Source organism: Zea mays, chromosome 7, assembly GCF_902167145.1.
Source record: "Zea mays cultivar B73 chromosome 7, Zm-B73-REFERENCE-NAM-5.0, whole genome shotgun sequence".
NCBI lineage: Eukaryota > Viridiplantae > Streptophyta > Magnoliopsida > Poales > Poaceae > Zea > Zea mays.
This window is the reverse complement of record NC_050102.1, coordinates 182,215,138-182,280,091: the sequence shown is the minus strand read 5'-3', so window position 1 is coordinate 182,280,091 and position 64,954 is coordinate 182,215,138. Positions and strand designations below refer to the sequence as shown.

Genomic DNA, 64,954 nt, shown 5'->3' with positions numbered 1-64,954 from the left:
TCGCCTTGAATGCGACGGGTTGAGCTTCGGATGTGGATGGATCATCAAGCTCGTTGATCTTCCTTGAGCCTTCGATCATGCACTCAAAACTTACAAAATTCCCGATAACTTCCTCGGGGGTCATTTTAGTATATCTAGGATTACCACGAATTAATTGAACTTGAGTGGGGTTAAGGAAAATGAGAGATCTTAGAATAACCTTAACCATTTCGTGGTCGTCCCACTTTGTGCTCCCGAGGTTGCGCACTTGATTCACCAAAGTCTTGAGCCGGTTGTACATGTGTTGTGGCTCTTCCCCTTTGCGAAGTCGGAACCGACCGAGCTCCCCCTCGATCGTTTCCCGCTTGGTGATTTTGGTGAGCTCATCTCCTTCGTGCGCGGTTTTGAGCACATCCCAAACTTCCTTGGCGCTCTTCAACCCTTGAACTTTGTTATACTCCTCTCTACTTAAAGAGGCGAGGAGTATTGTTGTCGCTTGAGAGTTGAAGTGCTCGATTTGGGCCACCTCATCCTCATCATAGTCTTTATCCCCTACGGATGGTACCTGTGCACCAAACTCAACAACATCCCATATACTTTTGTGGAGTGAGGTTAGATGAAATCGCATTAAATCACTCCACCTAGCATAATCTTCACCATCAAAAGTTGGTGGTTTGCCTAATGGGACGGAAAGTAAACGTGCATTTTTAGAAATGCGAGGGTAATGTAGGGGGATCTTACTAAACTTCTTACGCTCTTGGCGTTTAGAAGTTACGGAGGGCGCATCGGAGTCGGAGGTCGATGTTGATGAGGTGTCGGTCTCGTAGTAGACCACTTTCCTCATCCTTTTGTGCTTGTCCCCTCTCCGATGTGGCTTGTGGGAGGAAGATCTCTCCTTCTTCTCTTTGTGGTGCGAAGAAGATTTCTTCTCCTTCCCTTTGTTGGAGGAGCTCTTCTTCTTCTCCTTCCTCTTGGTGCGGGACTCTTCCGATGAAGTGCTCCTGTGGCTTATAGTGGGCTTTTCGCCGGTCTCCATCTCCTTCTTGGCGTGATCTCTCGACATCACTTTGAGCGGTTAGGCTCTAATGAAGAACCTGGCTCTGATACCAATTTAAAGTCGCCTAGAGGGGGGGGTGAATAGGGCGAAACTGAAATTCTCAAAAATAATCACAACTACAAGCCGGGTTAGCGTTAGAAATATAAACGAGTCCGCGAGAGAGGGAGCAAAACAAATCGCAAGCAAATGAAGAGTGTGACACGCGAATTTGTTTTACCGAGGTTCGGTTCTTGCAAACCTACTCCCCGTTGAGGAGGCCACAAAGGCCGGGTCTCTTTCAACCCTTCCCTCTCTCAAACGGTCCCTTGGACCGAGTGAGCTTCTCTTCTCAAATCACTTGGGAATCAAACTCCCGCAAGGGCCACCACACAATTGATGCCTCTTGCCTCAATTACAAGTGAGTGTTTGATCACAAGAAAGAATCAAGAAACAAGGAAGCAATCCAAGCGCAAGAGCTCGAAAGAACACAAGCAAATCTCTCTCTCTAGTCACTAGGGCGTTGTGTGGAATATGGAGAGGATTTGATCTCTTTGGTGTGTCTAGAATTGAATGCTAGAGCTCTTGTAGTAGTTGGGAAGTAGAGAACTTGGATGCAATGAATGGTGGGGTGGTTGGGGTATTTATAGCCCCAACCACCAAACTTGACCGTTGGCTGGGCTGTCTGTTCGATGGCGCACCGGACAGTCCGGTGCCTCCGCCACGTCACCAGTGCCGTTGAAAATCGACCGTTGGAGTTCTGACTTCTGGGCCCGTCTTGATGTCCGGTGGCGCACCGGACATGTACTGTAGAGTGTCCGGTGCGCCAGCATGGGCGTGCCTGACCTCTGCGCGCGCTGGCGCGCAATTAATGCGCTGCAGGTAGCCGTTGGCGCCTGATGGAGCCGTTGCTCTGCAGATGCACCGGACAGTCCGGTGCACACCGGACAGTCCGGTGAATTATAGCGGAGCGGCTGGAATGAAAACCTGAAGCTGGCGAGTTCCGGAGGCCGCCCTTCCTTGGAGCACCGGACATGTCCGGTGCACACCGGACAGTCCGGTGAATTATAGCGGAGTGGCCTCTGGAAATTCCCGAAGGTGACGAGTTTGAAACCTGAGTCCTCTGGTGCACCGGACACAGTCCGGTGGCACACCGGACAGTCCGGTGTGCCACACCAGAGGTGCCTTCGGTTGCCCCTTTGCTCTTTTGTTGAACCCAACGCTTGGTCTTTTTATTGGCTAAGTGTGAACCTTTAGCACCTGTATAACTTATACACTAAAACAAACTAGTTAGTTCAATTATTTGTGTTGAGCAATTCAACCACCAAAATTATTTAGGAACTAGGTGTAAGCCTAATTCCCTTTCAACGTCTGGCCCCATGCTCGGTGCCGCGGGGTTCGACCGGGGACGAGTTTTTTCAGGGTTGGCGCACCTACCTCTTCTGAGTTCCGACTGACTAACAGGTCTAGCGATTAGGAGCCCTTTTTGGAGATCATTCCCCGATAGTAGCCCCGAGCTCCAGAGGGGGGAGTGTCTCCCTTCGGAGGTTGATAACAGGCGTGCACTATCTATTCGTTCCCCGAGCAACTATGGCGTTCCCTCGGAAATTGGGGCCACGCCCGTCCACATCCTGGGCTTGAACTATGGCGTTTCCATCGGTTGTCTGATAGGGACGACGTTAGGGACGTTCCTCGGGACATAGTCGGCTCGAGACGATGGGGACACTAAGGTACCGTTTGGTTCACATACTTGTAATGTGTTGGGTAACCGATAATATTACATCATATTTGTTTAAGTTCAACCGTAATTAGATACCACACTAGGAACTAATATCGATAACGTTACATCATGGTCTAGAGCGTGAGAGAGCGAGAGCTAAAGATGGAGAGGGGAAGGAAGCTCGCGATGTAAACTCTCTAGTGTTCGTAGGCTAACTTTTGATCGATTGAAACTAGCTAATTTCCGTGAACATACATAAAAGACTATAAATTGTCTTGGTTTAGGATAAGTTTGGGAACCCAATTTTTTTTAGGGATTTCCATTTTTCCAATAGAAAATAAACTAATTTCTCTTATTATCCCTTCATTTTAGAGGATTTGGAATTCATTCAATAAAGTAATTTATTTAGTTTGGAATTTGATATTCCACCACTTTCCAAATTTCAGATATAAGTCTATCTTAAATTCATATGGTGGAGGATGGAAATGATTTTATGCATTAGTAGAATTTGTTTGTACTATGTAACTTACATGACATTATTCGTCTCTCATCTACAGTAAAAAATGTAGTATAGAAATATCTCCGACGTCTTGCTAATAATAGTATACAAATATATTTTGCATAAAACCAAATTAGTTTAATTGATATATGCCTAAATTAATATTAATATAATGTAATTCATTTCCAATGATCAAAATAGGGCGTTAGTAAAATGGAAATCCTTTGGAATAATAGGTCCCAAACTAAACCAAATAGATTATTTTAGTTTTTCAGTTGTCAGTTCTATCACAGATGTTAACTGTTTTTTAAACGGTAAGAGCTAGTTTAGGAATCAAATTTTATAAGGAATTTCTATTTTCCCAAAGAAAAATAGTTAAATAAAGCTCCTAAACTAGTCCTTAAAAAAATAGATTCAGGCTGGGATTAGGGATGGCAACGGGCACATTTTACCCGCGTGCCCGCGGGTAAAAACCCTATAGGGTGCGGGTTTGGGTGTGAGTTTGTACCCGTGGGTACGGGTACGGGTTTGATTCTCAACCCGACGGGTTTTTTCTCGTGGGTATGAAAATGTTGTACCCGTGCCCGCAAACCCGCATACCCGCGCGCGTGTGTATATATATATGTATATATATATGTATGTATGTATATGTATATATATGTATATATATATATGTATGTATATATGTATGTATATATATGTATGTGTATGTATGTATGTATATATATATATGTATATATATATGTATATATATGTATGTATATATATATGTATATATGTATGTATATATATAATATGATAACTTGTGAGTATTGTGCCCGCGGGTGTACCCGCGGGTGCCATAAACCCGCGGGTAGCGGGTTTGGGTAACATACGCTACCCGTCGTGGGTAGCGGGTGCGGGTACGAGTTTAACATTAATCTCGCGGGTACGGGTTTGTAATCTCTATACCCGCGGGTTTTAAACCCGTTGCCATCCCTAGCTGGGATGTTCGAAAAACCCGGTGGGTTGGGACGTTCGGTTGTGGACAAAACCTAGTATATCCTCCACACTCCCCGAGGGCTGGGCAGGTATGTGTGAACGTAGTCCTCAGGGGGTGTTTGGTTGCTCCTGCTAAAGTTTAGTCCGAGGCACATCAAGCGTTTGACTTTTAAATAGGAGTATGAAATATAGACCCAATCAACTGGACTAGATTCGTCTCGTCTTTTAATCTTCGGCTGACAAATTAGTTTTATAATCCGACTATATTTAATACTCGGAACGGAAGTTCAAACATTCGATGAGACAGGGGCTAAATTTTAGCGGGGTGTAACCCAGCACCCCCTCAATCGCTGTAGGCCACGCTTGGCTTTGCCCCAGGAGCTGCCTTTCTGTACGTGAGCTCGCGGAGCGCATGCACGTGCGATCGATTTTAAAAAGACCTTTCCAGCTACCGCGCCCACCTCGCGCCGGGAAAAAAAACCCCGCTGGAGCCTGGCCTCGCGTTTCCCTTTCCCCACCCGGGCCGCGTGGCCGCGGCCGAACACGGAGCCGTCAAGAGGGAAGCAGCCGCGTCAAGAGGGAAGCCGTCGCGGTCGGCCCCGGAGAAAACGGCCGCGTGCCACGCCAGCCAGTCCACCGGGTCACTACCACACGCTCGGCTTGGGGGGTGGTCCAAACACCACGCTGGCAGAAGAGAAGCGACACGGTTCCGATCCTACGTGATGAGACGACGACGCGGTTGCAGTGGCAGTCACCCGCGCCGCGCGCGGCTGGCGTCGGCGACACGGTCTCTCGCCCGCCGCCAGTCGCCAAGTCCCTCACCTCACCTCACCTCACCTCACCCACGCCAGGGCCCCAGCCCGCACCCTCCCCGCAGGCAGAGACAGTGGACGTCTCCACCAGACCACTCGTTGTCGTTGAAGCGGTCGCTCCGCACCCGCCGCGCCCCCGCCCTCCCCGGCTCCGGCTCCCCCTTTCTCCGCCACCGCCAACCGCGTATAAATATCTGCCGAGAACGCGCCATGGCCTCACCCTCCGCTCCGCCGCCCCTCTTCATTTTCTATTGCTCCCCCGGTGCCGGCCCCGGTCTCCACCCACGTATCCGCGGAGGCGGAGGAGCTGCCGCTCAGCGAACTCGACGCGCCCATCCCGTCTCCCCCCTGGCGATTCATTCGGCCGCCCAAACCCACAGGGAGTCGGAGCCGGAGGAGGGAGGCGTTCTGGAGTCCGTCCAAGGAGCAGTTGGCGACGACGGAAGGCGCAGCACACGAGCAACGTACGAGGGAAAGGGGAAACAAAGAGGTGAGTGTGAGTCCTCCGCCCCCGGCCTGCTGTGCTCCTGTTCCCATTCTTGGAATTGCTTTTCTCTCTTTGCTCTGCTTGTTTCTTGGTACTGCTCCTACGCTACTTCGGATTATAGATAGATGACAGAATTCCTTGAAAGATATTGTTATCACTTGAGACCAAAATGCTCCAGCCCATTAGTATTATTATAGCATCCATATAGAAATGGACTCCCGACTGATGTTTGAAGTGTCCCAGATTAAACCTCTTTTTTTTTGTCGATCGCAAGGTAATCCCTAGAGAACCCTTGGAACAAGCAAATGTGTTTGCCAAACAGTCCAATCTATCAAGAGGAACATTGGTAGGCACGCACAATTATAGATTTGGAGTAGTTATCTCTCAAGCCACACGAGTCTGCAACTGTATTTGTTAAAAATTTTATGGGACTGCTGACAAGTCTTGAGTTTTGACAAGATTAAGATTGGAACATTGGACTTCTGTTTTACTGTTACCCTCATTCTTTTCTTTTGGTTGGCAGCAAATGAGCGTTTTGATGCATTTATTTTTTACCGAAAAAGAACAGTTCAAACGTAGCGGGGTCGCTTTTACCATTCTTTCTGTGTCACCAATACCATTCGCCACCTCGTCAGACTTTGCCTGCTAGGCATATAAGCACAGAATTTGTCTGCTAGCGATGCCCGTTTATTTATCTCTTCAATTACAAGGCGCCAGAATAGACAGATGAACTCATGAACAGAATGCTGATGGTGTTTCCCTGTTGCTTGCTTTTGACGCCACACGCAGCCTTCTCCGATCGTCGCCAGCTAGCTACCCACCTGTCCTCCGGATGTCCTGGAGTTCTGCATGCCCATGGAAAATTCAGTTCGCCGCGTGAGATGCCCGAGGTGCCACAGCGTTCTCGAGGAGCCCAGCGCGCCGGTGTACCAGTGCGGCGGATGCGGCACTAGCCTTCGAGGTAACCTCATGTCCAACTCCGATTTCTGGAGCTCGCGTTTGGATGCTTGCTCTGCTCTCATAGGTTTTGGTTTCGTTTGGTTCCTGACGTGTGCTCGATCGTGCAGCAAAGAACCGTACCGGCACCGGCACCGGCAGCACGGGAGACGCGGCCGGGGCGTCGCCGGCGCGGAGCTGGCTGCCTCCTCAGAGCAGGCACCTGGACGCCAGCGACGTCGCGAGCACCAGCAGGTCCAGCACCCCGACCCCTCCTCGTGTCGCCAGCACCAGCAGGTCCGGCACCCCGACCCCTCCTGACGTCGGGACCAGCTGGCACCGAGACACCGACGCGACAGGCACCCGGCATGGTTCCGGTGATCTCGCTCTCGTGTCGGCCGGGACGCGTGGGTCCGGTGACGTCGCGAGCACCAGCAGTACTCCTGTTGCCACCGCGAGAAGCAGGCGCCGCCAAGGCACCGACGCGACGAGCCGTGGCTCCGGCGACGTTGCCAGCACCAGCAGTACTCCTGACACCACCGCGAGAATCAGGCGCCAAGACACCGACGCGACGACCCGTGGCTCCGGCGACGTTGCCAGCACCAGCAGCACACCTGACGCCAGTGCCGACACGACGAGACGGGGCGAGTCCGGTGGTCCCGTGCCGGCGAGGAATCGTGTCCCTGAGCAAGCGGCAGCGGCACTGATCGAGAAAAGAGGGCGCGAACAGAGCGCGGCCGGTCAGGAAGTCCGTGACGACTCTGAAGGCCGCGGAACACGAGATGCCAGTGGTGCGGAGTCCGGCGTCGGTGGTGTCGGCTTCTCCGGAGGAAACAGAGATGCCACTCCTGAATTGCAGGATGACACGGAGAAGGGGATGAAACGCCATGACGAATCTAACGATGCTGCGAGAAAGGAACGTCGTGGTGAAGCTGCAGAGCAGCCGCGTTACGACCATGACCGACGCCAAGAACTTGCACCGAAATCATCGGCTCAACCCGCGGCTGCTCAGCTTGCACGCGAAGATGAAGCTGCTACTGCCGGAGAAAAGGCGCCGAGCCCTTCTCGCCACGAGGTTCAAGAGGAACATCTGCGGCCCCTGCGGAAGAAGATTCTGAAGACGGTGGATGAGCTGAAAGGCGATCTCTCTGAACTTTTCAGCAAGTCCCCCGAGCTCAACGCGCCACGCGCGCGCCCTCCTCGTCTTCCCAGGCAAGAAGCCTACGTGTCCCACGCGGTGGCGGGGGCGGCCTCGGGCCTCCCTGCCAGAGCTCGCCACGTCGCTTCTGCTGCCGAAGGTCACCGTGGCAGCGTAGCTCGTGCGGCGAAGCCCCGTCCAGCCGCGGCTCCTCCCCGTGGCTTGCCATCCCGGCGCTACCGCCAGTGCAGAGCGCACCCGTGCTGCCATGACGTGGATCCGAGGCCGTGCCATCACGGGCACGGCTGCTGCGGCCACCACGGCAAACCGGAGTGCAGCAGCTGCCGAGGATACTGCTGCAGGCCCAGAGCGCTGGAGCCGTCCGCGCCGCGGAAGCCCCCGGCAGCCAAGGAGCCCAAGCGGCGGCTGCCGCCCCGCAACCACTGCCGGCCAGTACTGAAGGGCGCGCCGTTCATCGTGTGCTCCAGCTGCTTCAAGCTGGTGCAGGTGCCCGCCGACTTCGCCGTCTCGACCAGGATGGTGCGCAGGATGCGGTGCGGCTCCTGCTCCACCGTCCTCTCCTACTCCTACAGGGACCCGGCCAGGAAGAAAGCCTACCAGGACTCGGTCAATCGGTGCAGCACAGACGGCTCCGAGCTGCACGGCGGCACAGGCGACCAACGGTCGGACCCGTTCGCGCCGTTCATCGATGGCTTCGGCCTCAGCAGCTACTCGACGGAGGACGAGCGGCGGCTGCCCGTCTCGAGGAACACGTCGTTCGACACCCTCGACGGGACGAAAGGCGTGGGACGGCTGCACCGGCTGATGGGGTACGGGTCAGCTAGCGAGCTGCTGCGGCACTCCCCTGACCTGTACGAGAGCTTCAGTGAGCGAACGACGCCTGACGTGAGACAGCACGACACGAAAGGGAAAGGCGTTTGCATCGACGATGACGACTACGACTACGACTTGGATGACACTGACGATGAAGACATTGGTGCGCTGAAGAGATCAGCGAGGAAAGGGTCCGGCTGGACGCTCCCATGGATTCCCGGCAAGCGGCAAGGGGACTCGGGAGCCATCAGGATCAAGTAAATAGCAGGAAAGGCCTGTGTATATTGCAGGAATAGGTTCGGGTTTTGGAATTCGAATTGGAATTTATTTCATAGTTTTGCTATTCCTTTTAGGCGCACTATTGGATTTATAGGCTGTTTGTTTGCCATTTTTTGAAGCGTGAAAAATGCTGTTCAATGAAATGTAAATATCCTGCGATGAGTCTCAGAAAGAATAACATTATGGACTTTTTAAGGAACAAGAAAAATCGAGGTGCCTAGTGAAGAAACAGACGTTCTAATGCAATATTGCAAAGTCTTTTTTCGAAGATAACATTGCAGTAAGTTGAAACACGACAGCAGAGGTTGTTTGTTTTGCGGTCTAACTTATTATATTTTACTTAACTTCTATCTAAAGGTAATTCTTAAATTTGAATGGCTTATCTTAGGTGTTTATTTGGAAGTAAGAGGATTAGATGAGATTGAAGGGACTATAATCTCTTGCAAGAAATTAAACCCCTTAATCCTCTTCAATAGCCTTGCTCTCAAACAAGGTCTAGACAAAAGTGGTACAATTAGCCGATAACCAAACATATCCTAAGAACGACAAAATTTTGCACATACTATCTTTCTCTCTATACTTTCCGCGGTCATAAAAGAACACATCGTTTAGGAGTTAGAACAAACTTTTGTAGTTAGGCCAATAGAGCTACAAACATAAACGATTAAATATTTCAGTTAGAAAAAACATGCAAGCTATGTGTTTAGAAATGCATTGGAAAAAATATTTGCAAAAATCTCAAAAAAAGAAGTATTTTAAAATATATTCCAGAAGTGGTCAAATATACGCATAAAAGAATGTGCAAATTTAACTATGATAAATACTTTTGAATGAAAGGAGTATCTTTTCATCCTAGTGTTTAGAAAGGAACCATGTTGCGCTCAATGGTTAATAACTACCACATCAAAAGGAAACATGAAATAACCTATCAGTCGATTGTATGCCCGAGCCACACTCAATGGCTGCTGCACTCCGCAGCCGACCGTAATGAATCATTCACCCTTCATATGATTTGTTACTAGTTAGGTGCCCGTGTATTACAACGACATATAAAATATTTGACAAAATATTAGTACACAACGATTACATAAAAACGAACACCACATATTATCAGAAGAAGTTAATACATAAAAGATGCATATGAAACTAATTCTATAATGAATGAACAAACCATTCATCAATTAGTTCAAAGGACCATGCATACAAAAATGATGATATTGAACCGATTCTACCATGGATTTCGGCACATCGTTTCCCTATTGTAATCTGTATGCGTTAACTCCGGTCCAGTGCAACAGAATATCAAAGTGGATGGGCAAACAAAAGATACAATTCATAAATGTTATGTGCATTACTAAAGTAACAAAAGCTTCACAACTTTGCAAGCTCCTCAACTTTCACTTCAATCTCCTGTTGTTCTCCCATAGCCTCTGCAAGACCATGCTTCCCTCGATGGTCGAGATCATGGCGCTCAATGAGCTCCAAAAGGGGGATCTGAGTGAGGCCCCGGTTCCTTTCTTAGGATCTAGGCGTGGGTCCGCTGGGGACCATCCTCATACTCCCAAGTTCCGACTCATAGTTGTTGACCTCGTTCGACCAGGTTCGATGGCTCGTTGCTTCTCTCTCCACGATAAACCATGAGTCCGATGTTCCCTGGGACTCGAACACGATTTAGAACTGCCATTGGCGCTCGCGTGTTAGGGTACTGGTTTTATGAAGTTAGTTAGTTACTCCTTAGGTTTTGGTTCTAAGTAACATACTTTACACACCAAGCAAAACTTTTTACTAAACCACACATGTCACATACAAGTTGAGAAGTTATCATTACATGAAATCAAATGTTGAAAGACTAACCAAAATAAAATCTAAACTTCTTCACGTTGGTTTAGCTACACACAAGTACTTCTTAATAATCTAAGATTCTAGACCGTAGGCTTTCTATTAATTCAAGCATCAAATCACTTCACACCAAACAGTAAGCGATTCAAGATTTCGATGCAAGTGATGAATGATTAATGATGCTTTCATGACGCATATAAGATGTATAAGCATGCTTAACACTAGATGTGTTATAGATTCGGCGACAGGAGGCGGAGGACGAGAGGAATTGGAAGACAGACACGATAGTCGAGGTGGTGGAGCAGCAGGGGTGGGGGAAAATTGCGTCGCGGGGGAGGGGCAGGCGGAGAGGGAACCGAGACATGGCGTGTTTTCCTTGCAGCGGCTCTAGTGGCCACGTCGGGGTGCGGGGGAGAGGGGCGGTAGCAGAAACACGATGCACAATTTATATTAGGTCTTATAGAGTAGTAGCGATATATATTTATCCTAATTGAAAACGGTAAAATACAATATTTCTCATTTCTCAAGAATGATCGGAAGCAGGTAGAAACGTTTTTTTTGCTTTTGGTGCATGTCATTTTTAAATCAATGAGTTAGCTGCATTATTGATTAAGTATAGTTACATCATTTATTTAAAATTCAAGAATAAAATTAGGGAGCTCATTGTCCTAAATAGTAAATATTATTATCCTTAATTTGTATTAGGGTATGTTTATAAACAGTCAGATTTTTACAAAGTGGTTTATAAAAACTAGTGTGGTTCCAAACATACAGTTTATGTCTTAGTTTATAGAAATTAGATTTTTAGTTTCTTAAAAACCTAAAAAGCTTATCTTTTCGATCTAAAACCGGCTATTGTTTGTTTAATTACACCGTGTCCTTGTTGGTTTCATAGAATTTATGTTTATTACCACTGTTTTATAAAACAGATGAAGAATGTGCTAGAAACTAATTTATTAAAAACTGAGTTATAAATATCTTCAGCTATTTTTTTTTCATAAAAGCATATAAACTGTTTTATTATTAAAAGTATGCTTCCAAACAGGCCGACTCCGGTTTGCTTCTCTAATGTTGTGTTCAATGGATATTGAACCTCCAAGGATACAAGCCACCAGTCTCCCTCGCATCGCGTCGTCACCAGCCTATGCTCGATGCTCCCATAGTCCCATCTCGTGATCCTTCCGCTCCTATCAAAGTTCGAGGTTTCTCAGAACTTGCACTCCCGATTCCGCGCCGGCGTCCAAAGCCCCACCGAATGGTCCACCACACCGTCTGAATCATCACATATGGGGAGGAAGAAATCGAGACCGGTTCGAGCTGCGGGCGCCGCCTTTGCGGCGGCTGAGGCCGACCCCTGTGCGCCGAGCCCTAGCGGCAGCACGAAGCGTAGGACCAAGGGCGAGGCGAGGAGAGACGTCTGCGTGGAGGTGGATAGGAGCACGTGGGGTCACGCCGACATCGAGCACCGCGACGTCGCCGAGGTGGTCCTCCGCGACGTGAGCGTCTACGGCGACGGGGATGGGGAAGGTGCGTTGGAGGAGGCATTCGGGGCGTCGACGTTCTCGTTGCGTCTGCGGGTGCGCGACGCGCCGGAGGAGGGGTTCAGGATGGGCCAGTGGCCCGTTGTAGAGTCGGATTGCGTGCTCCTGGAGTATGTCGTCCACGGGGGCCGTGAAGGGAAGCACGCAGAATATGTGGTCTCAGGATGTTTTGATGGTCCTGATGAAGGTGTATCGGGTCTCGTCCATTTGGTGAGCTTGAGATTCATCACGCTCCGGGTCCAATCGTTCAGAGCATTTCAGCATATGGGTGAGGTGAGAGTTGAGTCGTTTAGGGTTAGAGTGGAGGTGATGGAACAGGCTTTCAGTGCGTGCGGTTCGCTGCTGGAGGTGGCTAGACATCCATGGAGGAAGAGTTTGATGAATGTGATTGCTTGGCTGCGTCCTGAGGTCACGACATCAGCTGCGATATATGGGTTGGATAACCTTGGTGTGCCAATGGATGATGGTGGTAATGCTGATTTGGTACCTAAGAGTGATTCACAGTTTGATCTTGCTGCTTTTTATGAGGCCATTAAGCCTTCGGCGTGAGTATCTTACATATTACTATCACTCTAACCTCATAATCATGTGCTTTAACATGAATATGAAATGAAAGCATTTAAACTTACAGACAACTACTTGCTGCCATTATTATGATATACAATATGTTCTTGTGTGATCAGAATCTATGATGTGAGTTATCCAAAGCATCGTTACGATTCTTAGGTTGTATCATACTTCTTTACTTTCTGGCAATTTTATGATACTTATCTTTTATTCCTGTTGTTAGTAATGCAGGACAGTTGGAAAGGGACCTTCCTGATTTAATTCCTCAGCTCAGACCATATCAACTTCGCGCAGCGCATTGGATGGTTCAACGTGAAAACGGAAATACGCTCCATCAAGAATACGCTAATTCTGCACCATATTGTGTTCCTTTTGATTTTGTTCACAAGAATTCCAGGATGTTCTACAATCCGTTCAAGTAAGTCTGAAGCGCGTAAACACTAACCAAATATGGTTGATATGCCTGTAGCTTGTTTGGTTAAGTATGCTTGAATTTCTGAAGTTCATTGCATATTGTTGTACTATTTGAACAACCTGTTTCCATGCACATAATGTTTCCGACAGTCTTGATTTCTTTCTTTTTTTGTTCTCGTGAATGCCTCTGATATTCACATATCTGTTACTAACTTACTACGCAGCGGAAATATTTCATCGCAACCAGAGCCTTCTCCACCTTACATCTCTGGGGGCATTTTGGCTGGTAAGTTGACAACAATTGTGTTCACTGTTTAATTGTTATACTGCCTTTATGGTTCTTACTATTGTGGGTAGTTACCGTTGCCACTCCTGTGTTCAATTGATACAGATGAAATGGGCTTGGGGAAAACTGTCGAGCTTTTAGCGTGCATTTTTGCTCATCGTAGACCAATTTCATTAGACTTTTCTGTCTTCCAGAACAAAACCGAAATGGATCAAATTAAGAGGCAGAAAGTAGAAAGGGTTGAGTGCATCTGTGGTGCTGCGAGTGAAAGTTCTGCATACACGGGTCTATGGGTCCAATGTGACATTTGTGATGCTTGGCAACATGCTGATTGTGTTGGTTACTCACCCAAGAGGAATATACTTTTTGCTGATACCACTGAAGATGTAGTATCAACAAACAAAAAAAGCACCATGAAGTCTGGATTTAGAAGGAAAAAGAAACCCAGGTGTTCTATTGTTGAGACAGAAGACAAATACATTTGTGCACTGTGCTTGGAGCTTATTGAAGCAACTCAAACTAATATACTCAGCCATGCTACATTGATAGTATGTCCCGCACCAATATTGGCACAATGGCACTCTGAAATTACCCGGTATGACCTCTATCCAAATGCTAATTTTACAATTTTGCACATAATTTCTGAATATCAGAATCAACATTTTTCAACTTTTCCAAGCTACACTTCACTATATCGAGAGCTTGAGACATACTGTGTAACACCATGGTCTGCTTCGTCTAAATGCTGTTTAACCATTTAAGCACCATTCATGTGCTACATGGTGGACAGACATGTTTGTTTAATCAGCGTTTGAATGGCTGCAACTGTTTAGCATTTAACATTTGGGTGAACATTGTCCGCTGTTGCTCTCAGTTTTGAAATCTCTGTCTTTTGTTTAGAATGTAAGGTTGTTATTCTGCTCTCATTGTTTCAGCCACGTAACACTCAATCTCTTGACCACTTCTACTTTGAGTACTGTAGAAGTTGCAACTTTATGTTAAAAATCCTTTTGATGGATCTTTATTAAGGCCTTAAGGGTGCCCATGATGGGAAGATTTTGAGAAAAGACATGTCTACTCTAGTGGAGTCTATACCAAGAATGAAGCTTCCAAGTGCCTTATCCACTTTTATTCATTTTAATTTTTCTCCTCTTGATATGGTACAGCTACAGTTATATTCATAAAATGATAGTGCTGATGGCTGTTTTTCTTTACTCTAGACACACAAGGCCAGGATCTCTGAAAGTTTGCATTTATGAAGGTGCAAGGAACTTGGATCCTTCTACCATCCAAAAAAATGATATGACTGAAATAATTACTGCTGATGTTGTCTTGACAACATATGATGTCTTGAAAGAAGATCTATCACATGATTTTGATCGTCATGATGGCGATCGCCGTTTCTTGAGATTTCAAAAGAGGCAAGTCATGTTTAGTTTTCACTTTTCACAACGAAGGTTAACATGATAGGTTAGACTGATTCTAGTATTTCAAAATTCAAACCCTCCATAAACTATAGGAAACATATATTTCCTCAGAACCACGAAGTCATGGATTTTTTCCATGTTGGCGAATGCAGGGGGGTTGGGGGTTTTCAGTGTTGCTATTTGACAAGGAAAGCTAATTATAAACAATAGCTGTAAGTAGCAGAATTATAGCGAAAGGGCATCTAGCGTAATGGTTAAGGCTTTCGAGTAGCACCTCTAGGTCCCGGGTTCGATCGCCCTCGGGGGTGAATTTCGGGCTTGGTTAAAAAAATCCCTCGCTGTGCCCCGCCCGCTTCCGGCTGGGCCGTTGCAGAGTGGGCACTTGACTTGGCCCGTTAGTGATGGAGGGGGGAGGCAGGGTTCAGGGGTTTTCTGGGTCGGGAGTCTGGGACTATGTTTCGGTCTCTTCTAAATATAATACCACCGGGAGGGCGGTCTTTCCCTCCCTGGCCGAGTTTTTTAAGTAGCAGAGTTGTATGACCCATATACTTGCTGCTGCCTTGCAAGGGTATCAATGAACTGAAACTGTTCCAAACTATTGTTGTTATTTGGAAAATATAACCCTAGGAAGATCTCCTCCCTAAATTTTAGGAAAAGGTTGTTAGAATACAAAAGGTTTAATTATTCAGGCCTGCACACCTTGTTCTGTACAGATAGAGATGTATTCTAATTATAGATAGAGTTGTAACCGAACGAGATTAGATATAGAGTCCTAATCGGTAACCACTATTGTAACTATGTTAGACTCTAACTTGTTGGCAGTTTTCTGCCCATATAAATATACATCACGCGGTCTCCTCTGGAGCATATACGCTTAACCAATCTAGTGGTTTTCTCTCAAAGGTAATTGCATGATTCGTCCTTATGTTTTTGTGTATAAATAGCTATATAACATGTTCTTGCTAGCATGTGCACAATAACTTGCTTCAATTAAAGCAAAATTAATGATGGAGCTAAACCTACTACTGAGGGGTCACATCCATTTTTTTCTTGGCAAAGTCAAACACAAGCTGACATACCGCACCAAATCAGAGATTTGTGGCACTGTACCTTTGTGCTTTCCTTTTTTTGTTGTGTTGGGTTCATGCTTCACATTTGAATTACAATATTTATTGAACTGACATTGGGTGAGTACTAAAAATCTGTTGAAACTGAAAGGATAACTAACTCGAGTTTATTCATCACTTAGAATCATGGTACACTGACTATACCTGAAATAGAAGTGAAGTAGCTTGTTCGGTCCAAGTACTTCATTGAGTTCTTACAGTAAGAATCCCATTGTTATCCAGACATGCTATTTATTCATAAGTTAAATTATTTTTTGCTGAACCTCTGGCCATCTGCTGAACTGTCATTACGCTCTTTTAGATATCCCGTCATTCCAACTGTCCTGACAAGGATCCACTGGTGGCGACTTTGTTTGGATGAAGCTCAGATGGTAGAGTCAGGCAGGACTTCTGTGACTGAGATGGCATTGAGGCTAAATGCTCAACACCGTTGGTGTATCACAGGAACCCCGATACAACGCAAGCTTGATGATCTCTTTGGGCTTCTACGTTTTCTTAGGACAAACCCATTTGACACATATAGATGGTGGGTGGACATTATTAGAGATCCATATGAGGTATGTTGCCTGCTACTAGTGAATCTGTCACATACTAACAATGGAAGTCATTGTCATGCTGTAATGTTTTTTATTGTTTATAAACTGTGACCATCATTTCATGGTGGTAATGATGGATCTAGTGAAGTACACAAAGTCTGGTAGTGCAAGTCTTACAGTGGGCCCATTGGTTCTTAGTTCCTACCATCTAGGTCCATATAGTCTGAAAACATAGGCAAGCATAGCTTATAAAGGACTGAGAATCTCATGGTGCAATGAAAATTTTAGTGCTGGTTTGTGTTTATAGCAACGAAAGGCACCTAGTGTAGTGGTGAGAGCTGTCTCACTGAGTCACCAGGTCACAGGTTTTGAGCAGCCTCTCTGCACTTGCGGGGGAAAGACCTGCCTTGGTTTAACCCTTCCCCAGGCTCCACTTACGTGGGAGCCTCTGGCACTGGGTCTGCCCCCTTTTGTTTTTAGGCCGTCTCTGACAGATCATGCCAATGGCCGCATAACCGTTTTGCATTGTAGATTGCACTGTTTACAGTGTGAAGTTTAGGTTAGGGGATAGGATGGGAAAGCTGCTGGAAACAACCTTATAGCAATACATGAAATCATGAATAATGTTGCCACAGTCGGTTGCTACTTGGTAGGCTTTGATTTAATAGCATTTTTTATTGAGATAATTGGTCTGAGTAACAATTTTGTTTTGTCTCATTGAATTGAACCGCAGAGGGGGAACAAAGTAGCAATGAATTATGCACACAATTTCTTTAGGGAAATCATGTGGCGTTCCTCCAAAATTCATGTCTCGGCTGAACTGCAGCTGCCTCCACAAGAAGAGTGTTTTTCATGGCTCATCTTTTCTTCCATTGAAGAGTATTTCTATAAGAAGCAACATGCCACCTGCATGGACCATGCACATCAAATTATTAGAAGTTTGAGAAATGACACCAATAGAAGAGAATCAATTTCTGGTACTTTTCCCTCCAGATGAACCATTTTTTGTTTCCACATTAATTCTTCAGGGTCAGTGTTTTCATGCTTTTCTGTCATACCTGGATTTAAAGGCAAATCCAGATGCATCTCATATGTGCGCTAGAATAATATTCACACATACAACGACTCGATGTATAGAGACGAATGTCATAATCTTTATTACATAACGAGAATGTCTTACAAAATAACTGATAATAAAATGCTCGAATTTAGATAACTATCTGCACGACGCCATAGTGGACTGGGAGACAACGCCTAGATCTCATTGAACTCGTCGTAGTAGTCCTCTGGTGGTATCTGCTCTTCACCTGGTGTGGTTATAGCAAGGGTAAGCTCTCATATGGTCATCACTCAACAAGAGTGGGGAATAATGTGCATGAGCTCACTTACGGTGGGGGCTCATGTGTAGTGTAAAGCTTCCAAGAATAATGGTTAAGGCTGAGCATTGCTTTTAGTAAGTTTGGTCAAAATGGAACACGATGGCGGTCATTTCGGCGGACCGTTCGGCGGTCATTTCGGCGGACCGTTCGGCTCCCCGCCCTCCCGCCTTCCCTGCATGCCCGTCCGCCTCCCCCGCCCATCGCTCCATTAACGGCGCCCGCCCCACCCTCCCCGCACCACCTAGCCCCTCGCCGGCGCTCACCCCGACTCCGGCGACCACTTCCTCCTCCCCCTCCCGTGTGGCGACTTTGTCTCCCGCCGCGGCTTGTCCGTTCTCCCCCGCTGGGCGTTCCAAGGCGCAGCGGTGGGCGTCTTCCTGCCTCACCAGCCCGTCCTCATCGGCCTTGGGCGTTGGTGCCGTTGGAAGCGGTGCCTCGCAGAGGACTTTCAAGGACGTGCTGCTGCTCCCTCCGCCCCTGCCGTCTGCCCGCCAGTCCCTCCCTCGACCTCCGCACAGACCGAAGTTTGCGGTGGTGCAACGTCCTGGAACGGTGCGCAGGCCTGTTCCTGACCGGGAGGGCTGGGTTAGGGTCGAACCTCGTCGACGTCAACTCCCCCCTTCGCCACCTTCCCGTCGATCGATCCCTGAGGATCTCCGGGGTAGGTGTTTTAACTGTCTGGCCTCCTCTCATCGGGCGGCGGACTGCCGACGTTCGGTGCACTGCTTCAAGTGTTGGGGGTTCGGACATCGTGCAGTTCAGTGCAAGGTTCGTGCTGCGCAGGTGATCAAATCTTCAGTTTCGGTGTGGGATCGTCTTGGCCCTAAGCTGGTTCACAAGCCTTTGGACTCTCCTAAACGCGCCATGGAGTGGCGCAGGGTCTCTTCGCCGATCCCGGCCATCCAGAGGCCCGGTGTGGCTGATCCTACCTTGGGTGGCACGAAGAAACGCCGCCATCGTACGCGGGGACGAAGGCCTAAGACCGCCCCCGTTGCACCTTTGGAGGAATCCAGTGAAGTTGCCCCTCCACCCGGTTCCTCTTCCCTAGAGCCGGTCAGGGTGCATGCCCCTCAACCGGTTGTTCCTGATATGGTGGAAGCCACACATCTCTGCATTTTGGACCGTGCGGATGCGCTTGCTAGAGAAGAACTGCGGTTGCGACAGTGTGCTCTGTTCGTTGTTGTCACTGGTTCAAGACCGAGGGTGGCTGCTGAGACTCTTGCTGATGAGGTGGCTGCTGGTTTCGGGCTGGATGCGTCGTCCTTCTCCGTTCATCGTTCGTACCCAGAAGATTTTGTCTTAATCCTGATTTCGGAAGAGTTGGCCAATCAGGTGTACAACAATGGTGCTGTTTTCAATTCTCTTTCTGGGTCTTTCAAGTTCCTGAGATGGTCTAGACTTGCCCATGCCGAGGTGGTGGCCTTTCCATCTCCTGTTCTTGTGGAGTTCAAAGGGATTCCAATTCATGCTTGGGATTTGGCTACTGCTCAGAATTTGTTGAGGGATCACTGCACTGATGTGGAGCTCCATCCTGACACGGTGAATCGACACGACTTCTCTTCCTTCAAGGTTTTTGGATGGTGCCGACGTCCTCACCTCATTCCAAATTTGGTGGAGCTCCTTGTTCCGGAACCGTTGATGATGACGCCTGGCTCTACCGCTCTTGAGAGAAGATTGCTCGCTTACCAAGTGACTGCCCTTGTGTCTCTGATCTCTCCGCCGGTGCATAGCGCTGCTGCACCTCCGTCGCCGGCGTTTGATGATGATCAGGACAACGGGCCTCGTCGGCGCAGGCTCAACAGTTCAGTTCAGATGGGGCATGCTGAGTCCGGGGAAGCAATTGCAGCGCGAAGGCCCGTCCGTGAAAGGCTGGGTGTTGCCCCGGTCTCTGTTCGACATGTGGAGGCTGGATTGTCCGTGAAAGACTCGGCGCCTTCCGTTGCCTTGGTTACTGGGGACACGCATACTGATGTTGTGGAGCCGGTGATTGGCTGCATGGATGCTGGGTTGAGTCTGCCCCTGGAGAATGTTCATGGGCCTGGCACTGAGACTTTGGAGATTCCAGGTGCTTGCGATGGCCCGGGTGGTGAAGTCTTCTTGTCCATGACTGATGTTGACGTGGACTCTTCTGTTCTGGCGGTGGAAACTTTGAGTGCTTTTTCATCCCCCTTCCCCTCCCCCTCGAGTGGCCCTGCCATCGCTACCCGTGTGGGGACTGTGTTGAAGCCGTCCATGAAGGCTGTTGGGGCAGGGCTCAGGAGGTGGCCGTGTTCCCCAATTAAATATTTCAGAAGGAAGTGCAGAGGGGCTGCTGCTTCACAATCCCCTCTCTCGGCTGCTCAGTCTGCGACCACTGCTGATTTCATCGCTAGAGTGTCCAGGCCGGCCGCTCGGGTCCTGTGTGGGCCGCAGAAGCAGAAGCGGCAGCGTCGCCCCAGGGCACCTTGTGAGGGGGCTCTACCTCGGCGGAGCAGGCGCTTGGCTGGAGCAGATGTTGAAAAGGTAATGGCCCCAGCACAAGTTTCGAAAGGAAAATGGAGGATTGCTAATGAGCTCGGCCTTCTTGGTGGGGATCCATCTGAATTGCTGTCCCTGGAGGTTCTCGATAACTATGCCAAGGTTTTCGGTGAGCGGCTGACTGATCTGCAAGTTAAAGCTCTTGCGGCTCTCTTCAACTGGACTGTCCCAGAAGACTTGCAGGGTGCAGTGGTGCAGGCCTGATCGCCTCTGTGTGTGTTGATGGTCGTTTTTCAATGTTTTTCCATATGGATCCGTCAAAAATTGTGCTGGAACGTGCGGGGTCTTAATGGCTCGGCCCGTCAGGATGTTGTTCGTTGTTTGGTGGACTCAGTCAAGGCTGATGTTGTTTGCCTCCAGGAAACAAAAATGTCGGTTTTCTCTCGTTTGTTTGTATTCCGGTTGCTTGGGTCTGAGTTTCAGAATTTTGTTTTCACACCTTCAGTTGGGGCTAGTGGAGGGATTCTAGTGGCTTGGAAGAATAATATCAGCTCATGTGGCTCTAGGATTGATGACCATTGTGTCTCGGTGAATTTTAGCCTTGAGACTGGGTCATCTTGGTGGTTGTCATGTGTCTATGCCCCTCAAGGGAATCATGAGAAAATTCAGTTCTTACAAGACCTCAGGTTGATTAGGACCCACTGTTCTGGGCCCTGGCTGGTTGTTGGCGATTTTAACATGATTCTGTGTGATGAAGACAAGAGTAATTCCAATGTTGATCGTGCTATGATGGGCAGATTTCGAAGGTGGAAGGACGATCTTGCCCTCCTGGAGCTTCCTCTGATTGGGCGCAGGTTTACTTGGTCGAATGGGCATGTCTGCCCTACTTTAGTCAGATTGGACAGGATGTTTTGTACTGCTGATTGGGAAGATTTATTTCCAGATTGCCTTCTCCAGAGTGCTGCTACTCAAGATTCGGATCACTGCCCTCTCTTGTTGGGCCTGTGTGATATTAATAAAAGGAAAGGGCGCTTCCATTTTCAGGCCTTCTGGGTAAAATTGGAGGATTTCCAGGATGTTGTGGCTAACGCATGGAGTTCGATTCCCGCAGGCCAGTGCCCTCTTGTTAGTCTTTCCAAGAAATTACAGGCTACGGCAAAGGCTTTGCAGCGTTGGAGTGATAATAAAGTGGGGGATTTAAAACTACAGCTTGAAATGGCTCGGGAGCTCCTTCATAGACTGGAGATGGCTCATGACAGCAGAACTCTATCTCCAAGTGAGGATTGGTTAAGGCGTACCCTTAAGAAGCACATCTTGGTGCTCTCCTCCTTGTCGAGATCTATAGCCCGTCTTCGGTCCAGAATTAATTGGTTGAAAGAAGGGGACGCTCATACTTCCCTGTTCCATGCTCAGGCTAGAATAAGAAAGAAGAAGAATTTTATTGGCTCATTATCTACAAGTGAAGGGCTTATTTTGACATCACATGAGGATAAGGCTGATGAGTTGTTCCATTTCTATGATGCCTTGCTCGGGACTGCTTTGGGGAGAGAAAATTCTCTTAATCTTGATGCCCTGGAGATGCCTTCTTTCAATCTCAATGAGCTAGATGTGCCTTTCTCAGAGGAAGAAGTTTGGGGTACTGTAAAATCTATGCCGTCGGATAAAGCTCCGGGCCCGGATGGTTTCACCGGCCGTTTCTACAAGGTTTGTTGGGTAACAATCAAAGCTGATGTTATGGCAGCGATCTCTTGTGTTTGGGCTCGGAAATTTAGGAACATGGGGCTGCTCAATTCAGCGTTTATCACTCTTCTGCCTAAGGTTGAGGGTGCAACCCAAGTGAAAGATTTTCGTCCGATCAGCCTTGTCCACAGTTTCGCAAAGTTAGTAACAAAGATGATGGCCAACAGATTGGCTCGGCATTTGAATGATATGGTCTCTCCGAATCAAACAGCGTTCATTAAGAAAAGATTTATCTTAGACAATTTCATGCTTGTGCAGCACACTGCAAGGTTTCTTCATCGTCAAAGGCAAGCCCGCATTCTTTTCAAGCTCGACATTTCTAAGGCTTTTGATTCGGTATCTTGGGCTTTCTTGCTAGAAGTCTTGCAGAAGTTGGGTTTTGGGCAGATCTGGCGTGACATCATTTGTGGGCTGCTAGCCTCTTCTTCGACGAGAATTTTATTAAATGGTGTTCCCGGGGACTACATTGCTCACCAGCGGGGTCTTCGGCAGGGGGACCCTTTATCTCCAATGTTGTTCATCTTAGTCATGGACACTCTCAACTTGCTGATCCAGAGGGCCTCTGATGAAGGGCTGCTTCACTCTCTTTCCACGAACAGTTTGCAGCACCGATTCTCTTTATACGCGGATGATGCAGTGGTTTTCCTCAAGCCGGTGCCTTCAGACATAAATCTGATTCTGGAAATCCTTCGGATTTTTGGGGATGCGTCCGGTCTAAAGACCAACGTTCAGAAGAGTAATGTTTTTCCTATCCGATGTTCTGAGGCGGATCTTGCTTGTGTTCAGGAGCTCCTTCCATGTTCCATTTCGGAATTTCCCTGTCAGTACCTTGGCCTCCCGCTTTCTCTTGGAAAGCTTAAGAGAAGTCAAATTCAAGCAATTGTCGATAAAACTGCAGCACAGTTACCTGGGTGGAAAGCTGATCTGATGACAAAGGCTGGTAGAGCCATTTATGTTCAATTTGTGATGACATCAAGAATGATTTATGCTGCTCTGGCGTTGGACATCCCTTCTTGGGCTTTTAAAGCAATTGATAAGCTTCGACGAGGCTTTCTGTGGAGAGGGAGGAAGGAGGTGAATGGTGGCCATTGTCTGCTGACTTGGCCCAAAGTCACTAGACCCAAGGACCTGGGGGGTCTGGGTATTAGTGATCTTCGGATCATGAGCTGGGCACTGCGGGCTAGGTGGCCTTGGCTACAAAAATCTGATAGGACTAAGCCATGGTCGGACTTCCAGATTCAAACTTGCGACATTGTGCAAAGCTTGTTGGCTGCGGCTGTTATCACTCATTTGGGAGATGGGTCTGATACTCTATTTTGGAAGGATCGTTGGCTGAATGGCAAATGTATTAAGGAGGTGGCACCTGCTGTCTTCGGTATGGTGCCCAAGCGTATTGCTTCTAGACGCTTGGTCAAGGATGCCTTGCCTGATCTCAATTGGTTGGCTGATCTGAGAGGGGCTATTTCTGTTACAGCCCTTGCTAATCTCATGGACCTTTGTGACTTACTCGAGGGGATGGTTCTGCAGCCGGATGTTCCTGATGTGCATACCTGGAGGTTTAGTGAATCGGGTGAATACTCGGCTAGTTCAGCTTACAGGGCTTTGCTTCTTGGCTCTGTTAGCTTTGAGCCTGCTGAACGCATTTGGAAATCCTGGGCTCCAGGAAAGTGTAAATTCTTCCTCTGGCTTGTGGAGCACGATAGATGTTGGACGGCTGACAGACTTGCTAAGCGTGGCCTGGATCACCCAGAGTCCTGCCCTTTATGTGACCAGATGGAAGAAACTATCAACCATTTGCTGGTTCAGTGCAGTTTTGCAAAACAGTTTTGGTTCAGCCTTCTGCGGTCGGGTGGTTTCCAGGAGCTTTGCCCTTCCCATGATGACGTCTGTTTTGAAACCTGGTGGAGGAATAGTGCTGCCAGGGTGGGCATGCCTTTATCCAAGGGATTCAATTCTCTTGTCATTTTGGGTGCATGGACTTTGTGGAAGCATAGAAATAGGTGTGTTTTTGATAACTGTAACCCTAGCGCTGCGGTGGTGTTGGCAGCCGCAAGGGAGGAGTTGATGGGTTGGCGTATGGCTGGAGCCAAAGCGCTCTTTTTCTTTCATTTAGAAGAGGTGTCTTAGGTGTCTTAGTTGTTTGGGGAGTGTTTTTTGGTTTTGGTTTGCCAAATGTAACACCTTTGTACTGGGGTTTTTTTCTCCCCATTTTATTCTTCTTCTTAATACAAAAATACGCAGCTCTCCTGCGTATTCAAGAAAAAAAAGTTTGGTCAAAATTTTATTAGCAATTACTAAGTGTATGTAAGTAGATACCAATCCAATTAAATAATCGATCACAATGATGAATAAGTCCCACAATGCAATGCAAATGACAAATTAAGTTTAAGTTTAATTCCATAAGTTACACATGTGAGGGTCCCAGCCGCTCTTGACTGTGAGCACGACTGATATACTAGTTTTACACTTTACAGAGGTTGCACATCTTTACCCACAAGTCGTGATCCCTTATTTGTCTTGGGTTGAGCAAACCCTTAAACACTACCAAGGTGAGTAGGCAAGGGCTCACTACGAGGCATTTCTAAAGTTCCACTAGTATGAGAGAATCCACTACGGATTTCGGGCTGGAGGACGATATAGGAATCCCTCGACCGAAAAGTTATCACAGACAGATCGACTCGAGAACCTCCCTATATCGATAGCTTCTCCACCCCGCTTGCCCCTTTTGGGAAATGATTAACTCACACTAGCTTTCTTAATTAATCAGCCAAGGGCGCTCCATACCACCCTTGTGGTAGCACTGTTTTCTTGGGTGGTCGCTCCATGTTTCAATTAACACAATAATCTTATCATGAACAATAAGTAATCCAGCAATAATGATAAAGCATGATCATAATTCATGTATAGTATTAATCACAAAACTAGGTAGAGCAATAGTAAGACTACCATATAATTCATTTGTATCCAAGGTGTAGGGTGAACAAAACTAGGTAACCTATTAGGTCCCATCAATTTAACCTAAGCATAATGCCACGGTGATTATCATGAACAATATTAGGAAAAGGAAGTGATCAATGGCACAACTTGCCTTTTGCGAGCTCCTGCTCAGAATCTTCAACTTGCGGTGCTTCAGGTTCTTCGGTCACTTGTTCGTCTACTCGCAACAATACAAACAAACAATATAGGTACAAAATTAACATCACACCAAAATTAGAACAAACTGCATAATATTATTCTATGCGTTGCTACGAGATCGTAGGCTCGATAACCACTAAATTCGGAGTTAAAACGAAGGAGATATGATTTTTCTAAGGTTTTTATAATTTTTCCACACTAAAAATTGATCCTGATTTTATTTTACAATTTTTCTGGAACCACGAACGTCGGCTTGCATTGTATAAAGTTCGGGGGACTAAACTGCTAAAATTAAGGACATGAGTTTAATTACTTTAAACGTGAAAGGGATGGTGGGTTTATTATCACTTTCTCCATGGACTTGTTTGCAATTTCACCGCGGTTCTATTACACGCAAAGACCTCCTGGCCGACCAATCGTGGATGAACGACCCAGATTGAATAACCGAACCAGTACGCACTCATTTCATCCCAGCCGCCCACTACAAGATCTACGGTTCAGATTTGAAACATGCGTGATGTAATCTCAGCCGTTCAACACCGAATCAACGGTTCCCATCCGATCTGTTGAACCGATCACTCCTCCTTTAATCCTGGCTGCACGACCTTTGATCAACGAGACAACGACCAGGGATCCCCCCCGACAACCCGCGACGACGGTGACCATGGCTCCCACGACGGAGCCATCACCGAAGAAACGCCATCTGGCGCACCCGCTGTAACACCCCGTCCACTCCCGGACCGACGGTACTTATTCCTGGCAGCTCTCTAGGATCAATATTGTCCCCACAAACCAACACGAGTCTTTTATGCGCACTTTATCCTCATGCGCACCCGAGAAAACTTTCCGGTCGGTCACCCATCCCAAATTGCTCCAAGCCAAGCACGCTTAACCTGGAGGTTCTTTCGAGATAGGCTTCTGAAAAAGATGCACCTTGTTGGTATGAGTACACTATTAATTCTATTAAGCCTTGGGCCAGGATATCGCCATCCACCGGGACCAGGATATCACAATCCACCCCCTTAGAAGATCGATGTCCTCGTCGGTCAACCCCAATCCAGTAACCTCCCCTCTTAGCCACGTCTGTGTGTCTAGTCTCGTCATATGACATGCCATGTGACCACTCCGGGCCTACATGCGCCATGCGCCGTATACCCGAACCCCTAACACACACACGTCCGTGAAACCGTGAGGGTCGGCTCTGATACCACTTGTAATACCCCGTCCACTCCCGGACCGGCGGTACTTACTCCTGGCAGCTCTTTAGGATCATATATTGTCCCCACAGACCAACACGGGTCTTTTGTGCGCACTTTGTCCTCACTCATGCGCACCCGAGAAAACTTCCCGGTCGATCACCCATCCCAAATTGCTCCAAGCCAAGCACACTTGACCTGGAGGTTCTTTCGAGATAGGCTTCCGAAAAAGAAGATGCACCTTGTTGGTATGAGTACACTATTAGTTCTATTAAGCCTTGGTCCAGGATATCACCATCCACCGGGTCAGGATATCACTCCCGCGCCACAAAAGCAAACCCGAGAGGTTCTACATAGTGCGGGGACGACGTGAATCTACAGAGAAGCTTACCGTGAATCGTGCAGTGCCCAAATTTGCCCACGACAAACAGTGGCCCGACGTCGGTGTTTGAGGTTCGGCGAGCAATCCCCGTCTGTAGGAAGATCGATTCCTTAGCGCGGGTGACACTACATGCTCATGGGACGATAGTGGACACGGGGGAGGGTACCTCACCTCAAAATAGTTAGTGGTGGTTCGGTTCACGTGATACGACAACTTTGCACCGTCTGCACGCTCTTCGGCGAGGGAAAATTGCAGACTCCTAGGCGTCGGCTCTGCACGGCACTCCCACAGTACCCTCAGCTAGACCCTGCGAGGCTCCCCGGCGATTCACTCGGCTTGTTACGGCAGCACAACCATCGGTCGGCGGCGGAGGCAGCTCCTCTTCTCTGCTGCGTGCGACTGACTCTCTGCGGCGACCCTGCTCTCACGGTAACGGGAAAACTCGGCTCTCGGTCAGGGTAAAAGAGCTCGGGTAAGGGCGACCTTATATTGCCACGACACCCGGGATCGGTGTCCAAGGATCCGCAATCGTCGCCGCGGAGATCGCGCGGATTCTGTTACAGACACGGAGGGGAAAAAAGGTTCTAGACGAAGGGCCCCACGTGTTAGCCGGATGCCACAGCCCACAAGCGCTGGGGTGTGCGGAGATCACACGGTGTGGCTGGTTAGCGGACCCCGTGTGTTGGCGCCGCGGTGGAGGGTTGGGCTGGCGCGACTATGTGTAGTTGAAGTGGGCCGATGCTGGATGCCGAGTTGGACCGGCTTAGGGGAAAATGGCCCAATTTGCAGGTTTCTTATTTTTTTTCTTTTGTTTATTTATTTTTCCGAGTTTTCAACTTATGAATTTCAAATGCAAATAGAGTTTGATTCTCAATTTCCAATAAAATGCAACACATAAACTAAAATCCAACATGATGCATAATTTTTAATTTACTTTATTTTATTACTTATTAGTTAATTTAATCATTTGAACTTGATGGTTTTATTTATGCTAAACAAGAACAGCCACCAAATATAATTTTGTAACCCTTTCTTTTATTCAGCAAGAATTTGGGTATTACATTTTCCATAGAAAACAAGCCAAAAAATGTTGGGATGGACATTTCTTAAAGTATATAATATAGACAGAATTCCATTTTGAGTGGGATATGGATAATACCATTTTCATAGGCATTTATGGGAATAGTGAATTTGCAAGACTGTTAAATATTCCTGTAATGTTGCCTAAAATTTCCCTGTCACTTTGAGCTTTCAGCACTGGGTTATCTCTTTTAATTAAACATGTTGCAATGTCCGATTAGTTTCCACTCTATCCTTTGTCAAAAAACCTAAAGTCTCTTTCTACCTCATATTTGTAGATTCAAATGCTTTGCTAAATGTTTACCTCTCCAATGACGACATTGCCAAGCTCCTAGTCCCACTGCTGAAACTTCGGCAGGCATGTTGCCACCCACAAGTGGGGAGTTCTGGTCTCTGCTCCCTGCAGCATAACCCTTTGTCAATGGATGAAATTTTACAGGTGAATAGCTGATTATGTTTCAGTCGTGGTTGCCACCTATTTTCTGCAGTGCATTTTTTAAATAATGTGCTCAGTGTTGCCAGTTATACGTTTGCATCCAGGTTCTTATTGGTAAAGCAAAAATTGAAGGAGAGGAAGAGCTCAGGAAAATTGTAGTTGCCCTGAATGGTCTTGCTGGATTAGCTGTTATTGAACAAAGGAACCAAGAAGCCATTTCTTTATACAAAGAAGCACTAGCATTGGCTCATGAAAATATTAATGATTTCCGTGTTGACCCTCTGTTGAATCTTCATATCAACTACAATCTTGCAGAACTGCTTAGAATTAGTTCTGAGTATTTACAAGAATGCCCATTAAAAAATCCGGCTTTTGAAGTTGCAATCAGCCGAAAAAGAAAGGAAATAGATACTGTTGAGACAAATGTACTTAGTGTAAAACGAAATAAAATATGTGAAAACAGTGTTTTGAGTTTGACAGCTAATGGGCTAGAAACATCTGAAGATAAAAACACTATTGGACAAACATGCATGACTAGAGATGTGGATGTGGAGAATGTCACTGGGTGCCACTCATCATTTGAATGTTTTGCTGATGACTGCTTGAGGAAGACTTGCAATACAATCACAGAAAAATACCTGTCAACTTTTACTTCAAGGCTGGTAGTAGCGCAGAAGGATTTTAATGCATCATTCACAGAGGTTAGGTCACTACATTTCTCTCTTATATTTGAGCTGCGCCAAGCTATCTTAGTTTATTTATCTTTTTTTTTATCTTCTGTTGTTATTGTAATCTTAATCCTTGGTAAGTTTTATGTGATCCAAGCCTTCTCCTTTTCTCCCTCATACTGAGTGTCTGCCTACCTTTAGGTCTTGAATATCACTAAAGAGCTACAGAGTGAGTATATGAATTGGTGGCTGTATGCTTTGGACTGCATTGAAGAGAACAACATTTCTGCTGACGATCTGATCAAGAAGATTGATAATTCTTCTAGTAAGAGCACCACTGGTTTGGGTTCATGGGGAATATCTTCCAGGTCTGCAGCAAACTTGTTTTAATATTCTCCATGGTACCTATGGCGATTCCTTTTCTCAAGAATTCATATCATTAAATATATGTTAAAAATATTTATTTCTATAGTTGATGGTTAACTTGGTTGTTTTGTTATTTCACAGGGTTAAAAGTATTGCTGGCTTAAAATATGCAATTCAAGCTGATATTGATTCTCTACAAAGTTCGAGGCAACATCTTATGGATAGACTTCTGGAAGTTGACAAAACAATGGCTAACCCAAGGGATGAGGACATTGAGGGCCAGCGATATTGTCCAAACTGCTATGATGGCACTGGTTCTCTATGTATCCAGTGTGAGCTAGATGAACTCTTTCAGGTTAATATGCACCAGTGCTTCCTGATGTATTTATGCCTCTATGAAATCCATCGTGTATTGATTATTCTCTCTGTTTCTTTCAGAGGTATGAATCACGCCTGTTTCTTGTTAAGAAATCGAACAATGGTTCTGTCATTGATTCAGTAGAAGAAGCACATGATCTACTGAGGCGAAAATATGAGCTCAATCACTTCTTCCGTAATAGAAAATCCAAGGAGGGACCTGAACCTGACTATGACAATAACAACCCTAGGTCAGCTCGAGAAAACATACAGGTGTGTTACATACTTCCATTCCTGCATGTAATATAAGTCAATAGTCGTCACTTGTTTTTCCTCACCTTTTTCAAGGATAACATTACACCTTCTACTTGTCTTTTACCATGTGTCTTCTATGATCTGCATTGATCAGTCCATCTGCCTTTGTGTTCTGTGAAAGGTGTTACAAGGACCATCATCACTTAAAGTTTCTTCACCTGGCATTCAAAGGGATATTGATCCATTTATGCGTTGTCTATTTGTTATATATATATTTTTAATACTGCCGATGTTTACAGGTCTATAGGCATCCTTCTAGAACCGAGACTGCATTAAGGGTTATCTGGAATCACTCAAAGACAGTATTGGGAAAGCAATATTCCACAATGGCTAAAAAACATTTACTTCTTTTTGAGGTACAAAATGTTTCCTCCTCTTTTGACATAATCAAGCTTGCTAACCATGACATGATAATTTAGGCTATGCGCAAGGAATTTCCTCAAGCAAGGTTTCTGTCAATTGCTCAAACACAATTATTGCGTGCTCATGATGAGATCAAGATGTCCATCTCAAGACTTCAGCTCAAAGAGAAAGAGGATGATCCTAGCGCTGCCAATATTGTAACTAGAGAGGAACTCATACCATATAATGTTCAGTTTACAAGTGAAAAATTCATGTCACTCTCATCTTTAGCCCGTGTAAGAGGTCAACTCCGGTACTTAAAGGTGTGTGATAACTTCAAGTAAACTTCTTCCATAAAACTTCACATTTTAGTGTACAATTTACATAATTTATTTATTTTTGTTTCTGAAGATTGCACTATGATACTATCACCATATGGTTCACTCATCATTTGTTTGGGTTAATATCATCTTAATATAATACCTCAGCTACAAAGTTCTGTTCTTGCATGGCTTCTTTTTCTTATTATACTTCTTAGATCACATCTGTGCTTTTAGGGATTGGCGGTATGTAACAAGAAAACACATAACCAGCATGATGAATCACTGGCTAAAGCAGGCGATGCTGTTGATACAGCTACTTCATGTTCAGCCACAGGGCAAACTGTTTCTGATTTTCGTAATGAACCATGCCCGATATGCCAGGAGAAGGTTTTTGACCAGAAAATGGTTTTCCAGTGTGGTCATTTTGTATGCTGCAAGTGTGAGTATCCATGCAAGTTTTGTGTTCAAAATTTGTTCAAAGCTACACCAACTGAAGAAAAACAATACTCCTAGATAAGATAGATACTACTGTTGACTGGTGCAGACTCCTCCCTCCATTCCAAATTATAGTTCACTTCAGTTTTGTGCTAAATTCAAATTTCCCTAAGTTTGACCAATATTTTAGGAAAAAATATTAACATCTACAAGTTCAACTAAATGCAATACCAGGACATAGTTCTTGGAGAATTTAATAAAACTAGGTTGATATGGTAATGCTGATGTGTCTTTCTGTAAACTTGGTCAAAATTAAGAGAGGTTTGACTTAGGACAAAACTAAAGTAAACTATAATTTAGAATGGATGGAGTATAACATATCTGTCTGGCTGATGTTCTGTGCAATTTACTTTAGCTGTCTTACCATTCTGTCAAGTTCAATTCTGATCTAATTTCAGGACATACAATTGGATAATCATGCCACTTGTCTGTTCAAGTATTCTTGTGATGTATTTTGAATTTCTGAACTTGACTAATTTTTTCTTCTTACTGCTCTCAGGTTGTCTTTACATGACAGAACAAACTGCAGCACAATTCGGAAAGCGTAAACAATGGATTATGTGCCCCACATGCCGCCAGCGAACAGATATTGAGAACATTGCTTTTGTAGTTGAGAAACCTTGGGACAAACATGAAAAGAGCATTGAAGATTTGGCTGAAAGCACTATTTCTGTCCAAGGTTCATATGGAACAAAGGTTTAATCCAATCTCCTTACCTTCTGGGTGTTCTATTTATTTTGCATTTGAAGTCTGTGCTTACTGCTTATTTTGGCTTGTAATTTGCATACACATTTGAAAATAAGACCTTTGTGTCAATGTGTCCATGCACATAATAAATGATGTAACCCCATAAGATGGAAGGACTATGTTCTAAAAATTCCTCAAAATATTATAAGTATTCAACTATCTATAAGACTAATGCAATTGCTGCCAACTGTTTGCAAAAGGAAAAAAGCATAGGCCATATACTTAAAGCAGGTATCACAACTTCTGGTTTGTTTGGTTATTGTATGTTGAAGTTAATAATGTAAACCTGTAAGATGGAATGACTATATTCTCAACTGTCCTGAAAATGCTATTGTTTAACTACACTTCTATAATGCACTTGCTGCTAAATATTTGCAGAAGTGAAGAGATAGGTCATATACTTATTACTTAAGCAAGCTCATCTACTGGTTTGCCTGGTTATTATATGTTAAGTTCAGTGTATGTTTTTTTTTCTCTTTTCTGATGAAGTTTGAAGCTGTCACAAGAAGAATCTTGAGAATCACTTCAACTGATGGAACAGCTAAAGTTCTTGTTTTCTCAAGTTGGAATGATGTACTGGACGTACTAGAGCACTCCCTTGCTGCTAACAACATTTCATATGTTCGGATGAAAGGAGGAAGGTGCGATAAAATATATAGAGTCATGTTCGTTCTTTAAATTTTATTGATTGGCCAAACTGTTTCTTTGTGATCTTTCCGCTAAATATATAGCTTCATTGTTCTGACTTCTGAGCAGTGAAATGACTTTGTGGAAGTTTGCTTACTTTTCAGAAAATCACAGGCAGCACTCTCCCAATTCAAGGGTCAGGAGAGCAATATAAATGTAGATAAAGTGAACAGGGCAGCCTGCAAAATGCAGCCTGTTCAAGTACTTCTGATGCTTATACAGCATGGAGCAAACGGTCTTAATCTACTAGAGGCACAGCATGTTATTCTAGTGGAGCCATTACTAAATCCTGCTGCTGAGGCACAAGCTATCAGCAGGATCCATAGAGTTGGACAAGACAAAAGCACATTTGTTCACCGTTTTATAGTAAGTGATACATTCTCTTCTTTTTTTTCTTCTTTCTATTATATTCTTGGAAACGGTTTTCAATGCATTATTATTTACTTTCAGGTGAAGAAAACAATAGAAGAGAGCATCTACAAATTGAACAGGAGCAGAGCTGTCTGCTCTACTATAAACCGTAAATCCAAAAACTTCAAAGATGAGCCTGTTTTGACGCTGAAGGATGTGGAGTCGCTATTCCCGATGGCAGGACCTGATGAACCCCTAGAACAGGCAGATCAAAATTACGGCGATAGCTTGAGGAGTTTGCCTCCATCTGTTGCCGCTGGGTTAGCTGCTGAAAGAAGGCGACTAATGGAGCAATAAGTTAATGGAGTTTGCCTCCATCTGTTGCCGCTGGGTTAGCTGCTGAAAGAAGGCGACTAATCAAGGGACCTCCATCCATCGTTGTGGCAGTTGTGCTAATTTTACTTGATCAGAATTTCTCTTCGCAGCACAGTAACGACAGTAGGAGAATGATGCTCCTTAGTTATGAAGCACCCCCATCATGAGAATCAGGCTATTTACGTTGTAACTTTAGGATTTTTTTTTTATGTACCTGTAGGCCTTTTAGACTCTTGTACATAAGCTTCTAGTTTTAGTTCGTTTATACGGCCCATCCTGTAGTTTTGATGTAGCAGCTCTCAGCTCTGCCACTGCTACACCAACTTATGGCATGTATAAGTGTACTAATACATGGTCATCAGCATGATACATTCTTTAGATGCTTGGTCAATTTTTTAGATGCTTGGTGGTGGCAGAGCCAGTAGTCATTATGGAAGAAAATTGTCGGTTGTCCTATGCTGTCTGCAGATGTGCCGGATGGTCAGTCAGGAAGATGCAGCAAGGCTTTCTGATAGCTTCTGCATCCGGGCCCCTGCTGTGCCAGGCTCGACGGCGGGCGTCGGCGCACGACATCCGAGTGCGGGTCCACGAGCAGAGCATGGCCATGACCGCCGGCCGCCGCCACCACCACGTACTGGTACTGCCCAACGCGCGGCATGGCTCACCCGCATGCGCCACGGTCCGGTCATGCATGCATGTCTGAGGGCAAAAGACCAGTCAGCGCGCCTAGATGTACAAGAAGTTTTCATTCATAAGAAAATTGACTGCGATCAGAGAAGATGCTCTCCCCCTCGCTGGGATCATTTGTTTCATAATATTGTATGGCGCTGACACCCACTAGTTCTTAGTTCTCGGTCCTCTGTTTGCCGTATACTTAGTCCGTTCTTTTTTATTTGTCGCGTTTTAGTTTAAAAATAAACTAACGGGTGACGGATATTCGAGAACAGAGATAGTAATTTACTCTAGATTCTACCGCATGGTAAGGAGTGTTTCTATATTAAGGGTCTGTTTGATTTGCTACATAACTTGCCACGTAACCCACACTTTGACTAATGTTTTCTATTTAAGGTAGTTTTTTAATTCAGACGACTAACCTTAGACAAAGTATGACACAGTTAGCCACGAATCAAACATACATTTGTTATTGCATTTGCTTGTTGACATATGGTGTTCTTCAACAGGTAGAAGTTCACTCCACTATCTTCAGCAGCTTACCCATCACTATCTTACTGTAATCTGCATACAGTACACTACATTGCAAAACTGTGTTTGATAACTGCTGGACACGACAGTGTGACTGTGTGAGGGCTGAGCCATCAGTCATGGATGACATCACAGTGGCGCATCACTTGGATGACGACATGCTGCCGCCGCCAGCTTCAGTTCGTTCCCCTTGTCCTCGCCTTGCTCTTGGCACAGTCTCAGTCTCATCAGTCTCAGTCTCCTTCCGGCCAGGGCCTGGGGAGGTGGGGGACCCGCATACTATGCCTGCATGGTCTTCCACGCCACTTCCTCTTTCGCCATCCCGCGCGCCCTCCTCTACTTTTCCTCCCAACTTCCCCACCGCGGCCAGGCCACCAATAAAAACAAGCCTCAGCTGCAGCCGACGACCGCCCCGGCCCTATCGCTCCCAGCCACGACCGGGCAGGCAGGTGGACAAGCATAAACTTACATCGTCGCTGGTTTGGTAGCTAGTGAGCGATCGAGCATATGCATGGCGTCTTCCGCTGGCGGCGGCCTGCGTTCACCGGCTGCTACGGCGGCGCCACGGGTGGTGATGGACAGCCTGATCGAGGTGCGCGAGGGCGCGACCAGGCTCCAGACCATGCTGCTGGAGGAGTCGCCCACGCCTTCGATCGCTGCGGCGGCGGCGGCGGCGGGGGCCACCAGTGAGGTCAGACAGACGCTTGACGGGATGATGAGCAGCCTGTCAAGCGCCATGTCGGCTCTGGACACCACCGGCGGCGGCGGCGGCGGTCAGGGACAGCAGGGCCGGAGGAGGAAGCGAGGCGGCGCGGCGGCGGCCAGGTCTGGGCCGCTGCGGCGGAGCAGCAACAGGAGAAGGTAAAAATGAAGGGTGATAAAAACCCTTACTTTTTTAACCTACTTCGCCGGTGCATGCATTATTGGGATATATTGCAATTTGAAGGATACCCAAGCTAGCTAGTTTGTATGAGTCTAGTAGTGGGCTATCTTGCTTTATGTATTGTGCCAATGATAGGGCTACGGAGAACCTTAATAAAACCTGCTGTCTAGTGTCTTTCCAACAAGACAGTGATTTTTTTCAGACCACTTGCCAAATTTGAAAGATCAAAAGGTTGATCTCGGATTTAGTGCTTCTAGCTTACTTGGATGCATGCTTAATCTCTCTCTCTCTCTCTCTCTCTCTCTCTCTCTCTCTCTATATATATATATATATATATACACACACACACACACACACACACACACACACACACACACACACACACACACACACACACACACACACACACACACACGCATCTACTATATATAACTCACCACATGCAAGATGAAGTAGCGGTTCCAATTAAAACTTGGTGTATGATTATTCCCAATCTTTTTTTTGTTTGTGTGTCCTAATCATACATTCATACATATATGCATGGATCCATTGTCCATCCATCCATCGGCATGTATATGCATTTGGCAGATCGCACAGCCCGTTCGTGAACACGGTCACTGCTAGCACGCTCGACGATGGCAACTCATGGCGAAAATACGGGCAAAAACGTATCCAAGAGTCCCCTAATCCGAGGTATGTGTTGGCCTCTACTCTAATAATGTCAATCAAAGGCGCGGCGCTGCTCCGTCTACCATGCATACGTACACTCGTCGTGTATATATATATATAGTGATGACCAAATCACTGAATCCTTTTCCCCCTACCTTAAAAAAGAGAAATGAAACTAAAGACATGCATACCAAACACTCTTGCAACTGGTTATACATCCAGCTAAGCATAAAGCGTTATATAGAAGCAAGTTGCCTTGGGCCAGTCTCATATGCATGTACACATTAATTATTCATGGACAAATATAATATGGTACTATATACTATGTACACATTAAGCAGTGGCACTAGTTGAGATCACATGATGACCTTTTTTTAAGAAGAAAAAAACAAATGAATCACTCGATCTACCACACACAGCTAGCTAGAACGAGAGCTTTAGACCAGTTCTACATATATATCTGCGTCTGCATGACTTCATGCATGTACATGTGTGCACACATCAGGAGCTACTACAGGTGCACGCACAGGGCAGACCAAGGGTGCAGGGCGACAAGGCAGGTCCAGGCCTCCGATGCCAACCCGTCGTCGGAGTTCATCATCAGCTACTTCGGCCAGCACACCTGCCGGGACCCCTCCACCATCCCGCTCGTCATCCCGGACGACACCGCTCCGCCGCCGCCGGACTGCGCAAACCTCATCAGCTTCGGAGGATCCACCGTCGTCGGCGGAGGCGCATCCCCGAGCGCAAACACTACTACAACTGTTCCGACGACGATGTTGTCTCGCTTCGGCTACAGCTCCTCTCTGCCGACGCAGACGCAGGCGCAGGCGCAGCTCGCCGCAGCCGTGGTGGGACCTCCGGGGACGACGATGACTGCCTCGTGGGCTACGGTGGGGTCCGCGCCGGCGGAGTACTGGCCGGGAGGGACGACCAGCGACATGGCTTGTGGCCCTGCTGGCACGGCCAGCTTCCCGTCGTCTCCTAGCAGCCTCGGATTCATGACCGGCTCGCCGTTTGGAAACGCCGGCGATGACGACCTGTTTCTGTTTGGCTTCGATCCCTGACAAAGGCTTGCTGATGCATGCATATCCAGCCAATGCCACGTTTGCAGTTTGCATGCATGCACTACCATGCAAGTAGTACTAGTAGTAGCCACGTATGACTATAGTTTGATGATCAAGTGTCCGCATGGATGGTATATAATGGTTAATACAATAAGGCAAAAGCTCTGCAGTTCATCTGAACAGGGCTTTGCATATGCATATTTGCAGCCCACACACACGCGCGAAAGGACCGTGATGTCTAAGAAAAGAGTGTGAATTAGGTAATCTATTTTTAAATTAAAATATGTAAATTTTATCTAGTCAAAACCTATACAATTATAAATGAATTATCTATGTACAACGTAACTACAATTATATGTATGTTGTCAGAGGCGGATATGAAGGAGAGGCTCGTCCATGAGTAGTAGGAAGAAGAAGAACCAAGAAAAATAAGTGCCCACTCAATTGGAGTGTGATGACTCTACGCATGTCACTCCTCTAGTCTCGTGTTAGGACTAGGGGAGGTGACCTCCAGACACGAGGGTTTCTCCCTACATGGGTCATTCTAATGGGCTTGTTGATGCCTTGACTTTGGTCCGACAATGCCATTGATCCTCTCGACATGGGGATGCAGTCCTCCACAATCCACCGGTATCACACACTAGTGAGGCAATTGTTGAACAACAACGACAAGATGTCGCTAGGTTCATAGTCATTGCTAGGGTCAATCATGTACAATCTCTCCTCATGTAGCCTAACCAAAAAAGGTTGCAATCAAATGGGACCCACCTTCTACGTGCTTTGGGCTATGATTACAGTCTCAATGAGTCTAGCCACCGAGTTATACCTTAGCCCCTCGAGCCCTTGTGTAGGGCCTACCTCAGTGTCTGCCCGAAGAATCATACTAGCTACCTAAGCGACACCATGAAGCATATGACACGTCCTTGGGCCCTTGTAATCAAGAAGTGGTCATATGCCACAATTTCGTGCCCTAACGCCCCCTACAACGTATACTATAAAATAAGGTAGGCGTGATCTCGCAAGATACAAGCTCATCCGAGTATAATTACAATATGGTGCACATAAGCACTAAGGGTTAAAGAGTTTCTCAAACCTCACCAAACACTAGACCGAAACCTAGAGCAAGCACTATGAGCAGAACTAATCCAAGTACTTCACAAAGTATCTACGCTAATCATTCAACATGTTCTTTGATCATTTGGGTGTCTAGAGCAACCAAAGATGAGTCTCAACTCACTTGCTATGTTTCTTAGCTACTCGTTGGTTCTATCTATTGTTGGCCTTGGACATCAGGCATCCGATGACTTATCAAGAGTGTTTACCAGACATGTCTGGTGCCTTATGTCTCTCTTCAAAGTCATATCCGAAGCCCTATCAGACATAAATGATGACTAGGATTCGATGCACACATGTGTGTTTGATGCACTTTGTTGTCGTTTTCTTTTTTGATATAATGCTCTCATATCCAGTGCATCACCAAACACGTCCTTGTGGTGTTGAGCAACATATGTCCTTCTCGTTTCTCTGTGTGTCTTTGTCCAGACTTATTCTGTCTTGTGTCTTAGACTCTTGTATGTACTAGTAGGTCTTTAATATATTTTCTAATGTGTTGCTTGATGTGTTGATAATTTGTATCACCTCTATGCATTAGCTTAAATCCGTTTATGCATCCTTTGAACTATATCTAAAGCTACTAGCAAATAATGTTAATCCAAATAGTCATGTTGATTATCAAACACCAAAACTTTATTTTAAATGGGTCTCGATCCATTCTTCTTATAATATGCATGACTAGGTACAGTGGATGTGCGTATGTGTGTGTTAATTAGCTCACAGAAAGTATACAGTGAACTGAGCTCAATTATATTGGTCGTGTTATGTCCATTTGCAGCGTGGAATTTATCCATTCGGGTTATAATCCTCAACTTGCATTGGCACGAAAACATGTTTCAGAGTAGTGCAAATTAAACATCAATAAAAAAACCACAACATTAAGAAAGGGTCCATGGTGATCTTGTCGTTTCTAGGTGTGCTTTATAGCGGTGATTGTGCGTAGGTGTAAGTAGTGAGTACAGTGTTTGTTTATAGGGCAAATAAGTGCAAACAATTATATCATATTGGGATTATTTTCATGGTGCACTTTAGTTAGCTGCAAATAGAAGTGAACACTACACTATGATCGGTATAGTGGGATCAGTACACGGGTTTCGCCAACCCGCCGGGCGGTTTTGTGGCCTGCGCTAACTCTCTTTAACGCTTTTGGATACAATAATTATATATATCATATTGTAATATGGTTTTGTGTAGATCATTCCTGTCACTAGTCGGGTAATTAACTAATAACCACTGTTCTTTTCTGCATCGGTGCTTGGTTGGACCTATGGAGATCCACGTAGGCCCCTCGCTCGTGACAACACACAAGTTAGAAAAAGGCATCAATATTGGCTGTCAGCCCGAGTTCAATATTGCTCACACTCTCGTCCACTTCCAAGTCCTGCACTCCAAAGACTTTGACTAGTAGCTAAGCAGCAACCAAGAGCTAACACATTAATTGTATATATAGTAGTGCATGCAATTGTTTTAGGGGAACAGAACGAAGGACATAGAGAAATTAAAATGGATATATCTCAACCACTCGACACATGCATGCATTGAGCAAAAAAAAAAGAACTTTCATGAAAAGAGAACCCATTTTTTTGGTCTACTAGAGCAACCACCACTAGAGACTAGGGAGAAAGGAACCCAACTGAAATAATCTATCACTCTAATGAAAAGAAGTGCAAAGGAAGATTTTATATGCTACACCACCAACAATATATCTAGCATGCGTACAACACAAAAGGCTAGCTGCTGCATGGAAGCAAGCTAAAAAAATGCTCAAGGCATAAATTTCTTTTTTCTGATGATTATAATCTGTTGATCAGTTCAACGACGAGTGAAGGTGGCACGTGCGTGGTTGGACCCTGTCTAAGACAGGTTAGTTGGGCAGTAGATCTCGCTAATCTATGCAGATCTCAAACGATTAATTAATAATCATCTCAACTCCATTCCCCTCTAGCTAGTATGCAGGCGAGATAGATAAGCATGAGAGAGACGAAACCAAAGAAAACTTCACGGTTAAGTCGCGTGGTGGTCTGAAGACTCAAGTTCTTCCCAAGTCAGAGGTTGCATCCAATATATTTGCTGTCACATGGACTTTACAGGCCGTGTATATATGTAAAAGCACGGTCCTTTTTTCGCTTGGCGTATTCTGCCTGCTGGTAAGTGAAAGTTAAGAAAGAAAAGACATGCATCTCTCTCCTAGTTAGCTAGCTAGAGGGGCTAGAGCTTTCCACTGCCTGATCAACAACACTGAGGTCTAAAGAGAGACAAAACCAAGCCCTTTCGGTTAAAACTAAAGTTCCTGCACATGTTGGAACAGCTCTGTACGTTCCTCTGAACATTCTACACATATATATGAAGTGCATTGCTAAGTAAGTAGTTCTCTAGTACTTTAGCCCTGCATATAAATTAACCTTAATTTATCTAAGTGTGTTTCAGCTGCTCATCAATTCAGCGTGTCAGTTTCTGAACAAGTTGCTGATCATGGACTTTACAATTCAGCAACGCTAGCTATAGCTATAGTTAGTTTCTGGACTTTACAGTTCAGCAATGGCAACCTGTTGCTGTCTTCGCTATCTTCCTTTGAGCTGGTGAATCCACAGGTTTGGTTGGACATGTGATACTGATGTGCTAGCTAGCTACTAGTTTATCCACACAACAAACACGGCGGCAGCTGCTTTTTAGGTCGACAGATTTTACGTGCAGATGAAAACCACTTGCCACGCAAGTAAAATCTCAGTGTTGCTAGCTAGATTTGATAGATCCGTTTATTTCACTCCGCCGACTCCAGCCGTCACTGGAAAAAGTTAACCGGCCGGTTGCAGATGGGGTTCATGCCAATAATTCGGAGGTTGATAGGTATGGACACTACTACCTAGCCAGCTATAGTAATAGCAGCAGAGACATTTTGATCCATATATTTTTCCAGCTAAAATTGTACTCCCTCCTCCACTCACGAGGTCACGAATAAGCAAAAGAGACATTTTGTTTAGACGTCTCAGCACGATATCTCCAAATTACAATTTTGACCGAGTATGTAGCATCTTTTTTACTAAATAAACATAGTAAAAGTACTGTCTTTGTGTAGATCTACTAACTCCGAGTTAAAATATACTTGCATCTTTGCAAAATAATATCCATATAGCATAACAAAAAAACATAACTTGTTCGTCGGCTAGTAGCATATGATCTGAGCTCAGATTACTTTGCTCTAACTACGGCCAAATTTGCTTGTTTCCGCTTATAGCAAACGTGGTTATAATCGGCATACCGGGCCCAATTGGACCATACCTGATTGATCTACTATTCGTCAAATCCAACTGTTTTTTTTTGCATAAAAGAATCCAACTAATTCAAAAATGCTTGCTTGATAAATTATAGGCATATCATTCGTCTAATAAGCTAAGATAAGAAAATAAGCATTTTCATGAACAAAGCCTCTCTTTTCATGGCTTTGTCGTGGGCTTGTCGCCATCCAACATTCGAACGAGGCTGTAAGAGCCCAAAGGAAGGATGTGACAAAAACAATCAGAGATGGGCTGGTGGTAGTTGTGTGGGGACATTGTTGTTTAAATGAACCAATTTAAAATAAGCCAAGGATTGCGATAAAATAAAATGTTGTATGCGTTGGATTGGAAGTGCCCACATTGTCTTTTCCATGACCTATCTAGAGTAACTGCTAGCAGAAACTAGGATGCTTAATTTAGCTTCCGACTTCTATCTAGACTCACTAAAGAAAGTAAAAATACAAGCAGATTTGTCCATAAATTTACAGATAAATTTTATAATGAAATCTTATACGGATTCGCGAACAAAGTCTTCTCTCCGTAGTAGTATAAACAAGACGCTTATGCTACATGCCTACATGTTCGAATTCCAGTCCAAAGGTATGGGCCTCGACTATTTTTGCCAATCAGGCCCATGTTGTTCTCGTGGGCTTAATTAAGCAATAGGCCTAGCTGCGCCCGCAAAACTTAGCAATCCGTACATTCCGCTCATATTCCTCACCGGTGACCTTCCTCACCTGCGTCAGACAGAGAAAGCCGAGATTAGCGGCGGCGGCGATGGCACTCCCGGCGTCAAGCTCCGGCCTCTTCCGCTTCGTCTCCCCCCGCAGCCGTCCCCAGTCCACTGACATCGTGGCCGCTGCCTCCTGGGGAGTCTTCGCCGGCACCGCCGGCCTTTACCTCGTCCAGGTCAGGATCCATCGGCCTGCTTGCATCTCGTATCCGCCGTTAGCCCTTCCTGTGTATGGACCGTGCCTTGCATGGGTAGAAGGATCATAAGCCCAGCCGTCGTTTGATCTGTGGATTTTGTTTGCTGCTTCGGTGTTAGGGTTGTGTTGTTTGCGATTGGATCCGTGTTCTTCGTGTGAACTTCGTTGTTCCTATGGATCTGCGAATGTTGGATCGGTCTTAGAGATCAACGCTAGCTCTCTGTTGGGGTGTGAGGAAACATCTAGAATTCTAGATGCTTATGTCCTAGTCAAACTTGCCATCTAGATCTAACGAAGATGGGGATGAAGGGGGATGAACAGCCCATGTTTTCGTGATGACAATCTATAAATTTATCAATTTGAATTACTATGTCAAATGTGTCTCAGGAATCAGGAAATTGTTACAATACATAAGGAAAGGCAAATGTCGAAGTAGACATACTTACTTGATACTTAATCATTATCATGCAAGCTATATTTGACCAGGATATATAGATGCTAATTGAGCGAAATACACAAATTTCTGTCACCACTAGCCAGTAGCCACTAGGCACTTATGCAGAAATTTAACATAATGCTCACTGATGGTTCCTGCCACTTGAAATTCGCAACACATCAATATTGTAAATATGAATTCGCAGTTAACCAATATGGTCATGTGGTGGCATCATTTTGCTTTCACCTGCAGCTATTATTTTTCGCTGGTGCTGTGATATATCTTGTGCCTATATGCTCTTGTTTGAGCAACTTATTGGGGGGCTATGCACTTGTATACTATACCTGGAGAAATAAGAAGATGTGTTCTTATTTCTTAATGAAAACAAGTGTATCCCTAGGTTGTACCAGCAGGTTATCTGTAGTCCTGATAATGCATGCCTTATGGTTATGTCATTTGAATTTGTAACGACAGTAGCAATGGAGCTGAATCGTTTCCTACTTTCCTGTGGCGCCTTAAGGTCGTTTACTCCTTTTAGTGATCTAATAACTCTATTCATGTCACCCTTTTGGCTAGAGACATGTGCTGAGGCCTGAAACTTATGTAACCATTTGAGGTTACTCTATTTCATCCATTCTTCTGAATCACTTGATTCTTTATTAACAGAGAATGTGGTGCCCTTGCTGTTGTTTTGTGTTCTTTTGTTAAAAATCCTATTTTCTTTCACTCAATTCTGGTTTTTTTCCTGTTTTTCTGTGTAACCTACTGATTTAGTACCTCTTTGGCCTGAGATTCTGAAACATCTTTTGGACTTCTTTTGCAGCCATTTGACTGGATTAAGAAGACTTTCTTCCAGAAACCTGAACCAGAGGCATGAGTCTCCAGGCAGAAAAATGCTGCAAATCTGCAACTTTGGTACACCACTTTTGTCCGGGATGATTCCTGATGATAACTCAGCAAATAATATGAGACCCCCTCGTCTTTCCTTGTTTGATTTTATTCAGATGTAGGCATTCCTCTTGCATGTAATATTCACGAGGGGAGTGTGATCATTTGACTTGTTTTTCATCACACAGAGAAACTGCTTGGTTCAACCGTGTTATATGGTCTTGATGGCATTTCTAAAATATTGGTCCAAGATGCATGTGTTTAAAACCTGTGGCCTGATTATTGTATTTGTTGCAGTCACTGTGTCCGTATAAATTGATCCACCAATATATCTAGGGCCCCGATTGGATGTCGATATTGAAGAGGATAAATTTGAATTTGGTTGAATACCAAATCAAATCAGATATGGTATTGAAACAAGATGTAATTCTAATTATATTGTTTGGACGTCACTGAATTGGAGTTTTGAATTGTGCGGTAATTCTACGCAATACCGAGAGGTGAGGCTTTGTATCGGGAGAGGGGGATTCTAGTTATAGTCCAATTTCAGGGAATTGAGCTGATTTCAAATCTCAATTTCACGTGCAACTAAATAACAGAATTTAGGAAAGTTGATTTCAATTCTCAATTATGTGCTCCAATATCTATATCCAAACCTGGTATAGCTGATTAAAATTAGATTATGAGTTTATGTTGCTTTTTTTAATGTTCCCGTCACCGTCTTCATAAGATCTTGTCGAGTAGTGTTGCTTGGCTTTCAATCACTATCGGTGTAAGACGATTCCATTACTTTTGTATGAGATAGCATCATAGCAACCTGTCATGATTTTCTTGAAATTGACGTGCGCAAATTATGCGCATGGTTCGGGCCGTTGTAATTTGATCCTTGTGAACTTTTTCTATTTACAATCATACATGCACACCACCATATACGTGAGAGTTCCATTGTATATTCAGCATGGTAAAGGATGCTTTTGAACAATGTTCGGACCGTCTGTCAAGATTTTATATTCAGCATGGTAAAGGATGTTTAGTCCCTCCATTTTACTTTATTTTAGTCTCTAAATTATTAAATACAAAAATTAAAATAAAGTTAGATGTCACTCTCGTTCTTTTCAAAGGCGGGGGTTAATGCTGCTAGATGCAGGACACCCTTGATCAATTCAGCCTTGCCACGACCTCACATGAGTTACTCCAAAAGTGTCATGGTCCTTATGCACCTCGATGATCACCTGGCTCTTAACCCGAATTTTTTGTATTTTAGCCCTTAAACAGAAGTAAAATCACGTTTAGACCTAAAAAATTTTTAAATGCAGTTTTGGACCCTTAGCTCGGCGCCATAGGCCGTGGCGCCGAGCTGTGACGTGGCCGCAACGGCTAGTTGCGTCTAGGGCTGACCTGGCTCTGACGTGGCGGCGGCGCGGCCTCGTAGCTCGGCGCCACAGATCTTGGCGCCGAGCTAGAATTCCTATAAAAACGCCCACGCGGCTGGCCGAGAGCAGCTCATTTCATCCCATTTCCAAACTTCGTCAAAATTTCCTGGATTCAAAATTTCCTGCATGATCGTGAACTGGATCCTGGGTCAATGGGATCTCTTGGGGGTACCACCGCATTAGAAGCCCCACAAACGCCGGGAATAGGACGAGAAATCTCATACTCGTGCGGACCCGATTGAGCATCGGGCACAACAACGACTTCTTCATGAAGCTCTACCAAAGGAGCTTCAATACGAGATGCATTTGGCATTTGTGGAGACAACCCGACTGGACCTCCGCAATGACTAACAGGTAACTTTTGAACAACCACATCCAAACATGGTGGAACCATCGTCTTCACAATTCTTAAATATATCACCCAATCATCTTCTGAGGTAATGGAGATCAACCGTCGGACAACTGTTCCATATGTAATATGGGACAACAAACCCTGAATTGATATTCTAGGGTCGTTTATGTCGCAACTAATCTCCTCACAAGCTCGAGCCAAAAGCTGGTCAAAAGTTGGTCTTTCAACGAACAACATGGTCACGATCTTCATACCATCAAAAGTAACACTCCCATAAGCATCTATCTCCACCCTTCCTCCATGGTATAGTGTTACTAGGCTGTCCATCTATTACAAAAATGGATTACTAACTCAATAATGGCTATATACTTAAGCCTACTAACTTACTAAGTAATAAATATATATTAACTAATAACTATATAGTAAATATTAAATGAACACATCAAACGAAATTACATAATCTATAAATAATATACGAAAACATTGTATACCTGAGAACGCGTACGAGTCCAGCTAACGCTGGAGAAGGTCAAGTCGGACGAACACCTACGTACAAAAAAACCTATTGTCAGTAAAAAAAATTGGCAGCACCTCCCCTGTAAAGTGATGTTTATAGAACCTGCGAATAAACGACAACACGATGGTTGTCAACACAGAAAACATGTAATATCAATGCGCTAAACAAAATGCTAACTATATAAACACTAAGAATTTACTAAACACTAACAATATGCTAAGCAAGAAACTAGCTAACTATTTTAATAAACACGAACAAGAGCTAACAATTTACTAAACAATAAAAAAATACCTAACAATAGCTAACAATTTACTAACTAATACCTAACAATAGCTAACAATTTACTAACTAAGTAAATACCTAACAATAGATAGCTAACAATAGATAGCTAACAAGAACTAAGTAAATAGCTAACAATTTAGTAACTAAAAAATAAAAAAAAATACCTAGCGGCAGCCGGTGGCCGGGCCGGGTCGGTGGCGCAGGCGCTCCGGGGCGGTGGCCGGGCCGGGGAGGTGGCGCGGCGGCGAGGGAGCTCCGCGGCGAGCTCGACGGCGAGGGAGCTCCGCGGTGAGCTCGGCGGCGAGGGAGCTCCGCGGCGAGCTCTCGGCGAGCAAGGCGGGCGGGGGCTATCGGCGAGCTCGGCGGGCGGCGACCGGGGCGCTCTCGCCGAGCGCTGGCGGCGGCGGAGGTAGGTAGGCGCGACGGCGGGCTAAGGAACGGCGGCAGCGGGCGTCGGTTCCGTGAAACAGATAACAAACGAAGAGGAAAGGGGGTTACGGTTAAGTTTCCTAGCTCGGCGCCAAGATCTGTGGCGCCGAGCTAGGTGTGCCACGCGGACTGCCACGTCACGAAGCTCGGCGCCATAGGCTGTGGCGCCGAGCTGTGTTAGCTCGGCGCCACGGCCTATGGCGCCGAGCTAAGGGTCCAAAACTGCATTTAAAATTTTTTTAGTTCTAAACGTAATTTTACTTCTGTTTAAGGGCTAAAATACAAAAAATTCGGGCTCTTAACTGTGTCTCTGCTTTTGGTTGTCGGCGTGAAAGTTTTCCCTAAAGCTACTTGGGTCTGCCTCTTTCAAACTGCAAGCTCTGTCTCTACTCTTTCATGCCCTTCATTGACAAAGCGGATAAACACATCGTTGGATGGCAGACCCATTTCCTGAACCCGATGGAAGCTGTGAGACTCCTCTGCATGGCGATTATCAGAATCGACAGGAAACAAAGAAGCTTCCTCTAGGCTGCTCGGCTCAAGCGACTGGTGCCAAATGCCTTATCCTTATACTGTATACACTTCGACGACTTCCTTGTGGGCAACATGGGTACATGGTCACACTTGCATGGCAAACCTAATAGGGCCTCCCTAGGGGGATCACTGGAACAGTCTCAGGAAGGTGATCCCTCTCTATTGGGCCATCATGATTTGCGTTGTGTTAGATGGCCGCAACACCGCCTTCTAGCTTGATGCCTGGCATATCAGTGATGACCTTTCCACACTCTACCCCACCATCTTTGCTCATGCCATGTTCGACTCTGTCACGGTAGCCGATCTCCTTGAGAGGGGACAGACTGCTTCCTTGAATGGCCAGTTGCCCTGCCCTCCCACGCAGCTGCGGAGCTAGCCTCCCTCCAGAATACTCTTGATGCGATTCAGCTCAATGCCTCCCCAGATGAACGTCATTGCTTCACTGCTGATTCCACCGGGCGCCTCCGTACAAAAGCTCTCTACTCACTGCTCCCCTGCTCGAAATTTCTGGCATTTCGTGGGCATCCAGATCAGCGAATACCTCAACTGCTTCAACCTACACCGCCTTCCTCAACAATGCGGCCTCCTCCCTGCTAACTTCCCCACTTTCGTTGTGCTCTGCTGTTGACACTTGTGGAAGAGGCGCAACAACTACATCTTCAAACTGGAGTGCCCCTTGTTGTAACTCTCCATGCGCCGCTTGTGGGCTTGTAAACTGAAACCTTCTGAATCCACCTAGGCGCTTGCTTGGCATGGATGCCTCTCCCTTGCCCTTTCAGGCTTGTAATCTCTTTGCCCTTTTAGGGTTGTGTTTTCGGGCTTCAATCGCGCTATAAGACTCTCTACTCACTCTCTAACAACAAAATATTGTTTTGTATGGTTATATATAACCTAGCAGTAAAATAGTGTTTTGCATGGTTATATATAAACTCTGCGAGGAGGAGGGGAGCCGAGACGATAATCAATAGTGTTTAGGGATGAAAACGGTCGGTAAACACTAAAACCATTACCGTTTTCATATTTTTTATCGGAAACAAAATCGAAAATGGTAACTCCGGAAACGGAAATGATATCGGTATTTCGGAAACATCGGTAACAAAAGTTTGGTACGGAAAATACACCGGTAACGGTCGGAATTTAAAATACAATCGGTAAATATATCAAACTTCATAATACAACAAAGTTGACAAAAGATCACAAAGACCACAAGTTCACAATTCATGATATAACAAGTTCACAATATAAAAAGTTCACAAGGATCACAAATTTATAATATAAAAAGTGTATAAAGATCACAAGTTCACAATATAACAAGTTCACAGTATAACGAGTTCATAAAGATCACAAGTTCATAGACTCAAAGTTCACAATTCACAATATCCACTCGATCTAGTTGACATGGCATGCTTACTTATGAAATATTTTTTCCTCACATAAAGAGTTTTTCACAACCTCACAGAAAAACCCTAAAACCTAGTGTGTGGAAAAGACCAAATTGTTAATCTCAACTGTCTTCCAACACCATCTATCCAAAAAAAATCTAAAGGTGTCCAAAAAATACAAAAATAAGTAATCCTTATCTAGAGACGTCTAGGCGATGCGAAAAATCACATGCTGGAAAATTCCGAAAAATTCCGAGACATAATTCCGAAAAATTCCGAGACCCAATTCCGGAAAATTCCGAGACACAAATCCGGTAATTTCCGACAAAAACCGGTAACCGAAGGAAACGGTCGGTAAAACACCACGCCGATTCCGATACCGATTCCGATAGAAAATTCCGAAAACCGATTCCGTTTTCGAAAAATACCGTTACCGATGAATCCGACCGAAAAATTTCGAAATCGGTTTTCGGAATACCGAAAAATTTCGAAACCGTTTTCATCCCTAATAGTGTTGGCCTCTATAGCTCCGACACGTCTTGTGGACATAAATCTGTGGCCGATATATGGCAGGTGGTATAAGTGTACTGTTAAGATGATGTTGAATTATTATAGATTGTACTGTTCACTTGTGAAGTTTGGAATAGGAGATGTACAAACGGCCTGACACGAGCACAAAGAGGGCTAGACGCTGACGGTTGTGGACGTCGAACTGTCGACTTGACCCTCCACGCAAAGCAAGCTGGCCTCGCTCGGTCGCCACTTCGCCGGCGTCCACGGCCGGGTCTGCCTGCCCAGCCTTGCAAGTTGGAAGCGCCACGTCTCCCGGTCCCGACCGCCGGCCCAGTCAAAAGCAAACCCTCCGGACACGGCCGCACGGGGCGCAGGTCCCTCTGTTGCCCCGCTTGGTCGTTGCTCCCGCGCCCCCGCCCGCAAATGCCTCTCCTCTCGCGCGCCTTTTCTTGTCCTGAAGCCACCCAAGCCGTGCCTGCCCCTCGCTCGATCTACCCCCCTCCTTCCTCGGCTAGCTCCAAGAACCCGTCCCACTTCTCCACTTCTTGGCAGGTCGATCGGCCGTGAACGATTTCGGATCCTGTCGCGCGCGCGTGTCCATGGCGTCGACGGCGGCCAGGCGGCTGCTTCTGCCGCTGCTGCTGGTGGCGCTCATCGCGGCGCACCGGGCGGCGGCGCGGTTCGTGGTGGAGAAGAACAGCCTGCGGGTCACGTCCCCGGCCGTGCTCCGGGGCGTCTACGAGTGCGCCATCGGCAACTTTGGCATGCCGCAGTACGGCGGCACCATGCACGGCGTTGTCGTCTACCCCAAGGCCGACGCCAAAGCCTGCAGGCCCTTCGCCGACTCCGGCCTCTCCTTCAAGCCCAGGTCCGGCGGCCTGCCCGTCTTCCTGCTCGTCGATCGCGGAGGTATATCTATACATGCTGATCCACCAGCCTTACCCTATTAGCTTGAATTTCTTCTGTTTTTACGCACGGTTCCTTTGATTGTATTCGATCTACCATTACCATGCATGAGGAGATCATTATTATTTTGTAGATAAAAATATTCTCTGTGCAGATTGCTACTTCACAACCAAGGGATGGAACGCACAGAACGCCGGAGCTGCAGCAGTTCTTGTGGCCGACGACAGAGTGGAGCCTCTGATCACGATGGACTCCCCAGAATCCAGCGGCACGGAGCACATAGAGAACATCACGATCCCATCGGCGCTCGTGACCAAGAGATTCGGCGAGGACCTGAGGAAAGCGCTGCAGAGCGGGGACATGGTGAACGTCCTCCTGGACTGGAGGGAGTCCCTGCCCCACCCCGACGAGCGCGTGGAGTACGAGCTCTGGACGAACAGCAACGACGAGTGCGGCGCCAAGTGCGACATGCAGATGAGCTTCGTGAGGAGCTTCAGGGGCATCGCGCAGGCTCTCGAGAAGAGGGGGTACACCCAGTTCACCCCGCACTACATCACGTGGTACTGCCCCGAAGCCTTCGTCCTCAGCAAGCAGTGCAGGTCGCAGTGCATCAACCACGGGAGGTACTGCGCGCCGGACCCGGAGCAGGATTTCAGCACCGGTTACGACGGCAGGGATGTCGTGCTCCAGAACCTGGTCCAGATCTGCGTGTTCAGGGTCGCCAATGGGACTCGCAGGCCGTGGATGTGGTGGGACTACGTGCACGACTTCGCTGTGAGGTGCCCGATGAAGGAGAAGAAGTACACGCGTGAGTGTGCGAATGGTGTTATCAATTCACTTGGTAGGTACTATTGAAAAGTTTCATCCACGCGACTTGATTATATACGGGGAAAAAAATTGAAGATATCTTTGCTGAAAATGTACTCTTCTGCTGTTTCTACAGGACTGGACATCGAGAAAATCAACAAGTGTGTTGGAGATCCAGAAGCTGATAAAGAAAATCCAGTCCTTAAGGCAGAGCAGGACGCTCAGGTAAGATAAAACATTAATTATAAACTGTCGTCATGGGTTCCTTTCATGTGTTTTCAGTTTGCTCTTTGGCTGGATGATCTTTATGCTTCCTATATATATATCCTTTAATTAGATTGGGCATGGTTCTCGCGGCGATGTAACTATACTGCCTACTCTTGTCGTCAACAACAGACAGTACAGAGGTATGCCATACCTCATCATGTACAGTTAGTCTTCTGTGCCTCAACACCGTCTATGCCATCAGATTAATCCTCCCTTCAGGTAAACTGGAAAAAACATCTGTGTTAAAAGCAGTATGCTCTGGGTTTGAGGAGACAACTGAACCTGATGTCTGTTTGCGCGAAGGTTTGTGAGATTCTCCCTTTTTGTTCAAGAACTTTGCACCTGGACTTCTTCTGATGCTGCATTCCTTTTCTCTGTGGTGTTGGGGCGGTGGTTTCTCTATTTTCCAGATATCGAGACAAATGAATGTTTGGAGAACAATGGTGGTTGCTGGTTAGACAAGGCTACCAATGTTTCTGCGTGCAAGGTGCAATTTTTCTTTTCTTTTAAATCGGGCAGGGGGCCAGGGGGGTGACTTTATTCATGATTGTTCATGACTGAGTACCATATTTCTGAGATTTATATTGTAGGATACCTTCCGTGGTCGTGTCTGCGAATGCCCTATTGTGAATGGTGTGAAGTTTATCGGTGATGGGTACAACCACTGTGAAGGTAATACTTTCACCTGTACCATCTTTTTTTTTTGTCAGAAGGTCTAAGAGCTTGAATCTGGATTTTCACCAATCATGCTAATGGGGGTTTGCCTTTGGCAGCTTCTGGCCTTGGTAGGTGCCAGATCAACAATGGGGGCTGCTGGAATGAGACTAGGAACGGGAAGAGTGTGTCTGCCTGCTCAGTAAGATAACCTCTTTTCTAGTTTTCAGTTTCGCCTGTGGCTGCTGTTTGGAGCAACAAACTAACTCTAGAAACTGTACAGAACCAAGAAGCTAAAGGCTGCAAGTGCCCAGCAGGTTTCAAGGGCGACGGAGCCAACAGCTGCGAAGGTACCGGTGTTAAAGCTTTTGGCATAATTAATTATACACCTTAACATAATTGATGCAATGCAATGCAATGTCCTGCTGATTGGCTTATGCAGATGTGGATGAGTGCAAGGAGAAGCTTTTCTGCCAGTGCAAGGACTGCGCTTGCGAGAACACGTGGGGAAGCTACGAGTGCAGCTGCGGCGGCGGCAACTCGCTGTACATCAGAGAGCATGACACTTGCATCAGTGAGTTGTTTGTCTAACCTTGATGCTGCAGTGCAGGCGAACTATTTACAAAGAAGAGGTAGTGATGTGACCCATCATGCTGCTGCGTGCATATGCAGGCAAACATTCCAGCTCGACGCCGAGCTGGGGCTTCCTGTGGGTGGTTTTCTTGGGCCTTGCCTTGGCCGGAGCAGGAGCGTACGCCGTGTACAAATACAGGCTACGGGTAATATAAATGGTTTCTTGTTTTGTATTGTTTGGTAGAGATGGATTGCACGTCCTTTAACTGAAGTTAAGAAGAGATGTACTGTACTGTCCCCCAGAGCTACATGGATTCAGAGATCCGCGCGATCATGGCCCAGTACATGCCCCTGGAGAGCCAAGACATGCCGAGCCAACAACACCACCTCGTCCCCGTCGACCGTGCAGACGTCTGAAACGGCTAGGCTTGTTTGCATGACATGGATCCCATCGCATCGTCGGCAGAGAAGAGAAGTCGGCGGCACCGGCATCTTCCTCCCTTGGTGCGCAGAATATGGATGCTGAAAATTCACAGTTTCACGGAGCAGATTAGGATCTCTCTCCGCAGTTTAGAGCCCGTTTGTCAGGTTTAGAGCTCGCAGTCGTGCTGTGCCGTGCGTAAAAGTAATCGTCGAGTGTTCTGTAAATATTCCTGTTGAGACCCAACGCTGAAGCGCGCGTCTGTTGCTGTGCTGCCCTGAATAAAAGTACAGAGGATGAGAGGAATATGTTTCTTTATTTCTGTTAGTTGCTTCACTCAAATGCAGCACACATATAGGGACCTCTAATTTATAGACAAAAGCTAGTGTTTCTGTTATATGGGTCACATGGCCTTCTTAGGCTACATGGTTTCTTAATACTCCCCTTGGCTCTATGAGTGCGAGATGCAATGCCCGAAAACTCTATGAAAATCTAGTGGAAATAAATTGGAGGAAGGGTATGTTGCTCATGTTCATTGTGTTGCACGAATTACCTCGTTAAAAATCCCAAGTGTGAAAGTGAAAGTTTCATGAAAACTCACATAAGGGAAAAGGAGTATAATTCACCTAAGCTTCAAGTGAACTTCAAGATCCTCTTAGGTACTTAAACTTCACGTTTAAGGTTTATTTAAGAGTATGTGAAAGTTTTCCCCCCAGAGACCTGCAACTATCGAAGTCTCATTATTACTAATCCTCGGTTCAAAGGATGATACTGAAAGAATTTTGTGAACAAATTGACAAGATTATCACATGACTTACTATGCAAGATTTTGATTTCACTGATCTTATGAAGTCCTTATGCATAAAAGAACTTGGGCTTTATATGTTTTGTAGGGTTGCTCTTTACATATCCCATTCGTACTTGTGCAACACAAGGTGCACTATCTTCATAAATGATAGTTGGAGTTTGCTCAATAATTAATCCACACGATAATTGGATATCGTTGATCATTGTTGGTAGCCATGCACATTCATGTGATGCTTCATATAGTGTAATAATTTCAGATTGGTTTGTCGAAGTTGAGACCAAAGTCTATTTGAACGACTTCCATGATATAGTAGTTCCACCATAAAAATATATATACCCAATTTATGACTTGCATGAATACAGATCAAACAAGTATCCTACATATGCATAGCCAATCAAGTTCAACTCTTGGTTTTCCCTATAAAGTAAGCCTAGGTCCTTGCTTCTTTCAACATAGCGAAATATGCCCTTGATCCTTTCTAATGTCGTTTGATGGACACACCGGATGTACGGTGTCACATCTAAATTTAAGGGCAAATCTGGATGCATCTCATATGTGCGGCAGAAACAAGATCCACACATACAATGACTTATTGTATAGAGACGGATGTCATAACTTTATTACATAATGAGAATGTCTTATAAAATAACTGATAGTAAATAAATCGAGCTAAGATATCTATCTCCATGACACCATAGTTGACTGGGAGACGACGCCTAGATCTCGTAGAACTCATTGTAGTAGTCCTCCTCTGATGATACCTGCTCTTCACCTGGTGTTGTTATAGAAAGGGTGAGCTCTAATACGATCATCGCACAACACATATAGGAAATAATGTGCATGAGCTTACTTATGGTGGGGGCTCATGTGTAGTGTTTGAGTCGCTTATGACTGTGAGCACGACTAATATATTAGCGTCGAGACGTGTAACCTCGAGGCCAATGATGATAACTCTGAGGTAAAAGTCCATTTACCTGAATTGACAGGCCTGAGTCGGTCCGTCAAGCTAAGATTTTGTGCAGCCCTAATTGGCAGGCTAACCGTGAGAGTTTAATTTAGCCACGCTAGAACGATTAGCATGACTTAGTTTTTTTGAATGTATTATATTATATTTAGAAATAGTATATATATCTATAAAACTGTAAAAAATGAGAAGAAAAAAAAACCATTGGCAGAGTCGCAGGGAAAGGCCATTCTGGGCCGATAGTGGCGGACCTGGGCTGGGCCCAACCAACCATTCTTGAGAGTTGAGACTGGAGTACTGATGTCCACGTTGATGGAAATATTCCCTCGGTTGAGATTAGGCAGAGACAAGGTGTCCACGACGGGGCAGGGATACTTCTTCTCAACGACACAAGGGCAAGGCGTGCGCCCGGCATGGAAGCTGTCTGTCTGTGGAGCGCCGGGCGGGTGACGGCAGCGGACAACGCATGCATACGCATGCTCTGGCCCTGGCAGCTTCACGGTCACGCCGAGTCCGCCCGCGACGCGGACGCGCCTCGCCTCGTCGTCCATCGACGTCGTCGTCGTCGTCGTGGCAACCGTCACCACCACCGTCTGGACTGGAAAGTTATCGGATTGCCTCCCTGCCGCGCGCCGAGGCGGAGCGGAGGCTACAAGTGACGAGTTCACGTCGTTGGCGCGTGTTGTGACTTGTGAGCGGAGGCCGGGGCGCCACGCCAGCGCGGTCGGCCGGCTCAGGTTCCCACCTGTCACTAGAGTACTAGCTGCAGCAGCAGCAGCAGCAGCTGAAGGCGACGTTACGTTACTACACGGTGCGTGCGGAGGCGAGCCCGCCGGATCGCCCGCCCGGCATTGAAGTGTCTCGTGCCCCCTACAGTAACCACGTGTCTTGCTTCTTGCCTGCGCGTTCTGCCGGCGGCACACCACAACTGCATGCACGTCGATTGGCACGGACGTCAATGGCGCGGCGCCCACGGGTTTCTTTTTTTCCTTTTTGCTCCATGACCCATCAGAGCGTCGTAATATGTGACGACGATGGTGCATGAAACAAACAAGGCAGGCAGGCAAGGCACGCTGCACGCCTGGCGGCAACAGCCATCCCTGCCATCGTCGTCGTGGACGGGAAAGAGAGCAACACAGGCAACGCACGCTGGTTCCCCCGGCAGCAAGAAATACAAAAAGGCAGCAGACCAGAGCATGTCGTGCTTGCCATGGCTCCAGCCTCCAAGCAGCACCCCGAAAGTGCCCATCACTTTGCTTGCTTTCCTGTCCCTTTTTTTCCCAGAAGAAATATATAAAAAATTTCGTCCACCTGCAACTCTCCTGTCCTGCAAGAGAGTGAGTGAGCACTACTCTATCTCTATGCTGCGCGCCTGCGACGAGAGGAGAGGAGGATGGGCTGTTGCTGTTCTGTTTGTTTTACTACTACTATACTACTAGTACAACCACCCCTGCCTCCCGTCTCGTTTTCCATTCCTTGTCTTCCCCGCACCGCACCCGCATCCGCATGCACCAATCGCCACCAGCGACCGCCCCGCGGCTGTGCCTGTGGGTGCGCGCGTTCGTTGTCCCCTCCACGTCCACCGGAAAGCTACGCCTCCCCCACCGCCTCCTCTAGCGTCTCGGCCCGTCTCCCTCTCACTCTCTCTCGCTCTCGCTCTCTCTCTCCGTGGGTGATGCGCTCAGCCGACCTCTTCTGACCGGCGGAGTGGCTGCGCTCGCCGGTCACCCATGGCTATGGCGGGCGCCGGCGCGGCGGCGGCGGCGGCCAAGAGGTGCATGAACCCGGCCTGCGGCGCGCTGCCGGCGTCATCTGTGGTGGTCGGGGCGGGAGGGGACTGGAGGAAGGGCTGGCCGCTGCGATCCGGAGGCTTCGCCCTGCTCTGCGACAAGTGTGGGTACGGCCTTCCTCCTCCTCCCTGCCCACTCTGCTGCTTATCCGACTCCTATGCGCCGTCGGCGCCTCCTGCGGCTAGACTCCCGAATGGGGGGGCACCTCGATTGGATGGATGGATCGCTTCATGCCGTTCGGCTTCTCATCCCCTTTTGCGTCTCGATGCTTTGCCCTCCCCCCTCCTTTCCACTTCCTTTTTTTTAGACAATATATACAGAGGAAAAGAGGACGTGATTTCGTACGAGTACCTACCTGGCTACCTGCTAATAAAGGCGCGGCGATTTGCGCATCATTCGTCGCCGTGGATTCCCTAGCGAAACGCCGAAACCCAACAACATACTACAAGCGGATTTATGCGGAAATTCGGAAAACGTGCCGTACTCCGGAAAGCTGCGTTGACTCTGCCTCGTTTGCTGGAGTGTCTGGGTGGGTCGTGGAATTCTGACCGAGCGATTTGGTGCCAGTTGTTGGTTCACGGCCCTCGAGCTGCAATCGACAATTCCGTCAGTAGCCCAAGGATCCGGTTCATCGTTGCTGCTTTGCTTCATCCTTCTCTCTCTCAGTAAAGCCTTGTTGTTTAATTCCTACTAGATTGGCCCGTAATTTATATTGTGTGGTTTCTGGTGCACCTAGGTTGGCATATGAACAGTTCGTGTTTTGTGATATATTTCACCAAAAGGAATCAGGATGGAGAGACTGCTCATTTTGTGGCAAGGTGAGGTGGCGACTCAAGCCTGCAAATTCTGCTATGAGATCCTCTGCAGTTGAGTGTAGTCTGAGCCCGTGGTGACTTTGTCACTCATGCGGTCGACTGCAGAGGAATCGATTCTGCAAATTCTTGTGATGCCACAGTGTTCTTATGAAACTCTACTGTTTCAGCGCCTCCATTGTGGATGTGTTGCTTCAAAGAACTCTTATGATCTACTTGACAGTGGAGGAATTCAATGTGTCACTTGCATGAAAAATTCAGCAGCTCAGTCTGTAAGTCCCTTTTTTGTCACATTATTCACCTTTACATTTCAAATATTCTGATTATATTTTTTTACAGGCTTCTGGACAAGTGGTTCCAAAGCTCTTTCCATGTCCAAACAATCTGCTGTTTTTTGGTAAAAGCGACGAGTTATTGTCAAGCAGAAAATTTGAACAACCACCCTCTCTTATGTTGGATTCCAGAAATGATGATATTGCTATTGTAAATAAGAGTAGTCACCTGTTCATGGTAAGCGGCATAGAGGCTGGACAGAGCAGTAACATCTTGAGACAAAAAGAGATAGAGAATGGTCCAAGGCAGATTAAATGGGAACAACCAACCCTTAATATTGGGGACATGGGAAGACCTTTACTAACTAGGTCTCAAAGTGCATTAGAGTCACCTCAGTGTACTCGAAGAGATGACAATAAGGATCCAACTACAGATAGCACAACAAGTGAATCGTTTCCAGAGGCATGTCTGAGCATGAACCTAGGTATTGCAAACAATGGAAACAGGATGGAGGCTACTTCAACAGCGGAAAGACCTATGCTATCGCCAACGACAGCCATTGCTGAAGGAAGAGAACTTACCACTGCACTGTCCCCCTTTCAGCACGCACAAAGGGCTCGGCATTTCCTGACCAGACCACCAAGGGTTGGTGAGGGTGCAGCTTTTGATCCAACTAGAGACATGTTTCCGCATCTTCGTGTTGCTAGGCCACCTGCTGAAGGAAGGGGCCGCAATCAATTACTTCCTCGGTATTGGCCAAGAATAACAGACCAAGAGCTGCAACAAATATCTGGAGAGTATCCTTGATAAGGTCTCCATACATTTGAAACTGTGAACTTCCTGGTGACATTGATCTCAGACATTTAGTAACTTATACATCAAGGCTCTAGAATAGCTCATTAGGCTTAAACCCTTATAATATGATGCATAAATTTCTTGTGTAACAGATATAGTTTTTCTTTTATCTTCCTTGACTATATTTTGCAAGTTCAAATTCCACAATCGTTCCATTGTTCGAGAAGGTCCTGAGTGCGAGTGATGCAGGCCGCATAGGGCGCCTTGTTCTTCCAAAAGCTTGTGCCGAGGTAACTTTAACATCTGTTTGGCTTCCTTTTCATAATTTAAACATGTTTTTTTTTATTGTATATTGCCGATTGCCTGATTTGTCTTCCAAAAGTTATTTGGAAGGAACATCAAAAGCATTTGACTTTCCTCCTGTCCAGATTTTACAAAAATAAACATGTTATTATCCTGGATCAGAGTCTACATATATACCATCCATGTATGAGGAACCATATATGAAGGAGATCGTCATCGTGTACATCGTGTATACTGTTAGAGTATATTTGGTAGTTTAGATATTGTGTATCGTAGACTGCCATATGTGTTAATATTTGATAGTTTAGATGTTGTGTCTCATAGTATGACATATGTATTCGTGGGTTGTCTGATCTTCTAAGTCATGCTATATAAACTGTCTAAAGGGCTCAATGCAATACATTCATCCAATTACACCAATTCTATTCTCCTTCGTATGTTGACATGGAAAAACTGATCTATGTAATGTCTTGCAGTTACTCTTCAGCCTAAATGCATCCTAATGGTGAACTATCATATCTATGGTAGTACTGCAATGATCTTATTCGAGTTCCTATATGTCCATTGATACTCTCATAGTCTCGTGTGAATAATTAGTCAATGTGCATCTTTTCACTGTTGTGGTCTACTGCTTCTGTTCACGAAATTTATTGCTAGTGCAGGAAGCGTTTCTGTATGCATTATTTTCCCTATTGTTTCTGTCATCCTGAGTTAACAAGGTTCTCTGTGTAGGCATATTTTCCCCCAATTTCTCAACCAGAAGGACGCCCCTTGACAATTCAAGATGCAAGAGGAAAAGAATGGCATTTTCAGTTTAGGTTTTGGCCAAATAATAACAGCAGAATGTATGTCTTGGAGGGTGTTACACCATGCATACAATCATTGCAATTACAAGCTGGCGATACAGGTAATTAGCAATTTAGCATCTATTTGCAAGCATGCATTCACTTCTTTCTTGATTGAAGTTTGTTTTTAATACTACGTATATGGTATAGCTACTTATTATTTGTCACGTAGTTTCCATGCTATAGTAAATTACGCTGAGTAGTATTATGTCATGTGTCCCATGCTCTCTGGATGTTGTTTACTGGAACCTTTTTTTGTGGTTATTTTCTGCAGTGACCTTTAGTCGTATAGATCCTGGAGGGAAACTTGTTATGGGCTTTCGGAAGGCCACAAATACTGTCAGTCTGCCAGTAAGCTAGATTTTCCATCAGACTATCGGTTGTTGTTGCAAGTGCTTGTTCCTTTCTCATGTTTTTGTTTCAATGTTTGTTTATTACTTTTACACAGGACTCACAGATTTCAGCTATTGCGAATGGTTCCCTTCTCAGTGAGACACTCTTTTCTACTGCAAATGAAAGCATAGGAGTAGTAAGTGGTTATCCTGGATTTCTTCACTCAATAAAGGGAGCTGCAGATTTCCATCCAAGCTCTCTATATGATCATCATATTAACTCAGCTGACGGGGATGTCAGTTGGAATAAGGCAGATAAATTTGGCAGCAGGCCAGATGAGGGGTCTTTGCAATTTCTACAAAAACGAAGTCGCAATATTGGTTCCAAAAGCAGGAGGTTCTTAATCGACGCTGAAGATGCCATGGAACTAAAGCTTACCTGGGAAGAAGCTCAAGAGTTGTTGCGCCCTGCTCCCACTGCAAAACCAACTGTTGTGATGATTGAGGACTATGAATTTGAAGAATATGATGTAAGTTTGCTATTCATTTCATTGTTATTGTTCTAAATCATGGATCATCCTCTCTGTCAGGCACAAAAAACTGATCTTTGTTCATCGCAGAAGTACAAGTACTTGAATGATCTTCAACCTGATCTAACCATACTACATACATGCAGGAACCCCCTGTCTTTGCAAAGAGATCAATTTTTACCATCCGTGCAACAGGGTAAGTCAGAAAAAGATACAGTATCGTTATTTTTTATTTACTTTTGAGTGATTATGAATAGTATCCATAATGACTTGTACTTCTTCATAACACATTTTAAATACCTTTCCCAAACATAAAAAAACTGAAATTACTTATGTCTTAAGATCTTCCAATTCTAGGACAATCTAAGTGAGACACATCTAATTCTAGGAAATACCTGAGATTGAATTTTATATACTTTCCATGAAAAAGACATACCATAGTGCTCTAAGAGGTGGAAATGAAAAGGGACAATTGAAAAAGTGCTGACATTCATTCAGCTATTACATTAACTGTTTAGTCGTCATACTGTTTGAGGGTTTGTTGTCTAAATGGAAGTCATGTACATATCGTTGGTGTCAGCGTGCCGTTTATGTCAAATTTCTGATTTTGTATTTGTAGGGAACAAGACCAGTGGATTCAATGTGACGAGTGCTCAAAATGGCGCCGGTTGCCTCTTAATGTTATTGTTGCATCCAAATGGACATGCACCGACAACTCATGGGACCCAAAATGGTAATGCTATATTGTGTTCTCTGTTGATGTGTGATTCGATCAATCTTTAGTCTTAAAATTCTGAAACTTCCTTGTGATGATCTTATTGGTGTGGAACAATGAATTTTATGTAGTCTTCATCTGTTCTGTTTCGTTTCATGTTGCAGTCTTGTCTTATCCGTAGTCTTGGTCAATCCAGAATTTCAATCACACTTGATCCTGGATTTGCTAGATTTATCCATGTACTTTGAAAGATGCTGTTTTATCTCACATATCTCTCAACAATTAGTATTGAAAAAAACTTGCTGGCATCAGGCCAATTGACTTTGACACTGTCCCTTGTTTTTTTTGAGACCGTACCTAGGTAGTGTGTATTTCGTTGAGGGTGACATTATCTCTTACCGACGGTCGTTTGTCTGTGACACTGTCCCTTGCTGGATCTGGACTGCTCTAGCCTTACTTTTGTTACTCCTACTAATTCTCATTACACTTTAAATTCAACTGTTTCAGCTGCTCCTGCTCTGCGCCTGAAGAGTTGACCCCAAAAGAGTTGCAAAGTGTTATGCAGCAGTATGAAGGTAAGATTTACTTATGTTTACTGACCATGAAAACTTTTTTTTTTAAACACAGTGATGACTAATGAGGAAGTGAGGCAGATATATCTTGGTGATGTATTTTGATTGAAGTCAACTTTGTAGAGGAGGAGCTTATACAATGTATATTTGCAGAAATGAGGAGGCGAAAGGGCAGCTATGGTCTGAAGCTGAATGTCGCTGAAATGGATGCATCCAGCTTTGACGCCTTGGCCACGGGTGCAGTATTCGGTGAAGTCGGGAACCAAGGTACGGCTTCAGTCGCGACGACCACAAGGCACCCCAGGCATCGCCCCGGCTGCACATGCATCGTGTGCATCCAGCCACCCAGTGGCAAGGGCCCGAAGCACAACCCTGCGTGCACCTGCAACGTGTGCATGACGGTGAGGCGCCGGTTCAAGACACTGATGATGAGGAAGAAGCAGCGGCAGTCGGAGCGAGAGGAGGCGGAGGCAAGCAAGAAGATCGCGTGGGTGAACAGAGACGAGCCCGAGGGGAGCAGCCTGTCGAGATCCCCGCAGACGCTGGACACGACCCGAGACAGCAGCGATGTCACCATGTTCGACAAGGTGGCCGCCGACGTGAACAAGGGGCACATCGACCTCAACTTCCACCCTGCAGCCCCTGCCGTCCGTGGCGCTGGCGACCAGGGACAGAATGGCGCGCAGCAGCCCCGGGCGGTGAGCATGATGGGCCTCCTGGAAGTGGCGAGCCGGCCCCTTGATAACTACATGAAGCAGAACGGCCTGACGAGCCTGGCGGGGGAGCAAGGAGGTGGCAGCTCCAGCACGGCCACGGTCCCGCCGGCTCCAGTGGAGAGTGAGGACCGGACGTCCGATGAGGGCCGTGTCGCGTCAGCAGAGCGGGAAGCAGACGCCATGGCCATCGACGAGGCCGGCGAGAACCAGCAGGACAAGCCTGCCGACTCTGCCGCTGCCGCTGCTACTTGACGGCGTGCGTCTGTTGTGAAAGTGACTGATGGGTGTTGTCAGCGTGCTTTGATGTGCGTATCTTATCGGCTCCTCTTGGTTTTTTTTTCTTTTCTTTCAGGAATAGCTGGTGAGTTTTTGATGTGAAAGTTCTAAACTAAATTTCTGTAGGGTTTCAAGGTGTTGCTCCTGGAGGCTGGAGTTACTTACGTGTACGTATGAGGCTGTGCAACCAACCCCCAGGTTGTATGTTGTAGAAGTTCTGTAAACCACGATGCTCTTGTGTTGGTTGCTGCTGTAATCTAAAAACGCTTAGACCTTTGGATTCAATAACTCACCACATACTTGATCTGTACTGTACATCTCATCTAAGACATCTTTTGGAAAACAGGAATTTCACAGGAGTCACGGACGGACTCAGTGCTTAAGTTTAAATATACATGCCTTTTATATAAAATTAGCTATAGTTATTAGCACTTGATAATCTTGCCTAGGCTGTCTTCAATTTCTGGGTCCGCTAGTGACTGGAGTCATGAATTTTATAGGAATCAATCTATTTCTTAGCAGTGCGGGGTTTTATAAATTGTTAATAAAACACTGCTAAATTTGAAAAAAAAATATTATATCAGAAGTTGACTGCAATGACCCCAACAATATGTTTCTTAGCAAAAGCAAAACGCAGGTCAGAAAAAACATCAGTCTTGCATTGCCTAATGAAGGCTATAAATGTGTTGTACTGTACCCATCAGTCTTGCATTGCCTACAGAAGGTTATGAATGTTCTGTACTGTACTCCTAATATAATAACTCAACTGCTTCAAGTTTTCATGATAATTTTTACGATGATGCATGGTATTTCAGCGGTTCTTGTTAAGGGGCTGTTTGTTTGGGATCATAATCTGTTCGGATTATATAATTCAATAAATTTTGAACTAAATATTAGTTTAAAATTTGCTGGATTATATAATTTAGACAGATTATAATCACAAACAAGCACCCCTGAAATCATGTTTATTTCTTTTCAAAATTATATAATCCGGCTTATCCGACCCATGATGGCGTCATGCTGTGCACATTGCGGTGGACCCGAGTCGTCCAGGCCGCCATGCCAGAGCGCGCAGCCAGCCGGCAAAGCCGTCCTCCCTCACTCCCGTGTTTCTCTTCCCCGTCCCTGTCCCCTTCCCCTCGAAGATGCGTGGCGGAACCAAGCAAGCTGACGCTCCTCGCCGCCAAGCCACTACACCGCAGATGAAGAGGCGCGGCCGCTCAAGGTGGTCTTCGGCTACCCGGCTAAGTATTTCATTGACACATCGCCGATCGGGGACGGCCGCCTAGGTGCCATGATCTGGGGCTGCGTCGAATCTGAGAGGCTCCAGTGTAACCGTAAGCCACCCCTTTCCCTCCTTCCATGTTCTTCGTCATTGCTGAACCATAACTTTTAGAGATGTATTTCTTCTTTTTATCTCTTGAGGAGCTGTCCCGTTCTCATATATGATGATGTATTGTTTATTTCTTTCTATGCACGCCGTAGGGATGAGGCTCCTAAGGAAGAAGGATGTACCTTATTACAAGGTACTTGCAGTTTTTTGACACTTTTTTCTTGAACACACAGGAGGGTGAATCTGCTTGTGCAATAACAGGTGTAGTTAAGAAAGGTACTTATATGTCTGATATTTGTGTCAATTGTCATAAAGTCCACTTGTTATTGAATGTTGATCATATGGAAAATACAGTTCCACACATGTTTGCATTTATTTCCTTGCATATGTCATTAAAGCTTCTTTATTTCTTGCCTTCGTTAAAGGACTTCAGTTGATGGATTTAGTATTGTCTCTGCTGCTATAGCATCACTCATTTCTTTTTTGTTGCCAGGATTACCTTCTACTAGGGGTGAAGACATGCAAATTAAGTGTTTGCTTGAAATGTATGGGCTAAAGGTAAAAGCAGTAATGCAATTGTTGGATTAATGTGGGCTTGGCCCAAATTAATATTCAATAATAGTCAATGCTAATGGCCCACTTTAATGCTATGGTGTACTAATTATTTAGTACCATATTGGAAGTTCAAAGGACAAATCAATCAACTTAAATAGGTGGACTATTGGTGCATCTATTGAGAAGTTGAGAAAAGGATGAAGGACTGCCACACGCGCGCGCGCGCCGCCGCCGCCGGCCGGGCCGGCTCGTGGCTCGTGGCTCGTGGTAGATCGGACCTTGGTCCGAATATTCCTTTCAAACGGTTGCGCATTTTGCCTGGAGTGATGACCGTCATGATAACCGTCTGTTTCCTGTCTTATGGCTAGTAACGGACGTCAGTTTCCAGCTCTAATGCGCGACCGTTTCTGTCCGTTGTCCTTCTCCCTTCTTCTGACCGCCTATAAGAATGGAGAGGGAGGGCTCTTCCAGTCACGCGAATTGCAAACAACACATTCCCGTCCCATCTTCTGCGAGCATAGAGAGTGGGAGAGCAG

General features: G+C 45.8%; 6 protein-coding genes across 11 annotated transcripts; all 6 read left to right on the top strand.

The window, feature by feature from the left end:
• Positions 1 to 5,223: 5,223 nt before the first annotated feature.
• LOC100193251 (uncharacterized) lies at positions 5,224 to 8,806 on the top strand. The gene is made up of 3 exons (NM_001358694.1): positions 5,224 to 5,514; positions 6,301 to 6,472; positions 6,579 to 8,806. Exons 2-3 carry the CDS (start codon positions 6,361 to 6,363, stop codon positions 8,678 to 8,680), a joined length of 2,214 nt encoding a protein of 737 aa, NP_001345623.1. The 5' UTR covers positions 5,224 to 5,514; positions 6,301 to 6,360; the 3' UTR covers positions 8,681 to 8,806.
• Positions 8,807 to 11,542: 2,736 nt separating this feature from the next.
• LOC103633565 (E3 ubiquitin-protein ligase SHPRH) lies at positions 11,543 to 33,657 on the top strand. Of its 2 annotated transcripts, none has more exons than XM_008655251.4 (19): positions 11,543 to 12,623; positions 12,869 to 13,063; positions 13,284 to 13,345; positions 13,451 to 13,940; positions 14,566 to 14,766; positions 16,201 to 16,456; positions 17,169 to 17,412; positions 28,083 to 28,243; positions 28,345 to 28,941; positions 29,110 to 29,276; positions 29,416 to 29,629; positions 29,713 to 29,904; positions 30,186 to 30,302; positions 30,366 to 30,611; positions 30,846 to 31,050; positions 31,606 to 31,802; positions 32,343 to 32,494; positions 32,645 to 32,906; positions 32,991 to 33,657. In XM_008655251.4, the coding sequence occupies exons 1-19, from the start codon at positions 11,824 to 11,826 to the stop codon at positions 33,246 to 33,248; spliced, it is 5,016 nt and encodes a 1,671-aa protein (XP_008653473.2). In that variant the 5' UTR covers positions 11,543 to 11,823; the 3' UTR covers positions 33,249 to 33,657. The 2 variants fall into 2 exon arrangements, with proteins under 2 accessions (XP_008653473.2, XP_008653474.2); XM_008655252.4 differs by having other exon boundaries at positions 11,610 to 12,064.
• An 853-nt stretch (positions 33,658 to 34,510) lies between these two features.
• On the top strand, positions 34,511 to 37,282 carry LOC103633564 (probable WRKY transcription factor 70). The gene is made up of 3 exons (XM_008655250.4): positions 34,511 to 35,330; positions 35,941 to 36,045; positions 36,527 to 37,282. Exons 1-3 carry the CDS (start codon positions 34,981 to 34,983, stop codon positions 37,086 to 37,088), a joined length of 1,017 nt encoding a protein of 338 aa, XP_008653472.1. The 5' UTR covers positions 34,511 to 34,980; the 3' UTR covers positions 37,089 to 37,282.
• Positions 37,283 to 42,054: 4,772 nt separating this feature from the next.
• LOC118473007 (ubiquinol-cytochrome c reductase complex 6.7 kDa protein) lies at positions 42,055 to 44,029 on the top strand. The gene is made up of 2 exons (XM_035961198.1): positions 42,055 to 42,385; positions 43,665 to 44,029. The coding sequence occupies exons 1-2, from the start codon at positions 42,254 to 42,256 to the stop codon at positions 43,716 to 43,718; spliced, it is 186 nt and encodes a 61-aa protein (XP_035817091.1). The 5' UTR covers positions 42,055 to 42,253; the 3' UTR covers positions 43,719 to 44,029.
• Positions 44,030 to 49,545: 5,516 nt separating this feature from the next.
• Positions 49,546 to 53,111, top strand: LOC100383090 (Vacuolar-sorting receptor 1). The gene is made up of 12 exons (NM_001175761.1): positions 49,546 to 50,080; positions 50,232 to 50,918; positions 51,021 to 51,109; positions 51,222 to 51,291; positions 51,371 to 51,454; positions 51,562 to 51,638; positions 51,742 to 51,823; positions 51,925 to 52,007; positions 52,089 to 52,155; positions 52,248 to 52,379; positions 52,478 to 52,584; positions 52,682 to 53,111. Exons 1-12 carry the CDS (start codon positions 49,771 to 49,773, stop codon positions 52,793 to 52,795), a joined length of 1,902 nt encoding a protein of 633 aa, NP_001169232.1. The 5' UTR covers positions 49,546 to 49,770; the 3' UTR covers positions 52,796 to 53,111.
• A 2,784-nt stretch (positions 53,112 to 55,895) lies between these two features.
• Positions 55,896 to 62,893, top strand: LOC100382023 (uncharacterized). Of its 5 annotated transcripts, none has more exons than XR_004851257.1 (13): positions 55,896 to 56,468; positions 57,098 to 57,179; positions 57,344 to 57,445; positions 57,513 to 58,243; positions 58,435 to 58,531; positions 59,277 to 59,451; positions 59,664 to 59,728; positions 59,838 to 60,251; positions 60,398 to 60,447; positions 60,871 to 60,984; positions 61,474 to 61,541; positions 61,692 to 62,559; positions 62,657 to 62,893. XR_004851257.1 is itself a non-coding variant. In XM_008653416.4 (12 exons), the coding sequence occupies exons 1-12, from the start codon at positions 56,302 to 56,304 to the stop codon at positions 62,504 to 62,506; spliced, it is 2,880 nt and encodes a 959-aa protein (XP_008651638.1). In that variant the 5' UTR covers positions 55,896 to 56,301; the 3' UTR covers positions 62,507 to 62,889. The 5 variants fall into 5 exon arrangements, 2 of the variants coding, with proteins under 2 accessions (XP_008651638.1, NP_001353692.1); XR_555492.3 differs by having other exon boundaries at positions 59,664 to 59,740; NR_159436.1 differs by having other exon boundaries at positions 56,089 to 56,468; positions 59,664 to 59,740; positions 62,666 to 62,850.
• Positions 62,894 to 64,954: the final 2,061 nt, after the last annotated feature.

Excerpts from the sequence above, each read along its gene's own strand:
- LOC100383090 (NM_001175761.1), top strand. The coding sequence starts at position 49,771 with ATGGCGTCGACGGCGGCCAGGCGGCTGCTTCTGCCGCTGCTGCTGGTG. Across the intron at positions 50,081-50,231 it reads CCTGCTCGTCGATCGCGGAG|ATTGCTACTTCACAACCAAG; the intron begins GTATATCTATAC and ends TTCTCTGTGCAG. Across the intron at positions 51,639-51,741 it reads CCAATGTTTCTGCGTGCAAG|GATACCTTCCGTGGTCGTGT; the intron begins GTGCAATTTTTC and ends TTTATATTGTAG.
- LOC103633564 (XM_008655250.4), top strand. The coding sequence starts at position 34,981 with ATGGCGTCTTCCGCTGGCGGCGGCCTGCGTTCACCGGCTGCTACGGCG. Across the intron at positions 35,331-35,940 it reads CGGAGCAGCAACAGGAGAAG|ATCGCACAGCCCGTTCGTGA; the intron begins GTAAAAATGAAG and ends TGCATTTGGCAG. Across the intron at positions 36,046-36,526 it reads CAAGAGTCCCCTAATCCGAG|GAGCTACTACAGGTGCACGC; the intron begins GTATGTGTTGGC and ends TGCACACATCAG.
- LOC103633565 (XM_008655251.4), top strand. The coding sequence starts at position 11,824 with ATGGGGAGGAAGAAATCGAGACCGGTTCGAGCTGCGGGCGCCGCCTTT. Across the intron at positions 29,630-29,712 it reads AGCTAGATGAACTCTTTCAG|AGGTATGAATCACGCCTGTT; the intron begins GTTAATATGCAC and ends TGTTTCTTTCAG. Across the intron at positions 31,051-31,605 it reads TCATTTTGTATGCTGCAAGT|GTTGTCTTTACATGACAGAA; the intron begins GTGAGTATCCAT and ends TACTGCTCTCAG.
- LOC100382023 (NM_001366763.1), top strand. The coding sequence starts at position 56,302 with ATGGCTATGGCGGGCGCCGGCGCGGCGGCGGCGGCGGCCAAGAGGTGC. Across the intron at positions 56,469-57,097 it reads CTGCTCTGCGACAAGTGTGG|GTTGGCATATGAACAGTTCG; the intron begins GTACGGCCTTCC and ends TGGTGCACCTAG. Across the intron at positions 60,448-60,870 it reads TTTACCATCCGTGCAACAGG|GGAACAAGACCAGTGGATTC; the intron begins GTAAGTCAGAAA and ends TTGTATTTGTAG.
- LOC100193251 (NM_001358694.1), top strand. The coding sequence starts at position 6,361 with ATGCCCATGGAAAATTCAGTTCGCCGCGTGAGATGCCCGAGGTGCCAC. Across the intron at positions 6,473-6,578 it reads ATGCGGCACTAGCCTTCGAG|CAAAGAACCGTACCGGCACC; the intron begins GTAACCTCATGT and ends TCGATCGTGCAG.
- LOC118473007 (XM_035961198.1), top strand. The coding sequence starts at position 42,254 with ATGGCACTCCCGGCGTCAAGCTCCGGCCTCTTCCGCTTCGTCTCCCCC. Across the intron at positions 42,386-43,664 it reads CCGGCCTTTACCTCGTCCAG|CCATTTGACTGGATTAAGAA; the intron begins GTCAGGATCCAT and ends CTTCTTTTGCAG.